Source organism: Pleurodeles waltl, chromosome 4_2 (assembly GCF_031143425.1).
Source record: "Pleurodeles waltl isolate 20211129_DDA chromosome 4_2, aPleWal1.hap1.20221129, whole genome shotgun sequence".
Lineage (NCBI taxonomy): Eukaryota > Metazoa > Chordata > Amphibia > Caudata > Salamandridae > Pleurodeles > Pleurodeles waltl.
In genome coordinates, this window is record NC_090443.1 from 59236791 (window position 1) to 59308643 (window position 71853).

At 46.3% G+C, this 71853-nt stretch overlaps 2 protein-coding genes across 2 annotated transcripts in view; both read left to right on the plus strand.

Moving 5' to 3' along the window:
- The first annotated feature begins 17597 nt into the window (after positions 1–17597).
- Positions 17598–31473, plus strand: LOC138292202 (keratin, type II cytoskeletal 5-like). Its single transcript, XM_069230649.1, has 9 exons — positions 17598–18129; positions 18386–18606; positions 19790–19850; positions 20018–20113; positions 23763–23927; positions 25503–25628; positions 26209–26429; positions 28484–28518; positions 30398–31473. The coding sequence occupies exons 1-9, from the start codon at positions 17704–17706 to the stop codon at positions 30547–30549; spliced, it is 1503 nt and encodes a 500-aa protein (XP_069086750.1). The 5' UTR covers positions 17598–17703; the 3' UTR covers positions 30550–31473.
- Positions 31474–69044: 37571 nt separating this feature from the next.
- The window catches only part of LOC138292204 (keratin, type II cytoskeletal 5-like), a 15159-nt gene continuing 12350 nt past the window's right edge, over positions 69045–71853 (plus strand). The window contains exons 1-3 of the mRNA XM_069230650.1: positions 69045–69797; positions 70552–70769; positions 71327–71387. Of these exons, the coding sequence (XP_069086751.1) occupies positions 69060–69797; positions 70552–70769; positions 71327–71387 (1017 nt within the window). The 5' untranslated portion in view covers positions 69045–69059. The remainder of the gene's footprint in view (positions 69798–70551; positions 70770–71326; positions 71388–71853) is intronic.

Here is a 71853-nt window from a genome sequence, read left to right on the forward strand (position 1 = left end):
CCTTAAATTCCCCTTTTCCTACATATAAGTCACCCCTAAGGTAGGCCCTAGGTAACCCATAGGGCAGGGTACTGTGTAGGTAAAAGGCAGGACATGTACCTGTGTAGTTTATATGTCCTGGTAGTGTAAAACTCCTAAATTCGTTTTACACTGCCGTGAGGCCTGCTCCTTTTAATAGGATGGCGTTAGGACTACCCTCATATACTGTTTGAGTGGTAGATTCTAATCTGAAAGGAGTAACCCGGTCATATTTAGTATGACCAGAATGATAATAGAAAATCCTGATTAATGGCGAAGTTGAATTTAATATTACTATTCTAGAAATGCCACTTTTAGAAAGTGAGCATTTCTCTACACTTAAATCCTTCTGTACCTTCCAATCCACGTCTGACTAGGGTAGTTGACAGCTCTCTTGTGCATTTCAATGAGACAACCCCAAACACAGGATACCCAGTCACACCTCCACACATCTGCATACTGAATGGGTCTTCCTGGGCTGGGAGGGTGGAGGGCCTGACACTTACATGTCAAAGGACAGTGGCCTGCCCTCACACAATGGATTGCCAAACCCCCTACTGGGAGCCTGGCAAACAGGATGGAACTGAAAGGGGACCTTGTGCACTTCTAAGCCACTCTTTGAAGTCTCCCCCACTTCAAAGGCACATGTGGGTATTTAAACAGGGCCTCTGACCCTACCAAGACAGACACTTCTTGACAAAACACTTCTGGACAAGACACTTAATGGGAAAGAAACTCTGCACCAGAACCTGCAACCTGCCAAGAGAAGCTGCCTCACTGCCCAGAGGACTCACCTGACTGCTTCGCTGTAAAGGACTGCTGCCTTGCTGTTGCCCTGCTACCTTGCTACCCTCTGGCTCTGCTGAGAAGTGCTCTCCAAGGGCTTGGATTGAGCTTGCCTCCTGTTTTCTGAAGTCTCAGGGCCAAAAAGACTTCACCTCTGCAAAGAACTCCTTGAGCGGCGAACATTTGATGCACAGCCTGTCAGAAACGACGCACAGCCTGCATCGCGGTAAGAAAATCACTGCACGCCGAAACGGAACGACGCAGCCCGGCTACCTGAGTGGAGATCAACGCAGCACCAGTGTTGCAACCGTAACTTCGACTCACGGCCCACTGGATCGACGCAAAGCCGAGCCAGAACAACGAAGCCCAACTTCCTGTGAGAAGAATCGATGCAACGCCTGCTGTGTGACAGAAATTTCACCACACCTCCCTCCGGATCGACGCAGCTCCTGTGACTTCGTCCTGCACGCCCAGAATTTCTCCGCATTGTCCCCGGGGCGTCCAAATACCCCACAACCTGAAGAGGATCCAAGTCTGTGCGCTGGAAGTCGACGGAAGGCTCTGGCTGCATGACAAATATTGAAGCGTCGTGCGCCCGGAGAAACTGACGCACACCTCCCCGTTCTCCACGCATCTACTCCTTTGTGGCCCCTTGCAGATAATTTAGACGCAAACCAGGTACTTTGTGCTTGCAAGAGACACTTATTGCTTTTTAAGAACTTAAGACTCTTTTAATCATTTTCTAAAGTGATATTTCAATGTGTACTTGATATTTTTCTAAGCACTGTGTGGTGTATTTTTGTGGTGTAATACTGTTATTGAGTGATTTATTGCAGAAATACTTTACACATTGCCATCTAAGTTAAGCCTGACTGCTCAGTAACAAGCTACCAGAGGGTGGCGAAAGGATAATTTGGAATGTGTGTGACTTACCCTGACTAGAGTGAGGGTCCTTGCTTGGACATGGGGTAACCTGACTGCCAAACAAAGACCCCATTTCTAACAGAATCTTTTTAACTCCCCTTACAGCAATCCTTTAAATGGGGTGGTGAGTGAGTCAGTAAGGAATCTGCAAGTAGAGTATTCACCAAAAAGATCGCCACCAAAAGTAAGTATTTTTTCCTTAGATGGATAATTCTACCTGCAGATTTCTCACTTTTAGAATAGATTCTATAACAATACTCTATGCAGAAGAAGAGTTGATGGATTGTTAGACCAGGAAATCCTGTAAGACGTATCTGGCATAGTGATCATAATGCAGACAGAAATGCTTGGTGAATTTGTGCAGAGATGCCCACATAGTTTCCTTGCATACACATGCAAGAACAAAGCGGCAGCATTGGCCCTCATGGAATGGACCCTAATTCCTTCTGAAAGTTCTTTTTTAGCCAGTATATAGTAGGTCTTAATGCAAAGGATGATCCTCCACAAAATAATCCTTTTCTGCTCTGTTTTTCTTTTCATGGCACCACAGTAGTATACATCAAGCTGGTCATCCAGTTATGTGTTGTTGGTGCTTTGCAGATAGTAGTTGACCGATTCAACCTATGCAACCATTCCTCCCCCTTTGTGGGATGGGGCGGGAGATAATCAATCAATCAGTGTATTTGTAGAGCGCACTACCCACCCGTAAGGGTCTCAAGGCGCTGAGGGGAGGGGGGTGCTGCTACTGCTCAAATAGCCAGGTTTTGAGGTGCTTCCTGAAAGTCAGCAGGTCTTCGGTCTGTCGTAGGGGCAAAGGAAGGGTGTTCCAGGTCTTGGCGGTGAGCTGGGAGAAGGATCTGCCTCCGGTAGTCGCTCTTCGGATGTGGGGGACGGTGGCAAGAGCCAGGTCGACTGAGCGGAGTTGGCGGGACAGGGTGTAGAATGTGAGTCGTCTGTTGAGGTAGGCTGGGCCGGTGTTGTGGAGCGCCTTGTGTGCGTGGGTGAGGAGCCTCAAGGTTATCCTTTTGTTGACGGGAGCCAGTGTAGGTCTCTCAGATGGCTGGTGATGTGGCTGTGGTGGGGGACATCCAGGATCAGGCGTGCGGAGGCGTTTTGTATGCGTTGCAGTCGTTTGAGGAGTTTGGCCAGGCCTCCTGCTTAGAGGGCATTTCTGTAGTCAAGTTTGCTGGTGACGAGGGCTTAGGTGACTGTTCTTCTTGTATCTGTGGGGATCCATCTGTAGATCTTGCGGAGCATGCGGAGGGTGTTGAAGCTGGATGAGGAGACGGCGCTGACTTGCTTGGCCATGGAGAATGTTGAGTCGAGGATGACGCCCAGGTTGCGTGCGTGGTCGGTGGGTGTTGGGGCTGCTCCCAGAACGGTCGGCCACCAGGAGTCGTCCCAGGGGTTGGCGCTGAGGATGAGGATCTCTGTCTTATCTGAGTTCAACTTCAGTTTGCTGTTCCTCATCCTTTCGGCGATGGCCTTCATTCTTTTGTGGAGGTTGGATTTGGTGGTGAGGGGGTCCTTGGTGAGAGAGAGGATCAGTTGGGTGTCGTCGGCATAGGAGATGATATTGAGGTTGTATAGCCGGGCGACGTGGGCGAGTGGGGCCATGTAGACGTTGAATAGTGTAGGGCTGAAGGACGATCCTTGGGGGATGCCGCAGATGATCTTGGAGGCTTCAGATCGGAAAGGGGGAGACGGATGCTCTGGGTTCTGCCTGAGAGGAAGGAGGTGGTCCACTCCAGAGCTTTGACCTGGATCCCTGCGTTGTGGAGGCGTGTGTGTAGGATGAAGTGGCAGACGGTGTTGAAGGCGGCGGAGAGGTCCAGGAGGATGAGGGCTGCGGTTTCGCCATTGTGAAGCAGAGCCCTGATGTCGTCTGTGGCAGCGATGAGGGCAGTTTCAGTACTGTGGTTGCTGCGGAACCCTGACTGGGATGGGTCCAGGATGTTGTTTTCTTCGAGGTAGTGGGTCAATTGTCTGTTGACGATCTTCTTGATGACCTTGGCCGGGAATGGGAGGAGGGAGATGGGATGGAAATTCATGAGGTCTCTCGGAGCTTCCAGCTCTCGGGGTAGGTTGCGGTCTCGAAGGAGATGTTGATGACTGTGCGGAGGTGGGGTGCGATGGTGGTGCCTGCTTTGTTAAAGATGTGGTGTGGGCAAGGTTCTGACGGAGATCCAGATTGGATAGTGCTCATGGTTTTGATTGTGTCGTCTTTGTTCACATTGGCCCAGACGAGCAGGGGGTCTTAGTTGAAGGTGGGTGGAGAGTCTGAGGAGTCGGTGGTTGGCATGGTGGTCTGGCTGTTGAAGCTGTCATGGATGTCTGTGATCTTGTGGTGGAAGAAGGCGGTGAGGGAGTTGCACAGGTCTTGTGATGGTGGGATGTTGTTTGTGCTGGAGCTGGGGTTGGAGAGTTCCTTCACGATGTTGAAGAGCTCCTTGCTTTTGTGTGCGCTGTTGTCCAGGCGGTCTTTGAAGGAGGTTTTCTTGGCAGATCTGATGAGGTGATGGTGATTGAGGATGGCGTTCTTGAAGCAGCATGGTTGTCCGATGTCTGTTCGTGGAGCCACTTTCTCTCCAGTTTCCGGCAGGTTTGCTTGGAGGCTCGAAGGTCCGAGGTGAACCAGCTGGCTCTCTTGTTGGCACCTCTGTTGGAAGGTTTATTGAGCGTGGTGAGAGTGTTGGCGCAGTCGATGACCCAGCGCCAGAGGTTGCAGGCTGCGAGGTTGAGATTGGTGGGTTGGGTGGGTAGTTTTCGGGCAAAGCTGGTGTTCAGCTGGTCTTGGCTGACTTTGCTCCAGTTGCGACGGGGGATTTGTTGGGTGCGGTGGTGCGTTTCTGGAAGGTGAAGTGGATGCAGCGGTGGTCGGTCCATGGGAGTTTGGTGGTGTGGTTGAAGGTGACGTGGGGGCTAGCAGAGAAGACGGGGTCCAGCGTGTGGCCGGCGGAGTGTGTTGGAGTAGTGATGAGTTGTCTGAGTCCAAGGGTGGCAAGGTTGTCGATTAGGGTGGTGGAGTTGGGGTCGTTGTTATTCTCCAGGTGAAGTTTCAGGTCTCCGAGGAGGATGGAGTTGCAGAACTGAGGCCGTGGTCCGGGGGGTCTGTAGATGAGAGTTCCTCTGAGGGTGGTGTTGGGGTTGGTGTGGATCTGGAAGTGCAGGTGTTCGGCGGTGCTGAGGGTGTCATCGGTACAGGTCGTGACCCTGATGGTGTTCTTGTGGACGATGGCAATTCCTACTCCGTTGGTGCGATCCCTGCGGGTGATCTTGTAGCCATCCGGAATGGCTATGGCGATGTCTGGGGCCAAGGAGGCGTTCATACAGGTCTCCGTCAGGAAGGCGATGTCCAGGGTGGAGGTGTCGAGCAGGTCCCAGAGTTCGACGGCGTGGTTGCGTGCGAAACGGCTGTTTAGTAGGATGCATCGGAGGTGGTTGCGGTCTGGCTCGGTGGGAGGTTTGGCGATTTGGATGCTGGTGAAGCTGCAGTTCCGGCAGGTGAAGGGTCCCTGGGTGTGCTTAGGGGAGGCCAGGAAGCAGGTGTGTGCTCATCCGGTGTTGAGTGCGAGGAGGGTGCTGGTAGTGTAATGGCGTTGGTTGCCGTGGCAGTCTTGGGGACCAGGGGTCCTGGCGCTGGGTGCGGTCTGGACGTGGACGGGCGCAGACGGGCTTGCCTTAGGCGCACCTTCGGCATGCCAGTGGCGCACCCACTGCGCACGACCGCTGCGCGGCCGTGCAGCGGCTGCCATATAAGGGGAGGTGGGAGGGAGGGGAAGCTGGGAGGTGGGAGCGAGGCAGCGAATGGGTGAGTGGGGGGCAGGGACGCAGCAGCGGGGAAAACCAGGGCAAAGAGGGAGAAAGAAAGAAAAAACTAAACCTAGAGTAGCGGCAAAACCGGCATGCAGTGCAGGGGAGCGACCTGCCTGAAAGCAGGGTCAAGGGTTGCTCCCTTCACCGTGCATCGGCTGCCAAATAAGGGGAGGTGGGAGGGAGGGGCAGCGAATGGGCGAGCAGGGAACGGGGCAGCAGGGACGAGATAGAAAGTCAAAAGAGTGATGGACTGATTTAGATGAAAGAGTTTCACCGCCGTAGGCAGAAAAGAAACCCTGGTTCACAGCCCTGACTTGTCTGAATAAAAAGATGCAGATGGAGGTCAGGAACTAAGAGCCTGTAACTTGCTCACCTGTCTGGCTGAGGTTGTTGCCACCAGTGTAATTGTTTTCAAAGTCAATATCCTTAAGAGACAACTATGCAAGTTCTCAAATGGAGTCTGCATTTAAGAAAAGTTTTTACCAAATTAAGGTCCGACTAGAAAACAATAAAGCGAGTTGTAGGATATTGATTATCCAACCCTTTCAGACAATGCATTACAATTGGGGATTATAATATTAACAGCTGATCACGCAGACAGAGGAACACCTTCAGTGCAGCTAGATATTCCTTGACAGTGACAACTGTACACCCCCTCTGTGTAACAGAAAGTGTGAACTGCAGGTCATGAGTCAACTTGGCCTGCAAGGGGTCTAGGTTGTTGTCAGTGCACCATGCAACACAGTTGCTCCATCTGCTATTGTAAGCTGACTTTGGAGAGGGGCAACTCACTGATAGTATAATGTGAACCACCTCTGCTAGTAGCTGAAAGGAACTCAGTTGTCCCCACTCAATTTCCAGGCATTTAGATGGAGGCCTTGGAGTTTGGGGTGCAGTACCATCCCTTCCAACTGGGAGATGAGGTCCGGTCAAAATAGCTTGTGCAGGAGTGCTGTGGAGAAATGGAGAATGTCCGCATGCCACACCCTGCTGGCTAATCTGGGGAGAATGACTTAGACCCGGTGATAGCGATTCTTCATCAAACCTGAGTAATCAAGGGTTTGGGCAGTGTTGGAATTATAACAACTTTACTCCAGAAACCCATATATTGGGTGTCAAAGTGTGTTAACAAAAAGGGGATAGAGTCTTGTGGGGGTGGAGTCAAAAAAAGCAGTGTGACAGTCAACGTATACTTTATTTTTTAAACACTCTGCCACAAAGACATTGGTAGCAGGGAGTACCATGACAGTAAATCTGTTCTGGCTAAATTGGTTGCAAAGGCTCCATTTTGAAATATGTGCTACAGACAGCTTTGTGCACCCAGAAAATCTCAGGAAATAATAACAATGGTATGATAACTATAGTTGGCAATGCACTTGCTGCAGAGATCTGTGGTTTGCCTCATCGCAGTTTTGACTCATAAAGTAGCATAGAGGGTTAATGTGAAGCACATTGCTTAAAATGCAGATCACATATTGGTATTTTATTTAGATCGGTAAGTGGGTTACTGCTTTTGACATAGAGATACTTTCATCACTAGCAGTTCATAAATTGCAATACTTCTTATATAGCACAGTGATCTATGAACCGGCAACAAGGACGTGCATACAAACTGCAAGGCATGGGTTTAGGATCTTATTGTTTTTTCACAATCTGCTGTCACTATAAGGCTGTGAAAAAGGGTTTCTTTGGGTAGTAGTAAAGTCTTATTAGTACAGACAACCTCAAGCACTGCGTTATATTTAAAATCCTGACATTGTATTTCTCTTTTCCTCACACTCTTAACATATAATATCTACCAGAAAAGACAATGTATGATTACTACCTTGAAACCTTCTCTCATACATAACATTCTGCACAATAATTTACACACTTGCATGATTTATAGTCAATGTATAATGTGCATGTTTGATGTACAGCGCTCTGCGGCCCTACATTCGGATGAGCAGCGCTATAAAATATATATTTTTTTAAAACAATTAGCGCTATTTAAATTGTTGTGTGTGTAAATGGCCCTTTAAATTGGGCCTTTGTTTTTGAGCCAGCTGGAATCTATTCCAGTTGTCCTCAAATTCAGTATATTTCACTGGGGCAAAAAAGATCCCCATTTCTGCTCAAAAATAGCTGCCCGATCTGAGATCCGAATATATCTATCTTCTTTTCAGCACTAGGGGAAATGGTAGAGCAGCTAAGAGTTCCACCACAATGGAAACGTGTCTCACAAGGCTCCCCTCAACGGATATAAGAAGGCACAGAATTGCTGAAATTGAGCATTTTCTAAAGAGGTGAACAAGTTCACTTGAAGAGTGCTTAACAAAGTGAAGATGTCCCGAACTACCTCTGGAAGAAGACGTCACTCATGATCGGAAAGATAATGAGTACTCAGGCTGCTGGCTCTTACATTCAGAGACCCCGACAGGTGATTGGCATTAATCGGGATTCCTTGGTGGTGTGTCCAACAGAGGAAATTCAATGTTTCCAAGCAAAAGAGGTGAGAACCTACCCCCTTGCATATTAATGTACATCTTTGCTGTCGTGTTGTTTATGAAGATCTGGATGGACTCACCTTGGATTGAGGGGAAGAAGGCCTTGAGTGCCAGCTGAATCACCTGCAGATCCAACAGGATGATGCAAAGAACCTGTTCTTCTGGAGACCATAGGCCTCTGATATCTAGATCCTCCAGATAAGTCTCCCACCCTTAGGTGGAGGCATCCGTTACTACCATAGTCACTTGGGGGAGGGGTCAGTAAAGACCATCCCGCAGGTCAGGTTTGCCTTGTTCTCCCACCTCATCACTGCTGCTGCAGAGCTCTGTAAGATCACAATTGAGTCCGATAAGTCTCCTCTATACTGTAGCTACTGCTTTGCTGGAAGGAACTGCAGGCTGTGTCCCTTCCTTTACCCTTTTACTGAAAGAACTTGGGGCTCTGGGGTTGCTGAGCTCGCTGCCGTTAGGTTTGTTTTTGCCAAAAACTGAAGTCCCTTGAAAATCCTTGGAAATTATGAACCTGTCTTTAGTCTCTTTGGGACAGCAGCTGCTAGCCTAGAGGGCAGGCTGTTACTTTACTGGCCTTTAACCTTTTATAGTGATGCATCCACTTTCTTTAAAAAAAAACCACTAGTGGTGTCAAAGGATATGTCCGTGGAATTGGCCTTTATGTCACTCAGAAGCCCAAACTCCTGGGTCAGGCATGGCATCTGATGCAGAGTGAATTACCCATCACTCTTGCCACTGAGTCTGCTGTATCAAGGCCTGGCTTGATTATGTGTCTGCAAACATCATACTGTCTGTCCTGCAATACTTCCTGAAAATGGGCACACATCTCTTCCAGGACACGCTATGCAATCAGTTGTGCCATATCCCATAAGGCGTGGGTACAGTGAGCCAAAAAGCAATTACAATTCAGTGATTTAAGAGCCATGCTCCCAGTTGAAGATCTTCTTCCCCAAAGCCTCAGGTCCTTTGGATTTCCAATCAACAGAAACTGTGGGGAACATCCCTTGTAATTGTCCTGTTTCACCAAGCTTTCCTGTGATGGGTGTGTAAGATATGAAGGATCACCAGGAGTAGGACGGTAATACCCATCTACAAGCCAACTGACAGCCAGTGCAGAGGAGGGTTTCTCCTCTGCCAAGGCCTCATTACAAGGCACTAGAGGTTCCAATGTTGGAGTTGAGTGTAGAAGAACCTCCAGAAGGACATAAGTCTTTGTATCCATATAAGAAAGCTGCAGATCCAAGACTTCTGACACTTTCCTGACAGCTGTTTGAAGAGACACAACCTCTGGAAGAAGAGGGGAGCAGGAAACTCCATCGTCATCTCTGGGGAAGTATTCAAGCCACTGGCGGAGAACAGGCCTCAGATTTCATAGGAAAGATCACTCCCTTCTTTTTCAGAGGCATATCATTGCAAGGGGCTGGTGTCTGAGTCAAAGAGGTAATGTAATCTATGTCTATACTCTTCCTCTTCAATCAATCTCTGTACCTCACTCCTGGACCCCTTTTGTGGAGAGAGCTTTTGTATGTGGAGAAGGCAGCTCAATTGGCTCCAAGCACAGGGCCTGACATGACACCTATGGTTGATCTGCATACTTGTACACCAAAGAGAAGGTGGGAGCTAGCTCCAGGACAACAGGCCTGGGACTGAAAGGCACCATCAGCAAGAACACAGATAGGCAGAATGGTGGTCCAGAACACAAGGGCACACCAGATGGGGCCAAGGCCCTGGCAAAGATGTGGAATATTGTGTTAATGAATGCTACCATATCAGTGCCTGGTGCTGGGAGCTCTGGAAAGGAGGGATGTGGTGCTAGGAGGTTCAGGATTGACAGAGCCAGCACCAATGGGTCCGATGGTGTGGTGAAGACATCTCTAAAGCTGGGTCTGGCTGTCAAACAATCTCAGAGCCAGCAGGAGCAGGGTTAGATGGCTGCACTATGACTAACTTTGGCTCCAAGGATGAAGATCCTGTGGAAGTCCAGAGTCAACAAGGGGACTTTCTTCTACCAGGCTTCTTGTGCTTCCTGTTCTTCTTCCTTCTAGTCTCAGATGAATGCAAGGATGATGGATACCTTGACAGTGGTCAGGAACCACGACAACTCCGCTTGTTGCCACAAGTCCATGGCATAAACAGCTTAGCTTAGTACTCCTGGCTGACCTCAGGGTTCATACTGATACATGAATTGCAGGAACAGGAATCTTGGTCAGAGTCCAGACATCACAAGCATATGGTGTGCAAGTCACTGATGGACATCTGTCCCCTGCAGTTCCTATAGGGCTTTAAGCTTGACTTTTTAGGAGGAAACATGGCACTGCAGTAAATTTGTGTGAGAGAAAAACTCCCAACTCTCTGAGAAACCTTAAGCTCTAGATCCATGTTGAAGGCCTGGAAAAAAGGGAACTAAGTGCATCTGGATGGACACTATGGGGGTTATTACAACTTTGGAGGAGGTGTTAATCCGTCCCAAAAGTGACGGTAAAGTGACAGATATACCACCAGCCGCATTGCGAGTCCATTATATCCTATGGAACTCGTAATACGGCTGGTGGTATATCCGTCACATTTGGAACGGATTAACACCTCCTCCAAAGTTTTAATAACCACCTATGTGGCTTCAGCCACATTACTTGATGCCAGAGCCAATATGAGGCTATGGCCCTCTGCCGGTGACATGAGAGCTTTAACGTTTCTGGGTTCAGTCTAATGCCTAGGATTATTTTAAAGGCAATAGATCTGTAGGTAGAAGTATTTATCGGAATCAACACTTTACGCCAGTCTGGGTCATTTTTGAGACACAAACCTAGTGCAAATGTTAATAGATTTGAGCAAAGGTGCTACCAGGATAGGCATATTCTCCCCTTCCCTGCCTTTGTCCTCTCCCTACCCATCCACCTCCCTGCCCACTCTGCCTAGTCAAGCCACCTCTGCCGCTCCCTTTGACAGTTTGTTGGAAATATTGCATTTGTGAAGACATTAGTTTTAGATTCATTAGATTTGTTCTGATATTTTCAAAATGCTATGCAATGATGTGCTACAGAAATCAATTCAAACAAATTTTTTGTTTTGCCAGCCAATACATTGAGGGCCAGCTGTGCAAAGCATTTTATTGACGCAAACAGTCCGATTCAGAGTTTGCAACTGCAAATATAGTTTTTAAAATGCACTAATCTTATTTTTAGAATCAATAAACTTATTCACTCCTGAAATTAACTTACATTCTGATTTTGGTATTGGGAAGGGGCAAGTTGTAGGCATCCCTTTCAAATACCGAATCTGTCTGATGTTTTCTAACTAAAATCCGGTCACAAAACTTTGACAAATAACCACCTCTGTGTTGGAGTTGTCACCAATTTCCAAAAGGTCAGTTTGATACCCTTTTCCCTTTGTGAATGCTAAAGAAGTTTGTGGGAGAGAGGCGGTGGTCCAAGGAATTTCTTCTAACTCTGAAACAAGGAAAATGGGTGCATCCTAAAAAAGTTGTATTTATTGGAAGGAGATCAATGTCATAGTGGTCTGCTTACCCTAGCACGCCACCACTTGTGATGGCCACCAATTGGAGTTACCCACAATTTATGACCTACGTCATTAATGCTTATGAGGTGGGTTAGATTACAACCCAAACCAAATCATATTGTTATGAACCATCCTATTAGTACATACATCAGGTCATAAAATGTGTTACTAGTGACAAAAATACTAATCCTAATTGCAACCAGGTTTTTGTGATTAACAACACAACACATTCCCGCTGGTCAATTTGGAGGTAGGTAGGAAAGCATCTTAATGCTTGTCCACTGGCTCCCTCAAAATCAGAATATGTCTGGTCTGCGAGCCCCAACCTCCAGCTGAGTATCGCAGAAGGTTTGAGACAACAGAACCAGTGGTACCTCTTTCAACACATTCAATCAGGTCTGCACTGGGACCTAAGCAACCCACGCCCTCTGTCCCGAGTTTTCTGTTCTAATGCTGTGCATTTCACTCAGACCAGTCCCTCCTGAATACAAGCTCAACCATTTCACCCCTTTATCACCTGCCCAGATCTGCCCATAATTAAAGTGATGAAAAAGTACTATTAGGTAGTCAATAATAAAAAACACTCACATTTCAAATTAGATTACAGTAGACTGTCTAACCTGATCAGTGAGCCAAGCACCGGGCCATCCTCCACCCAAGCTCACCACAGGGAACCCTCCCTTAATCAAAAGGTGAATCATAGAGGTTACCAGCAAGAGAATCGCCCATACATCAGCAAAAGAGCAGGGCTCCTGAGCACAAGCAAAGCCCCAAAATATGTTGTACTACAAACACAGTTTTAGTTTCAGAAAGATAATAACATTCCCTTTTACGTAGCAGGGGCCTACCAGAGTTCATGAGAATTATTGAAAGGGGTTCATGATTAACAAACATGTAAATATTTTGGCTGAACAAATTAGATTACAACTTTCTTGTGTCTCACAGGTCTTGTGTGCCAGGGCACCGTGCATTCGAGGCTTGCAGGTGGGCACATCTGAGGATGCGAAAACTTGACTGGGGCAACAGCAAAGCATTAGGAAAGCTTTTAGAGACATAAATATCAATGCAAGTACGTTCTGAAATATTTAATATGCTGTATAAAGCTCAGAACCCAGGAGTTAAGTACACTTTTAACAGTGAAGGACACTCTCTCACAATTATAAAAGTCTGGCTGGCAGCAATATCACCTTCGCTAAAGATTATCTTCTTCTACAGGTTAGCCTTTTTGCTCCCTACAGACTTTTTCCCAGGGTACCTAAATCAGATTCTTACTAAATAATTGGGAAAAAATGGAAAATCAATAAAAGGATGCACCATAGGGTAGTTGGGCAGATGCCTCAAAAAACGGTCAAACTACAGCACAATAAATCAGAAGCAATAAGTGTAAAATCAGTAATCATGTACGCTACATGTAGTGGAAATGTTCAGTATTCAACAAACATACGTTATTCATTTTTGTAATTTGAGTTCCTGTTTTTAGCTTTAATGGTACTGAGTAGAGATCTGAGACGTTCAATGACCAATGCAAACAGAAATGTTCATAATCGACACCCAACTCATATGTTCCACTCCTTTCCCAATTCTAACTCATCTGGAAATCTCCATATACTCTGGTCCTGGAAACCAGTTGTCCATGTTGGTAACCAATATGAAACCTGGCATAATAACCAAACGACAATGCTGTTTAAAGTGATAGCACTGCAGGGAGGTAGAATCAAGACCATCCTCTCAGTTTAGAGGGCCAAACTAAGCTAACCTTTTTCTCTTACTTGTAAATTGTCAGGTTTACAAATCATGAATTTAAGAATATGCTGATTTGGTCAAATTGTGTTATGTGTCATTGTGAAGCACACAATTACAGCGAGGTTATTGAGGTGCTGAGCAGGTGTATGTGTGTGTGTGTAGCGCTGCTTTTGGTAGGTTATTTTAGTGAAGAACCATGTCTTCAGCTTCTTGTGGAATTCAAGAACAGAGGAGGAAACTCTGATGCGGGGTAGGGGGCATTCTGCATCTTAAGAACAATGTAAGGAAATATCCATCCTCCTGATCTACTTCTCTGTATGGGCGGGGTGTGTGTGAGTAGCAGTCCTGCAGAGTAGAGTTGTCTGGATGATTGGTGGAAAAGGATGCAACTGGTTAGGCAGGCGGGCCTAGGATATGTAGTGCCTGGAATGTGTGCGTGAGGATATTGAAATGGAGCACATTCACGTATTGGGAGACAGTGGAGCACCCTGAGATGTAATGTGAGTTATGGGTATGAGGTTAAGGGTGAATCTGGCTGCTGATCTCTGGATTGTTTGTAGCCTTCTAGTACAATGGTTCCCAATCCTTTAATGTCTGTAGACCCCCACTTTATCATTATTGGAACCTGGGTACCCCACTGAATCATTATTGGAAGCTGAGGACCCCCACTGAGTCATTACTGGAAGCCAGAGGACCCAATCTGTTATAATGTTTTTAATTTTCTAAGCAGTTGTGGACCCCTGATGAGGTTTCACGTACCCCCAGGGGTCCGCGGACCACAGGTTGGTAACCACTGTTCTAGTAAGTTGTTTGGTGATCCTGTTGTAGAGGGTATTCCCATAGTTCAACTTGCTGTTGACTAGGGAGTGAGTTCCAGTAGTTTTTCTAGTGTCAGTTGGGAGCCATTTGAAGATCTTCCTCAGCATCTTCAGGGTGTAGAAGCAGGATCTGTAATAGCATTGACTTGGGCAGTCCAGTCCAGTTTGCTGTACATGATAATTCTGAGGGTCCTGGCATGGGTGTTGGGTGTGCATCTGAGTTTGGTTGGCCACCAGTTAGAATCCTATAGTGAAGTGTCCTTGCTGAAGATCACTGCTACTGTCTCGTCGGTGTTGAGCTTGACACAGTTGGCTTTCATCCAGATCCTGACTTTGGACATGGAGGCAATGATCTTGTTTCTTCTGTTGGGGGTCTGTGAGGGAGAGAGTATACGTTGCATGTTGCAGGCGTTTTTTGTCTAAATGTCTTGCCAACAAAGTATGGAAATGTGAACACCAAAGTGTATTTTTAAATGTAGGTGACGGATGGCTTGTATATATCTGAGTTACTATTGTGATTTCAGAAGTATTTAGAATGTAAGGTAGGATAATATCAGGCTCTGTGAGGAGACTGCACTTGGAATTAGTTGGTGTTGGGAAGGAGAAATATCCAAAGTATGGCCCTGGAGAACATCACCCCCTGCCTCAAGTTCCCCAAAGCAAAATATAGGGTTTTTGACTCCCATTTTAGCACACATGACCATCTTGTCTGTGCACCGAAGCCCTTCTGTGATGTGGAGTGAGACTGAGAGCAGCAATCTGTGTTTAAAGAGGCACACCATATGCACCTTCCTTTGGAAGAGAGTGACAATTGCCATTTCACCGGGCTGTAGAAGAATAACAGTGGTGCTAGTGAGGTCATTATATTTGCAGGTCAGGCCTTTCTGCCTGTTGCTAGCTAGGAAGAATGACCTATCTGTTTCTTCTATGTTTTCAATTTACCAGCCAGCCCCCTATAACTGGGTTCTTCCCCCTTCCAAGTGTCAAATTGATCCCACATATGTGAGTGGAAGAAACACCTGACAATGTATGGTTTAGGTGGCCAAAGCCACACTGGCATTCAGCTTGTATGTTACAGAATCCAAGTGGTAACTAAGATGGAGGATCAGATAGAGTCCAGGCAGCTGATGTCAACTGGAAGCCTCTTCCATTCATTCCTGAGGTGTTTCTAGAGGGCTAGACTGGAGAGTGTTTAGGAGATGGGACAATGGGTCTTTTTGAAGCTAGTTATGTGCCTTTTCCTGGTCTTTGATATCCGCACTGATTAACAGATAGGTGAGAGGGAGAGTCAGCATATCTTTTACACCTTTTTTGGGGTTTCTCCTGAAGGATGCTTCCAGCTACATTCTATCTTTTCGCTTACACTCTGGAAAAAGACCATAACTGGACCAGTCTGAGTGGAAATTGCAAAAGTGCAGAACTACCCAGAACTGGTCACAGAACTATAAACATTGAAATACACAAAGTGTGTCTCCAATTTGAGTATATATGGGACAGACACTTCCAGTCAATCTCCAAGATGACCTGACCTAAAGCCTGGGGTCTAATACTATCAGAAACTGAGAGAATCCTTAGAGGGCCAAAGTTGTGGTGGTGACCACCAACTCCCCTTTTCCAGGATTGGGACCAGCAACCTGAGAAAATTCAAAATGTCTGTGGGGAGTATTTGCCTAGAACCCACTCAAAGGACAATGATGGAGGTGTCCTTACCTCAGGAAGATGCTGCTGTGAAGGAGAGAAGCTGTGAAAGAGCCTAGGCAAGAGAGAAACCTGAACCATTGTAGAACATGGAGGACTTGAGGAGTTAGAAGTGTCATCCTGCACAGGTGACTGCACCAACACCTGAACCAGAAACTGCCAGGGGGACTCAATGGAGCAAGTCCTGAAGCTAATTGTTGAAAGGTAAGAAGTATCTAGGCACTAGAAGTTGATGTGCGGAAGGAAACTTACAAATTGCATGAAGGTTCTCTACCAGCATGAGGACACAGTTACTCTGACCAGATTTAGGCACCTAGTTTGTTTGGGTGAAGGGTTGTCAGTGGGCCCGAGAAAGACGCTAAGATGCAAGACCATGAGCACCCATGAATACTATGCAGTTTCCTCTTCAATGATACTGGTGCTTGCCACTACTGACCTGATTGATGGGTCTCGGCGCTCATAACTTAAGAGTAAGAACACATTGGCTAAGTCAAGCAGATATAGCATCAACCCCACCTGGTATGTCTCGCTGGATATACACCACCAAGGTGGCATTTCCCCAATTACAGTGATTCTAGGAAGTGTGCCCTACTCACAAATAACTACACAAACTTAGGCAGTAACACTGAACTCATATGAGGGGGGACAAGGAGTAATCTACTGGGGCTATCAAGTGACTGAGAGTGAATTGAGCTACAGGTACTCCCTAAGGCCCAGTGATCCCCCTTTGTGGGCAATGAGCTAAGGCACTTTATTGTCATAATTTGCCCCAAACATACCGTGGATTCTGTTTCTTTTAGTACCAGGAACTGAATGCTCTTTGATGATTATTCTCAATGTTTCTGGTTGTGTCAGAAGTAATAAAGTATTTTTCTTTTTATAAACCAAAGTATTGACTGAACAAAGATTTATTGGCGACTATTTGATGCTTATTGATTGCTAAGTTTCCAGCCCCACACCACCTCTTTGATTGAGTACTGGGCTGGTGGACATTACTACTCTGTAAATCAAACGCCAAAGCGGTGCACTTGGTGACCTGCTTTTGTTCGAGTAGCAGGCATAGACCCCAAGCACCAGTGATGATTGGCTCTGATTCATACAAATTGAGAACAGTAACTCTAGGTTCTCATGCCTGAAAATGTTCACACTGTTTGTGTAAGTTTAATTTAGAAAATAAAATAATGGACAAACTATTTTAAGTACTTAGTAAAAGAGAACAATTAAAATGAAATACCTTTTTTGTAAGGCTTCCTAAATGTTAGATAGCGGGACTCACTTATTGTCCAGCTTCTGCTTTTGTTCTGGGTCACAGAGCATGGAGACAACATATTTTCTATATGAAGCATCTTTTTAGTTTAATCTAAAGGCCATCTCGAACTTGGGTGCGACATTATTTTTCTCCGTGATGCACAAGGGAGCCTAAGTGCAACGAGCGTAGTACTTTGGGAATCAGAAAGCTGGATGCCCAGGCACAAACCTGGGGCCTTTTTACTAAGGAGAACCACAGCCATTTAATAGAACATCACCTGATAACCAGATAAAAGCACATTTGTGTTTTGCAAGTGATGTTATCGACTTCTTGACACAGAAAGATTACATCACAAATGCATGAGATTGAAGTCTGCAAGCAAAGCAACTTTTTAATTCTATAGGTGTGATTCGTTTAGCTGGTTAAGTAGGATGGGCGCTGCCAGGGATGCCAAACCCATGATTGCATTAAATTAGCTTTTTTGCTTCGATGTAACCAAGCCCAGAAATTCTAACAGATAAAAGGGGAAAGTTGGTTGTTTATTCAACAGAGTGGTTCAGTCTCATTCACTTTTTCATCTGTCTCCGGACATCCCTAACGCTTCTTTCCACTCCACATCTCCTACAAATCAGGCACCATGAGCTTAAGGAAGTCCTCTCCTGGAGTTGGGAAAGGCTTTAGTGCCACTTCTGTTGGAGGTGGGGGTCATGGTGGTGCAAAGAAAATGAGTTTCTCTTCTGCTTCCCACTCTGGAGCTGCTAGCGTCGGCAGCAGAAGCCTCTACAGCCTCGGTGGGCATAAAAGGATCTCCATCCCCACAGGCAGCCATGCTGTTGGTGGTAGCGTCAGAAGCTTTGGTGTTGCTGGTGCCAAACTCTTTGGTGCTGGTGGGGATCGTGGATTTCCAACTTGCCCTCCTGGTGGGATCCAACAGGTCACTATCAATAAAAGCCTCCTGGAACCACTCAACCTGGAGATCGACCCCTCCATCTCAAAGGTGCGCACAGAGGAGCGTGAGCAGATCAAGTCCCTGAACAACAAATTTGCCTCCTTCATCGACAAGGTAAGCTTCCAACTTTAATACACTAACTTTCAAATACTGAGCACTTTCTAGACATACTGATGAGAGTGTTGTACTCCTCTTACTCACTTCATTGCTTCACAATATCTTAGAGCACTGGACACGCTATTCACAGCACTGCATGCCCGTTACACTGGGTGCCTGCAACGTGTCCTTTTCGCAGTTGTCTCCCAGGTTGCGTCGGTTCTGTAACTTGTGTGGATCATTTTACTAAATTGTCTTTTTCATCTTTTTTAAGGTCCGGTTCTTAGAACAACAGAACCAGGTGCTAGAGACCAAATGGCGCTATTTGCAGCAACAAGAGCTTAAAACTGGTGGCAAGCGGAACACCATTGAACCCCTGATTGAGAATTACATCAACGGCCTGAGAAGAATAGTGGATAATTTGACAAATGGCAAAACCCGTTTGGACGGCGACTTGAAGCAAATGCAGGAGGTGGTTGAAGATTACAAGAAAAAGTATGTGAAAAAGAGCTTTTACCAAGTCAGACCCTACCTAATGTCACAGATGAAATGTAAATTGGAATGCTAAAAAACATTGGGACATATTTGCAAGGAACAGGCAAATCAGTGCTGATGCACAAGTTTTCTTGCGTTGCCCATGCCCCACTTAATGACACCATGGGTGCACCGTATTCACAATATGGCGCACCATGGTGGTCGTTAGGACAATAGCAGCAGAACTTTTGATGCTATTGTGGTACTTTGCTGCACCAGCATCAACAATTTTGACGCAAGTGCAGCAAAGTGCAAGGAGGCCCATAGGTTTCTATTGCTGCATCATTTTAACACCTGCTTTGAGCAAGCATTCAAAATGATGCAAAAAATGGCGCACTGAAATCTTGTAGATTTCACTGCGCCATTTTTGCCTGCCTCCTATCGCCGTAACGGCCCCTTTCCATTCATTATGCCTGGCACAGGCATAAGGTGACGCAAGGGGGTGCATTTCGCTATTTTGTAAATATGATGCAGCAAAAAAGCCTTACTAATGCAACATTAGCATAAAAAAATTACACTAATATGACGCAGGAAGGCGCTAGGGGCTTGTAAATATGCCCCATTATTCGTATTTCATGCATGTTTGCAATCCAAGGAACTTAATCCAATCTCCAGATTAGGATTTAAAATGTGTGACTGAGCGAGTCAGTAGGCTCATGTTATAAAATCCTAAGAGACGCTTCTTGACTGAGCCGGGGAAGGATGGATGATTGAGAAAGTGACTGGTTGAATAACATGCAAACTTTCTAAGTACTTTCGTAAACGTTATATGGGCATTTACCTGGAGTGTTCCTTATTCACAAACACCTGTCGTTTTTACTTTTGTGTGTACAGCAGTCAAACCCAATTAAATATTCGTGTGCAGCGTATATTTGACTGGTACATACTTCTCGTATTTATATATAATCGAGGTTCTACAGCTTGCATTTTGTAGACCCATCAATAAAAGCACATCTGCCCGCAAATAGGTACTATAAGAGTGTATAGACAAATATAAAGAGGTTAGGTTTTGCTTGCCTGCTCTTTAAATTCATGCGCTGGGTATCAGACACTGGACGGAAGAGGTAGGGATATTTAGCTCGCTGATCAGTTCGAAGTCTAGCCTACTGTTTTCACCATATAACTCTCTTCCTCATCTCGACAGGTACGAAACTGAAATCAAGAAGCGAACAACGGCAGAGAACAATTTTGTGGTGCTCAAGAAGGTAAGCAATACATGCACAAGTGATGGGGGGTGTTACTTAGGAATCATATGAAGAGAAGCAGGCATGACAGCAAAAGGCCTGGCAAACCAATAATAAACCTGTAGAAACAAGAGGCAGGGTCCAGAAGAAGAGGGCAGGTACTGTAACCTTTCACATTCCTTCCGCAGGATGTGGACGCGGCCTACATGAAGAAGGTGGATATGGAGTCCAAGGTGGACTCTTTGACTTCAGAGATTGAATTCCTCCGGTCCGTCTTTGAGGCCGTAAGTGCTCTTCTTCCGCACTGTAATCTTCAGATATGTTGATTTAAAATATGCATGGTTAAGAAGGTAAACTGAAACAACTCGATCACTGTCCCAGCAGTGTTTGCCCAAAGTTCACGCCCACGGTTCCCCTGAACATGTGTCCCTGCTCAAGATTTGCTTCATTGAGCTTTGTTTGAAAGGCTCCATTTCTCACAAATTGCTGTTATATCGGCACAAGTAATAGCCGCACGCAGTAGTTCTTTTCTCATATTAGATTGACAGGTGTCCTGACAAGGTTCCTGTTCTGAGCTTATACTGGTGGAGTTCACTCTATAGTATTCTTCTTCTGAGTGTGGATTGACAGTATAGCAGTATTGAGCTTGGTTTTCATGTGTTTTGAATCTAATGTCAGAAATCCAGACTCTCCTCTTTGAATACTGAGTTTAGACTGATAGGATATCTTCCTGCACTGTGCCACTACTAAGCGAAGAGTGACAAGATATATCCCTTTTGCATTTGTTTGCACTGCCCGTAGGTTGATACAATGGTAGACTGCAGTGTACCAGTACTCTGTTTAGATTCACTGAATTCCGCATGACGTATGTACGATTCTAGATTGACAAGAATGCTGACTGAGATTAGATTGACAGAAGTCGTGTCTCTCACATTTGAGTACTGAGTTTCGATTGACTGGGTTTCTGACTGCACAATACCAATCAATCAATCATGGATTTGTAAAGCGCGGCTAATCAACCATAAGGTCTCAAGGCACTGACCTGGCTCAGTCGAAGAGCCAGGTCTGGAGGCCCTTCCTGTACTTCTTCAGTGATGCAGTCTGCCTGAGATTGAGGGGAAGTGTTTTCCATGTCCGGGCTGCTAGGTAGGAGAAGGATTTTCCTCCTGCTGTAGTTTTACAGATCTTAGGGACTGCTGTACGGGCAAGCTGGGAGGAACAGAGATGTCTGTTGGGTACGTAGAAGGTGAGGCAGTGGTTAAGGTATGCTGGTCCTGTGTTGTGCAGTGCCTTGCAGGTGTGGATCAGGAGTTTGTATGTAATGCGCTTGCTGACTGGGAGCCAGTGTAGGTCTCTGAGGTGGCAGGAGATTTGGCTGTGTCGGGGAATGTCCAGGATGAGTCTGGCTGCTGCATTCTGGAATCTTTGTAGTCTTGATTGAAGTTTCTTGGTAATGCTGGCATTGAGTGCTTTGCCATAGTCCAGTTTACTGGTGATGAGTTCGTGGGTGACTTTCTTCCACGTGTCTGGGGGAATCCATTTGAAAATCTTCCACAGGAGACAGTGGGTGTGGAAGCTTGATGAGGAGACAGAGTTAACTTAGCGGGCCATTGATAGAGAGGAGTCCAGGATGGTGCCCAGGTTGCGCACATGGTCAGTGGAGGTGGAGGAGTTACCCAGAGCGATGGACCACCAGGAGTCGTTCCAGGCAGAAGGGGTGGAGCCGATCACAAGGATCTCTGTCTTGTCCAAGTTGAGCTTGAGACAGCTGGCCTCCCTCCAGATGGTGACTGCTCTCATCCCTTTGCGGAAATTCCTCTTGGCTTGAGCAGAGTCCTCAGACAGGAAGAGGATCAGTTGGGTGTTGTTGGCGTAGGAGACTATGTTTAGCGTGTGTTGTTTAGTGATCTTAGCGAGCGGGGCCATAAGGATGTTGAAAAGTGTCAGGCTGAGTGAGGATCCTTGGGGCACTCCGCAGCAAGTTTCTTTATGTTCTGATGTGAAAGGTGGTAGTCTGACCTTCTGTGTTAAACTCAGTGAGTTGCTGGTTGACAGCTTTCTCCATTACCATGGCTGGGAAAGGGAGCAGAGAGATGGGTCTGTAGTACTTAAGCTCCACTACTGACTTTCGATTGAGAGGTAACCTAAGTACAATTTCCTGACCTTTGTTTAACTGGAGATGAATGATCCATCCCTGCTGTTTTCTTATAGTGAGCTTCAATTGGCTGGAGTTCTAGGTTTCACCATAGTGCTCTATTTCTTTTACTTTGGGAAGGATCCAGTTTGCAGCACCTCTGTCCTTCGAAACTCTTGACACTGTACCCCTGCTCTGAGCTCCCTTTGGGAAGAGGCCAGGCTCCAATAATTCTGGCCAAGCCTCAATAATTAGTCTGTTTTTGTAGTTCCCATTTTTCAGTACTAAGACTGTCTAATGAGTTGCCCTGCATCAGATATACATTTCTACAAGTCCTGTCTTGCCCATATATGGTTGGACTTGACTTCTACTACTGGGTGCCCTCTTTCAGTGTATCGGCGCTGAGCTTCCATTGACTGAAGCTCTGGCTCCCATGAACCTGTTTAAACCTGTACCGACCTTCCAGTGAAAAGGGTCTGTATCCAGTATTTCTGTACTGCTCTTCCGCTGACAGGTGTTCTGGTTTCAGCACTGCAGAACTGCGCTTCAGACTATATAGCCCTGGCTCCAGTACTCACCTGCTAAGGTTCTGTTGACAGAAGTCCTGTCTCCAATAGGAATCTACTGAATTTCCAGTGACCTGAATCTAGTCACAGTTGTACTTATTTATTTGTTTGAGACTTTACTATAGCGCTTAGTCACTGTGGAGTATGTGAGAGCCTCCCACATAGAACAACAATTCCATGTAGAAGTCACAATAACACTATTTAAAACAAAGAACAAATCTCAAACAAGTATCAGGGAGTGGGATTTAATACCCAAAGCAAATACAAGAGCCTTCATCTGGAGAGGAAAGGAACCAAAGGTGTACATCATATGGGTCATCATTAATTAATATTTCTATACTGAGCTTGCACTCAGTGGAGTCTTACCTCCTATATTTCTGTACTGCGCTTCTATACCAGGAATCATGTCTACAGTATTTGTGTTCTGAGCTTACACTCAAAAGAGTCTTGCATTCAGTATTCCTGCATTCCTCTTCCCATCATATGAATACTCTCTGCAGTACTCCTTTAAGGGGGTTCCATCGCACACCCTGGCTCCAGTACTCCTGTAAAACACGTCGGTCTGCAGATACCTTGGATCAAGTCCTCCTGTACTTCTTCAGTCCTGAGCTCTTGGTCCCAGGTGTGCTGGCCCCAGAAATCCTATAATGAGTTTCTGTTGACAGTCCATAACCCTGCACTGCGTTTCTTCAGCAAGAATCCAGTCACCTGTATTCCTGAATAGATGTTTCCATTCACGGGAGTCCTGGCTCCAGTACTTCAGCACTGAGCTTGTAATGTCAAAAAACCCAAGCATTTTTATACTCACCTTCCACTCACAGGACCGTTTTTCAAGTATTTCTTAACCCTGTTTCTGTCAACAGTTCTGGACGCGGTACTCATGTATTGTACAGTACTTCTGTACTGAATTTATGTAACAGAAGTACATTTCCCATTCTGTTGTGTTGTGCTGCCACAGAAATTAGTTTTGGATACTATTTTGACCTAAACTAAGTTTGCGTTTTCAGAAACTGTGAACATATCCCTGTGTGATATATTACTTCAAACCATTAGAGATTAAGTCAGTTGTTGTGGAGTATGGCTGAGGTTGTCCATATCGCTCAATGGGATGCTATATTGTTAGATGGGATCTCACAGAGAACGGTGCAGAGGTACTAGAGATCCCAGCACAGACAGTGAAGCGTAAAACGTAACAAGTATTGGGTTGAAATGACATCTTCATTTGATTTGCAGCAAATGGCGGAATTGCAATCACATATGTTAGACACGTCTGTCATCCTGTCAATGGATAACAACCGACAGCTGAACCTGAATGGTCTCATGGCAGAAGTCAAAGCTCAATACGAAGACATTGCGAACATGAGCAAGCAAGAAGCGGAGCGGGAATTTGCAAACAAGGTATGAAACCTGGAATTTACAAAGTACATTTGCTCTTCATTGTGAACCAATGATAGAAATTTTAGGACACTCCCTAAATCAGAACATGTGTCTTTTTTAAATTTCACTTCATTCATTTTCATACAGGAGAAATACTCGACACCCACCTTGCCATTTTTCCCAAAATAAGTTATTCCTTTTCCTTCCCATCAGTACCTTATAAACACTCAAGTGGGGAAGGTCCCTTGCTTAGGAAAGGTGCACTGAACCCTGCATTGAGGGGTAAAATCAGCAATGTGTCTGGGTTATTGGGAGAGGCATTTTGGAAGGAATATGAGTTTTCTTAGTACTGCCAAGCCTTAGTGGATGTAAATTGTGACGAGGGCAAAGAGATCGGAAAACACAAATTTAGAGACGAAGCAAGGGGTTGCAGGTAAAATCTGTTTATCTAAGCATGGATAATGAGGAAGGATACTCCAATATCTCTGTGTAATCGTGACATTCCATGAGGCAAGCATATCATATATAAATGAAGAAGGATCAAGTCAGACTCTGCACTGCACACAGCCTTTGTCTGATTGATGCCTTCTATTAAAGGCTCCACAAACATAAACAATAGAGAGAGTTTTTAGGCAAAAATCCATCACACCTTCCAAAGTAGAAGAGACATCTAGCAAACACAAGATAAGATGAATTTGCACTCAAGAGTCCTGAACCAAGGTGAAGTTGGCACAGGTCAAACAGTTCAAGGCTTGAGAGCAATTAGGGGCATATTTAAGAGCCCTGGTCCCATTGTAACACACATTAGCATCATTTTCTTGATGCTAATGTGGTGTTAGAAGGCAAAAAACGCCACGCCATATTTACTAAGTGGCGTAATGCATGGATTGCGCCACTTTGTAATCCTTTGCGCTACATTATCCATGCCCCAGGCATAATGTATGCAAAGGGGTCGTACCCCCATTAGGGGGACCAAAAAAAGGCCCAAGGAAATCTAGGAAATTTCCTTGCGCCATTTGTTTCAGCACTTTAACGCCTGCTCAGTTCAGACGTTAAAAGGAGGCTTCCATTGCTTATAATGGGCCACTGGGTGCTTTGCAGGATTAGTGCCAGAATTTTTGAAGCTAATCCTGCAAAGCGCCGGACTAGCATAGAAAATTCAGACGCTAGTCCCCTAACTACCACCATGGTGCTCCGTATTTTAAATTCGGCACACACATGGTGGCGTTAGGGGCCTTAAGGGGTGCAAGAAAAGTGGCACTGCACTGTGTGCTGCACCACTTTTCTTAAATGTGCCCCTTAGTATTTAACTGGATTCTGTGCTCCAAAGCTTAGGTTATGTATGTTTGCACTACTTTAATCATTTCAGTCCTAGGACAGATCACATGAAGAATGTGATTTAAAAAATAGGAAGCACGCCTTAGAAGCAGACGTGGCAAACTTTTCTCTTTTAAATTTTTATCTCGGATTTCCCTGTGATGCTTTTGCAACTGCACTTTGAGAAGTTCTAGAGATATGGGGTGCCTTTCAAATACTTGAAATATATGAGATTCTTGTTTGGCTCTTTCCATTTTTATCTTGTTTATGACCATCTAGTTCCAGAAGCTGAAGGAAGTGGCTGGCCAACACGGAGATAGTCTGAAACACACTAAGAACGAGATCTCAGACCTGAACCGGCAAATACAGAGGCTGAAGGTTGAAATTGACAGTGTGAAAAAGCAGGTATGACATGGAATTCTAAAAACACTGGAGAATGAGATAAACCACGAACCTGCCTACATGTGAGCACAGCAAAACCACTAATGCACATATCTACTGGTTCGGCATCTGCAGACCTAGGTTCTGAAGAGAAATGCTTGTTTAGATAATAGAAGAGTGTTAGAAATCTCTACTTACCTATAAAATATACAACACGATCTCTCTTTTTGCTGATATGGACCATTTTCATTTCATTTCTTTCCCTAGTCTCTCCCTTCAGACAGATGGGCATCTTTCACTTCTCACGTGACAAGAGCATGGTTAGTTATAATCTCTGGCCTGTGACACTCTATCTTAACCTCAAATGCTCAGAGACATTCCTTTGTCACTTAAATGTGTATTACATTGGGCATCACAGTAAGTCAAGATTATAAGTCAGTCTACTGGGTTTCTAGGCATAATAGACACAATCGAAAATGCTATATTGCCCATAGGTTAACTACATGAGAAACGATGTTCCTAATTACACGAACGAAGATGTTCCTATTGCCTAACTGTTTAGCATTAAGCACATCTCACGATTAATTTTTTTTCCCTATTCCAGATCGCAAGTTTACAAAGAGCTATTGCAGAGGCAGAGGATCGCGGAGAGCTCGCCCTGAAAGATGCCAGAAAAAAGCTGGCTGATCTTGAGGCTGCTCTACAGAAGGCCAAGGAGGAGATGGCTCGCCAGCTGAAGGACTATCAGGAGCTGATGAACCTCAAGCTGGGCCTGGATGTGGAAATTGCCACCTACAGGTCCCTGTTGGAGGTTGAAGAGAGCAGGTGAGTGCACAGCTTGCAGTCACATGGATACGCAAAGCGGGACTCTAGTACAATCAGTGTAAGCACCGACTGTACTCCTAGAGCCAGTACTATTGGACATGTCATCTGTAACCAGGGCCGACTTTAGGGCAGTGCGACTGGTGCGGCTGCACTGGGTGCTCACCTGGGGAGGGGGGCTCTGACCTCAGGGAGGGCTCTGTGTTTTGCAGTATATTATGATTTAAAAGCCCCTGCTGCAGAGTTCCTTGCGTGTCTGGCTTTCAGGGAGCAATACAAATGTCAAGATTACACTTGTGATTAATGCTCCTACTAGACAGAGATTTTAGAGTTTTGTCCAGCGTCAGTTTTGACTCGCCATAAAGTAGTGCAGAGGATTAATATGCCTGCTGCAAAGAACACATACGCTGCAGATCACAGAGCTGTATTTTATGTGGATAGCTGAGTGAATTACTGTTTTTGTCCCAGAGATTCTTTTTGTTACAGCAGTTTATGAGATACAACCCTAATACAGAACAGTGACTTTTACAAACTGTCATAAAAGAGCTTCATGCTAACTTTCATTATCTATTCCCAATGTTGGTGAAAAGGGTTAGTTTGGGTAGATAAGCATTTTACAAGGACTGTACCATGACAATTGTGCCTCCGTGTAACTGCCCTCACCCTCATCATTACATTCATTGGGCAAATGCTGGAAGGGTCCCCAGTTGAACTGCAGCATAAAGTGCTGAATAGAACGGTCTAGTTGAAGACCTCAGCTTTATACATTGTATATTGGTACAGAATTGATCATAAGCAAGAGTGCACTTTGTTGCACATCCAGCTGCCTGATCACATACCCTGCTGCTGGCTAGCGTGCACGCAAAGAATGATAAGCTCTGCTATTTTCAAATCCTTCGAAAAAGTGCAACAGTGGGAGGGGTTCACAGACATGGTTCACACACTGAATTCTACATTAATACGTGATTACATCAATTCCAAGTTCATCTGACACTGGGATACCTGTTGCAGGTTCTTCAAATTTTTGTTAGCCATGAGCCTAAATAAGACTACCATATGTTTCATAACTTTTGGATTTCAGACACTGGTCGAGTCAGCATTTGACAGGGCTGCACTTTTCAGAATCATGGTGGAAGAGCTGTAAATGCGCATCATTAGTAAACTCCAGGTCACTGCTCAGTGGTTACAAACAGGACCAGGTTTAGCGCTGGAGGGGCCTAGTTCGACAATCATTTTCGGATCCCCCAAACCCCCCCAACTACCTCCCCCTCGGATTGCCTCACTACCACCCGGCAAAAGTGTGCCTCACCTCTTCATAGCCGCTCTGTCACATACATTTCATTTGTTTTAAAGCACTGGCAAAGCTGCCTTTACTAATAATGGCAGTCTTCTAGAAGGAGTCCGATTTACAGACTAGTATATGTTCGGCATATTTTTTGACATTCCCTTTAATGGCTGAACAACCCTTGAAGAAATCTTAAAGTATTGAAGCCTTTGAGCCACATCCTCCAATAAATATAATTGTACATGCTGTCTCTAGAAAGAAATTGAGTTTATCAGGCAATCATCACCCTAAGCCGCAAATGTGTGCAAAAAACTTCAACTAAAAATAAATGAAATAAGGACAGGCAGTACATTTGAACAGTTATTTCAGTGTTATGCAAGATCCAACATAGTATTATTTTTTGTAAAGGTAAACTTCAGCAAGTATTTTATACATTTAAAATGACAGTAAAAAGCTTAATTTATTTCTGAATGAAATGTGAAACATGAAGCACCATGGCGTGTGTATCATCTGATAACTAGAAAGGCATGGCAAGCATTTTGTATCGGCGAAGTACCCATCGTTTGGGCTGAACATACCACAATTCTGCCCCGCTATGGCATCACATTCTGTGCATCACCTCTTAATTATAGCGATAAACTTCTGTGATGGGTATAATGCAAGAACTTTCAAATGCTATTTCATCTTGCTGATCCTGATGATTATGCATGTGAGTGAAAAATCAGCGGCTGCAGAGCCCATAACTAACACGATGTATTTGTATCGTTTTCAGGATGTCTGGTGAGATTCAAGATGCTGTCAGCATCTGTAAGTACCATGGCAATTTGGTTTTGTCCCTTGAAATGATGGTTAATTTTTAACCGAAGTATGCACACTGTCTGCACCAAAACCCAGTAGCTCATTCTTAAATTAGTGCCGTTATTCATGATAACAAGTGTTCTATATAGTTCTCCAAATGATGAAAGTTTTTAAAGGGATCTGTATGCACCCTTTCTAAAACAGCAGGAACTTTATTTAGGGAAGATTGTCTATTCGTTGGTTGTTAAGATATCTCAAGTTGAGGACCAGACTCTAAAAGAAGTTACTGTATTTCTTAAGGCCACTTTATTTTAGGCTGCAGCCAAAGCCTAGCAAAATGCATTTTCTCCCAAAGATGCCTCGTTCATTTATTTGCAAGGGCCGGATGTTAGAACTGCATTTTAGATATGCAAAAACAGCATCCTCGTCAGGTTGTGCTCTTGGACTGTGATGAAACGGAACTGTAGGTGGCCCTGGCAAAGTAAGGTGAGCACCCCCTCCATACCCCAACCAGTCTTTCCCTCCATAATCCATCTTCACAAAGCCTCAGAGAGTCTGGTTTACTAGGAGAAAAGGCCCGGAAATTACCGGGATAAGGAGGTTTCGGTGTATGTTATGTTCTGTCGCTAGGGAAAGCGCTGAATAAATGCTGTTTAGGTGTTACTTATTGCAACTCTTGAATTCCAAACCCATATTACTGGTCTTTACCAGGTGCGATAAATACTAAGGCCCAGATTTAAGAAGGCCTAGTGCCTCCTTGCGCCACATTAGCATAATTTTTTATGACGCTCATGTGGCTCAACAAGGCCAAATTTGCTGCGCCAGATTTACAAAGTAGTGCAATGCATGCATCGTGCCACTTTGTAACCCCTTGCGCTACATTATGCCTGCCACAGTTTTTATTTTTAACACCTCCACAGAGCAGGCATTAAAAGGGGGCACACCATTATTCTTAAAGGGATCCTATGTACTTTGCAGAGTTAGCGCCAACATTTTTGGTGCTAATCCTGCAATGCACTACAATAGCGTTCAAAATTATGACTCTATTGTCCCTAACACCACCATGGTGTGCCGTATGTTAAATACGGCACACACATGGTGGCATTAGCGGGGCGCAAAGGGGCGCAGGAAAAGTGGCGCTGAATATAAAGCAGCGTCACTTTTCTTAAATTTGAGCCTAAATTTGACTCTGAGGCCCTGGTAAACAGGACCAGGTGCTGTATTCTCCTTTCACTTTCTCTTTTCTCTTTCTTTGTCTTTGCTTTTTTTCACACTTTACCTCCTCTCTCCCCCTCGCTCGCTTCCTCCTATTTCTCTCTCTGTTAGGTGTCTGTATTTCACCTTTGTTTTAGCAGCGTGCTATTTTCCTCTCGAATGGTCTCTTTCTTCTCCTTTTGGTGTGTCTCCCTCTCTTCCCTCTCTAATCTCTCAGCTATGCTCAGATTCAGCTACTTTTCTCACATACATGGCTTGCTCGCTTGATTCTTTATAGATTGTGCCCCTTTTACTCTCCCTGGACGGTTCACATTGTCTTCTCTCCGTAATTTTCCTTTCCCAGTTGGTTCTTTCCGATTTATTTGCTTTGTTCTTGGTCATACTTAAGTGTGAAGTTATTTTCTTCTGCATTTTCTATATTGCAACCATCAACCAATAAATGTCGCATCGTTGTTACTTTCAGCAAACTGGCAAGCACATGCCGCCTTCCGAAAGGCAGTAGCTGCTCTTTACTTCGCCAAATCCTACTGACATTGCATGGATGCTTGAGGGGGCCCTTCCAGTCCCCGGAGCAGCCCCACCATAGGGGCTGCCGGGACCTGCGCTATGCCTCTGCTCTTGGGGTAGGGAAGTTCACTTCCTCAGGTTCACTGTGATGTGTTTTTCATTGCAGCGGTGGTCAACACTGCTCACAACCCCAGTCCAGGAGGCAGCAGTGGACAAAGCTATGGACAAGGAGGCGGCGGACAGAGCTTCGGAGGAAGCAGAAGCCAGAGCCACACCTCGAAGGCTACATTTTCGACCACTAAGAAGACATTCTATTAAGCCAGAAGCTCGCAAGAATCTGCATGAAAGAAAAGCTTTTCTGCCTGGGGACGGCAGCACTGACCCCTCGAGTCTATCTATCTCATATCTCCCACATATCTGTATCAACAACAGAACTTAACCTTCAGATCTCTAGCTGCCAGTATCTGTCTCTCTCCAAATTTAGACAAAGTCTTCGCCCAAGCTAGGCTAAACATTCCTACTGACCCCATCTTCTCATCTGGAGTGTCAGAAGTGGACATGAGCAAAGTGGTGTTCGAGGGAAGGAGGTGGGGGAAGGCAGTGGGCTCACCCCTTTATCAGTGTGCTGCTGTTCTTACATACCCCCATGCTCGTGGAGATGTGGCCTCTATGCAGGAGAAGTAGTTATTGCTGCGCCGCTGGCTCCCCCCCTGGTATCCTCGCGCTCTTTACGCCCGGGAATCTATTGTTGGCCTCTATCCTTACTTACTATAGCTAAAGGTAATGTGAGTGAAAGGACCCATTGAAGAGCCACTTAAAACTATATTTTAAGGACTGTCAATTGTCAAAGAAACTATAGGCCAAAATACATAATTGATTTGCCTTCTATGGTGTGAAAAACGCCAAAGACCAAAGTAGGATTTGGTCCTCATTTCCTGGTGCAGTGCATCGATTGCCCTTGACAATTCTGTAAAACCTTGTTTTTATGTTTCCAACACTATGAGTGTATACAATATGCTCTGAATCAATTGCCCCCCCCCTCCACAATATAGGTTTAGAAGATTGCTCATGATTTCTGTATGCAACAATTGCTCAACTTCATGTTTTTGAGTGTATCAGACTGGCAGGCTCCCTGGTGTCTTATGTACATAGAAGCTTCCTGGTATTGCTGTTTCTCGGTGCTCAGAGCTGCGACCTCCCAACTCTCTTGTGTCTCTTATTAAACTGCATGTCAAACTCAAACTGTGTTCTTAGTCTTATTGTTTTAAGCCTTGGTTTCTCTCTAATACCACAAAAGCTCTAAAGCACTTACAAGTGGAAATGTAACAGAAACAGTGATGCACTAACAGAACATATATGCAACAAATGTAACATTTCCTTTTGCAAGGGGCCTGTCAAAAGAACAACAGCAACATGTCACACTGATTTGTTGTCTATGAGTGCAGGACGATGGAATGAAAGCACTTCAAACAGATTCACGAATAACCGTAATATGGAACAGCTCAAAAGTCCATATATTTACCAAATTGTTTGATAACCAACACAAACATATATCACCGCGTGCAGTATGCGCTATTGGGTAAAACGTGAGCCCCGAATCTCGCCCCTCCTAAGACAAAAGGATGCTTTTGTGGTATTTTATTAAGCCATTCCCCATGCAACGTGAAACATGTGAGCCTTCATTAAAGTTCAAACACCAATAAAATGAAAATATTGCCATTCCCCATTTTTTTCACTGTTACTTTTTTAGGGATTCCCGGATGTTAATCTCCCTCTTCCTCTCCCTCTCCCTCTCTCAGCCCACTGATCTCTCACCCATTCTGATTTCCTGCTCTCAAAATCAACCCATGGTGCAAAATTATAAAGCAGTACACTACAGCCACAGATATCATCAAACAGAAAAGTACAAAGCCTCCAGTAGGATCTGGCTACAACAGCAGACAATCACACTACTTCCCAGAAACCTCACTGCCCTCAACAGACCACACATAATGACTATGAAACCACCATTTAGCATCCAACAAACACTGCTCTCAGCAAGCCACCATCTAGTTTTTGAAAATTCTCTCTATCCTCCTCCGATACTCTTCAGACAATGAGTCTGTGGTATCAGAGTTAAGTCAAGTCCTCGCCCATCCTTGGAGAAGAGGCTATTTCTGTTGTCTGTGATTAACTCATATCCCATGAATTGAAAGGTGTGGAGAGACTTTATTGAGGTTCACAAGACTCTGACATAATGATGCATTTGTGAAAGTATGAAAATACAGTCTGATTTTCGGACTGTAAGATCTCTTCCTCGAGAATCACACTGAAGACAGTACACTCTTTGTGACAAAGAAGTAACTGACGATAAAGCACTATACATAAGCGTCTAAGTGAAACTGGATCAGGGCTGCACAGAGTTTTGAACAGATCCTTGCTTCTACAAAAGAAGTGTCATATAACTTTTAACAAATATAGTTACCCTTAACTGTCCAGCACGTAGCTTCCAAAAACATTACTAACCTCAACAGACCCTTATATAGCATAGCAAAGCTCATGCACATTCAACAGACAGCAAGCATAGACCCAAAGAGATTATATTATACATTTAACAGACTTTCAATGTGTTTGAAATTGACCAAACCATGAGTGTACCTCTGTACAATACCTACTCATTTTGTTTGTAAAATAGCATAATAAATTATTCATGAATGACAAATTATGCCAAATCTTAGTTCTGAGGAGGAATAGTGACCTACTATTTCCATTCGTAAACAGCACCTAATAGAGCATACAAAGTCCTCACCAGGGTGATACATGTTTATCAATTGTACTAGTCTAGAAATATATCTACATCAGTAACAGATAATGTTTCACAAAACATTAACGAATAAACGGTTTGTACAGTACTGTGAGTGGTAAAATAGCATTTCAACAAACTGCTTCTGCTGAATTAGGTTACATAGGAAAAGTGGTTCAACTGGTATCAATAACAAACTTTGTAATTTGTATAAAGCAATTCACCACGGTTTTACGTTGAAAGAACAAATACATAGAACTGCTTTCGTACCACAAACCTGTTAAGAGACAGTGGACAAAAAAGAAGGGAGTAAGCTCTCGCTCTCGCCCCCCCCCCTCTCTCTCTCTCTCTCTCTCTTTCTCTCTCTCTACATCATATATATGACCTTTAGGAGAGCACCAAACCTAAGCGATAAAATAACACAAAGCCATTTCAACTCCCGGAAAAAGGGAAATTGGTTAAAAAAATCAGGTTTCTGGAAATGTGGAAATTGTAAAGCATGCAGGATTGCCAAAAATACAAAAGAGAATACCATAGGTAATGGCGGTAAAAAATTGATCAAACACCATATCACGTGTAAGAGTCGATTCACGGTATATGTCATTGAATGCCCCTGTGGTTTGAAATATGTGAGGAGTACAATCTGTGAGACCAAGAAAAGTATACTGGAACACATTCGTGCAACCATTAATGTAGACAGAAGCTATGCCACGTCCAAACACATGGAACAAGCACATGGCAGTCAATGGGAAACTATGACATTTTATGCAATCGATCAAGTACCCATTAATGAACGAGGAGGTGACAGGGAAAGGAAATTACGACAGTTAGAGTCAAGATACATTCTAGAGATTCGCACCTTGACCCCCTGGGGAATGAATCTGGACGAAAAATTATTTGTACATCTGTGAACGGTCGTACAATTTCTAGCCAATAACATAGACTCCATTTATTTTTATTTTTACCTTGATACATTTGTTTTTTCACATATGGTCTTTTTGCTATAGGTTTTTATGCATAGTGTATAATGGACCCTTATAACCATAAAGCATGTCAGACACAGTGAAAATTACCCCCAAAAATGCGTTGGATAATCTCCCGTTTGTGAAATAATATTGTGAAACATAACATAAGGTGTTATTGATAACAAGCGCACGAAGAAATTTGGGGTAAAAGATAAACAGAAACACATAAACATAACTTATGGGTAGCAACTACTATATCCACAATGCAATGGGAAACACAGTGCTCACTAATGGTTAATTTTGATTTGTTATTACATGTTTTTTAGGGTTTAGAAAGCAATTTATTTGACTAATGTGTCATCTCTATAAACGTGCCTATGCAAATTTAGGTTGAAAAGAGGAGTGTTGAGCATGTTTAAATTCGATATTGTGGTTATAAGAAAGGAAGTAAGGGGCCATAACCGGAAATGCCTGTGAACACGGTCTTGGCAGACCAAAACGCGTAAGGCAGCATTAATTGCATGTAATCTAAATGAAGCCCAAAAAATAAAGAAGCAGCATATACGGCAACTTTGGAGTGCGGTTTATTCCTTCAATTTGATAAAGGAACCTGTGTTTCATATATATATATATATATATATATATATATATATATATATATATATATATATATATATATATATATATATATCCCACACGCTGACTCCCTGCAGATCCTCTGACTACGTCCACCAAACAGCGTCAGTGCCAGGCCGTAGGCGCAGGAACCACTATATATTGCATAAAATCCAAATTTGCTTAAAAACACAGAGATGCCCGCACTCTGAGAGGGTTGTAATCCAGAACTTTTATTCACGTTGGCTTACGGGTTTTGACAGAATTATCTTTCTGAAAGCCAACAAACATGCAATGCCGCAATTCATATTGGGGCACCATAATTTACTCATTCATCAGAGCACTTATCAACCTTAAACATACATTCTAAAATAACATATGCCCTGTGGCCAGATTTATTATAGTAGAAATATATATATATATATATATATATATATATATATATATATTTATATATATATACAAAAAAAAACAATATACAAAAATTGCCAAGTAGCCCATCTCCTAGACCCACTGAGCACTAATTGTGAAGATCTGACATGAAAGAACTAAATGCCCATAAGTCTATATCATGAAATAATATGCAAACCAAGTGTCATAAGGGGCTATAATATTATTTTACATGAGGCTAAATGAAAAAAAACAAAAAAAGCATTAATTTTTTGCCCATACTCTTAGTGACCAAATAACTACCTTTCCCCAACAACTAAAAGGAAATATGAAGGAACATTTCCATTATCTGAGATCAGGCCAACATATACACCAATACAATTACTTTCACAGGGCAGGAGATGACAATTGCCTACTATCTCAATAAATAGTCAGCAAAATAATTTTTTTACACAGTCATAGATCCATATCCATATTTATTTGAATTTGGGCATCAGGCACCAATTTGAACGTAAAGTTCTTCATCCTGTTTAAGGTCACCCAGATCCCTGGTAGCAAGTAGAATTAAGTACAGAGACTCCAGCTTCCTTAGATTGCGTTCCTTGCCAGTAGGACTGTGAGCACAGGCTTTGCACTTCCCGCATTTAAAGAAACCTGGTTGCTCCCTCCACCAAGATCCTGATGTAATTTGTCTCCTTGTCTGTGAACTAGTATATCAATTAAAGACTTACTATTTCTATAGGCGATCTAAGGGTGGGGGTATATCAAAGACCCTACTTCGGTCTGACTTAATAAGGTGCCAGTGTCTCCTCATGATTTTGTTTATAGCATGTGATACTGCTAAATGTCATAATCAGTCTCACGTTCTTATCCATTTTCTCTCTTTGCCTACATATTAATAAGCTGTCCCTTTTAACACTTGCCGCCTTATCACAGGCTGCCTTGATGACTCTGGTGGGATAACCATGCGATCTGAATCTGCCAATCATATTTCTTTCTCAGTCTCAAAAGCCTTGCCAGTGCTACAATTCCTCTTTGCTCTAAGCAACTTACCACAGGGAATGCTCCATTTAAGCCTAGGGGGGTGGTGACTATGAGCGGGTAGGGGACTGTTACCCAACAGTAGCCTTCCTAAAGAGGCTGCTTTGTATATTGTTTCCCTCTACAGTGACAAATACATCCAATAACTCCATTGTAACATCATGTATCTTGCTGGTGAACTTAAGGTTCAAATTATTGTTTGCAATCCAAACCAGTAAAGCATTCAGTTTCACTTGTGAACCATCCCAAATCATGAAAATATCATCAATGTACCTCGTTCACAAAGTAATATGGCGGGTCCACCCTTCATCGGCATCAGTCCATATGTGTTGTGGCTCCCACCAACCCATAGACATACAGGCATAACTAGGCGCAAAGCAACTCCCCAATGCAATCCCAGAGAGCTGTTTAAACCACTGATCTTCAAACAGAAAATAGTTATTGTCAAAGAAAAATGGTAACATGTCTAGCAATAGAATAGTATGATCATACAGAGACAGAGGTTTAGCCCTGAAAAAATGTCTACAAGCTTGTAGGCCTATCTCATGTTTGATACAAGTTTACAAGGCCGCAACATCAACTGCGACCAAAATATACGTAGGTTGCCATGGAATCACCTGTATTTTGGTAATAAAACCATGCTATTGCTGCAGGATCTGGGTTGCCTTAACTGGGATGAAGAACTTTACGTTCAAATTGGTGAATGATGCACAAATTCAAATGAATATGGATCTATCACTGTGTAAAAATGTTATTTTGCTGTTTATTGAGATGATGAGCAATTGTCATCTCGCCCCCTGTGCAAGTAATTTTATTGGATTATATGTTGACCTTCTCTAAGATAATGGAAATTGTGCTTCATATTTCAACATCAATAATTGTTGAAGAAGGGTAGTTATTTGGTCACTGAGAGTATGGACACAAACATAGTTTTTTTTTTTTTTTCGTTTAGCCTCATGTACAATAATATTTTAGCCCCTTATGCCACTTTATTTGCATAAAATTGCATGATATAGACTTAGGGGCATTTTGGTCTTTCCTTGTGTGATCTTCAAAATTGGTGCTCAGCGGCTCTAAGAGAAGGGCACTTGGCAATTTTTGGGTATTGTTTTTTTGTATATAGATGTATTATCATAAATTTGGCCAAGGGACATGTATTCTTTTTTTTATGATGGTGGAATGTTTTTGACATTTTCTGCATGGCAATATGTATTGATATTCAGTGATTGGTGGGCCTGAGAAGCTAAACACATATGGGAGATGTAAGTTTATGTGTCTTTTCACTATGTCTGTACATGATGCAATCATGCTTTTTAAAGGGGATGGGGCACGATGTTTGTTGGATTTGAGAAAGACGATTCTGTCCAAACACGTCAGCCAATGTGAAAGTTCTGGAATATAACCCTCTCGGAGTGCTGGAGTTTCTGTGTTTATAAGTAAATACAGATTATGTGTGCTGTATATATATATATATATATATATATATAAATATATATATATATATATATATATACGTCCTACAGGCGGGCCATGTTTCCATAGAAAAAGCATTTTTTGACTTGCCTTTATCTTTGCCACTGTTTGATGAATCTTCAAGATATTTTCCAAGAAAAGTGTGCAGGTGCTTCTTGTGGCACACAGAGAGTTTAGGGGTGATCCGTCAAGGGGTAACCCAGAAAAAGGGGGGTAAAAAAAGTTACATTTCCCATGTGAATTCCCATAGGACCTGTAGACTTGACAACAGCCCAAACCGCTGGACGGAATGACACGAAATTTGGTAGAAGGCTAGCTTTTGTTATGCAGATTGTGCTTTTACATATTTGGTGTAAATCTATTCAGTAGTTTATGTGAATTAAAAAAAAATCCAGAGGATCTCTCTCCCTGCAGTTCCCTACCCTAATTCCCTTCCCCCTGCCTGGCTTCATCAATACCCTGCGCTCTGATAGCTTTCTGACTTGGTGACGCCGGGAGGTGGGCCTTTTGGCCCGAGGAAAGGACACTGTGACAGCAGTGACCGCTGCTGAAACGCTGCTCACAGCAGCGCACCTCAGATGCTTCGTGCCGACCCAGGCCTGGTCCAAGACACCAGGCCTGAGTAAATCGGCAAACCTGGCTTCACCGAGCATGCGAAACGTGGCCCGCACAGAATCAGCATTGTGAAGCCATGCTGCTGCACAAACACACTCTCCTACCTGCCTAACAGGACCGGCCCAACTTCCAACCGCGCAATGGGCTGGTGCAGAAGAGGCAGGTTCCTCTCCTAAACCCCCATTTAATCTCCCCCTTTAATCCCTCCCTCATGTATTCCCCACCAATCATGCCTGCCCTGTACTCACTTCCCCTCCCGAAAGCTCCTGTGGAGAGACTGGACTGCATCTGCTCTCCACAGGGCCCTCCATTGTTGCATTGTTAGGCGCACTTATGCAGTCATGAGATTGTCATAAGATTTTTGCTGCCTAGAAACTGACCATAAGCAGGAAGTGGGGTTGGTTTCAACACGGTAGTGGTCAACTACGGAATACAAACATGGAAGAGGTGGTGTAAAAAGATCTGGGGCCCTCTTCAGGCATGCGATTTCTCTCTGCAATTGAGGTCCTGATCGAAAGAGTGGTAGAAGCTTCTTTCAGAGCTAGAGAAGGCTGTCCACCTACTAAAATGCCACACTCCATGATTTGGCTGATGCTGAAATGGTTATGGACGAATAGAAAAAGGGAAAGTTTATTCAGGTAACAAGGCTTCCTGAACTGTTACAGCATCTGAGAGATAACAGTAGACTGACAGCCTCAGAATCTGGGATGGGGAAGAGGATTTCCTTTCCCGGTAAATGGGTCCTGAGCCTGATTCCCTTCCTCTGAGTGCTGCAACTAAGCTGGTGTTGGGTCATGAATAGAGGGATGTGGACAAGGCTTTTTTCCCTTGTTGTTTTTTGGCCAGACGTAGCCCTGTGGATAAATCTGCAGAGGATTTTATAGCATTTGTTAAACTAGACAAGCTTATGGTAGGGCTATCATCAACAAGACAACTGTTGCTCGAATGCAGATTTACCTTAAAGAAATGAAAGAGAAGAGGCATTTGGCAAATCAGGAACAGATGATTTAATTAATCATGTGGCTGGGAGTGTGCAGTACAGAGTTGGGGTCTGATGACTGTCTCAAAGTTAGAGTTCTCAGTGTCCTTTTATACAATTTTTGAAGGGGTATAAAACAATCCTATGAATTCTTTGCAGAAAGGTATCCGGGCCAAGTCATGGAGTCATAAATCTGACCATCTGATAAAGTCCTCAGGTGTGTCTCGACCTTGCGTGGACAAAATGCGGGCCAGTAGGTAATATTTTCAGATGTCCGGCCTTGAGGAGTGCATGATCACTGCATGTTGTGTGTGTGTTGTTGTTAGAAATGGGGTCTCTGGTTTGCAGTCAGTTTGCACTCTGTCCAAGCAGGGACCCTCACTCCAGTCAGGGGAAGGGAGCTACACGCTTAAGATAACCCCTGCTCACCCCCTTGTAGCTTGGCACAAGCAGTCAGGCTTATCTCAAAGGCATTGTGTAAAGTATTTGTACCAGCACACACAGTAATACAGTGAACAAACTACAAAATGGACACCACACCAGTTTAGAAAAATAGCCAATATTTATCTAAATCAAACAAGACCAAAATGACAAAACCCAACATACACAAGTAAAGTTATGAATTTTTAAAATATTAGAATCTTACTCCATAGAAAACAATGGAAATGTTGTTGTTGCACAAAGTACCTGGTTTGCGTAAAAAATAAAGCTAAACAGGCGAGCGTGCATTGAAATAGTCAGTGATGCATTGATTCTCTACTCGGAAGCGAGGCCGTACATTGTTTCTTCTCCAGTTGGATAAGCGTTGCATCGTTTTTCTCACCCGCAAGACAGCAATGCATTGATTTCTGGACGGGGCACCTCGGATCTGCGCAGGTTCACGTTGATTTAGACGGCCAGCGATGATTCGTGCAAAATCCGACTGCACGGCAAAGCGAAACCGCGATGCGTGGGGGTTGCTTCATTTTCAGCAGCTGCAAGCGGGTGTTGCAGCGTTTCTCCAGCCACGATGCAGGTGGTGTGTCAATGTTTAAGCCGCGATGCAGGTCGTATGTCATTTTTACAGCTGCTTTGCAGGTGGTGTGTCGAACTTTTCCCCACACAGCTCCTGGGCATGGATTTCCACCTTAGCTCTACCAGCTTCACTTTTCAATGGCCCAGGGATTGGATAGGGCACCACTTGGTAGGGCAGTACTCTCAGCAGAGAGTCCAAGTGCTGGCAGAGGAAGTCTTTAATGGCCCTGAGACTTGAAAACGGGAGGCAAGCTCAATCTAAGCCTTTGGAGACACTTCACAAGCCAGAATATACACACATTCTAGCCTTTTTCCTCTTTCAGGCAGAAGCAGCAACTGCAGGCCAACCCAGCAAAGCACAGTCACAGGCTATAGGAGGCTGGCCCAGTTTGTAGTGGGCACAAAAGGTACTTACACCTTATACCAGGTCCAGTTATCCCTTATTAGTGAAATGTGGTCAGTGTCTAGAAGCCAGGCTGTTTAGGGGTAGCTGTAGCAGAATAGTCAAGGCTGAACTAGGACACATGCTAAGCTCTTGCAATACCACTGTAGTCACACAGTACTCACACACATGAAAGACAATATTCAGTGTTACAAAAATAAAGGTGCTTTATTTTGGTGACACAAATGCCAAAAATACCTTAGAGACTATACTCCCTTAGGAGGTAAGTAATATACATAATATATACACTTGTATTCAAAAACAGGCAAGTACACAGTCAGAAAACAAAGCAAATAGTGAAAATCCCAATAGATTGCAATGGGCCTAGGGGGAACACAAACCATATACTAAAATAGTGGAATAGGGAGGTCGGTTTCCCACCCAGGCAAGTGTAGTGTGCAAAGGGGCACGAGGAGTGTAAGAAAACACCAAAGGTTAGTAATAGAACCCACACCAGAGCCCAGGAAAACAGGAATAAATCACAGTAAGTTTCCTGAAACACACAAGAAGTCGTGATAGAAGATTATGCAAGATCCAGAAGAGACTGCAAGACACCAACAATGGATTCCTAGACCTGAAAACCTGGGGGAGAAGGAGACCAAGTCCAAGAAGCGCTGAAGAGTCCAGAGAGAACAGGGGCCCCTGCTGACCCGGATGAAGGTGCAAAAGAGGAACCACCAGTGAGAAGAAAAAGTCAGTTATGCACCCAAGAAGACAGATGCAAATTCCTGGTTGGTGCAGAAGATGTCCTAAGCCAGATGGATGATTGCAGTCTGGTTTGCGTCGCTGGATTCCGCCAGCAAGGCTTGGCAAATGCAAAAAACGGTTAGCAGAAAATGGTGCTTCCTGGGACCAGGAGGGACCTGGTGGCCTTGACCCAAGAGGGGGAGACAGAGGCGGCTCTCTGCAACTCAGAGAACCCTCAGAAGACCAGGCAGCGTGCACACGAGTCCCACAGAACGGGGACAAAGAAGGTGCAAATAGAGGCCCCGCAGCATGACACAAGTGGATTCCACGCTGCCGGAGAACCACTCAGGAAGCTGTGTGTCCCAGGATGGAGTGCTGGGGGCCTAAGCTGTGCTGTGCACGAAGAACTTCTGGGAAGGTCACACACAAGCCTTGTCAACTGCAAGTCACGCAGTGCACTGGGGTACTGTCTAGCTTGGGGAGTCAAGCTCTTACCTCCACCAAAGTTGGACAGCTGGACGTTGGGATTGTAGGTGTCACTTTAGTCCACCACCTGTGTTGCTGGCTCTACGCACGTCATCAGGAGAGGGGACCCACGCCACCGGTCATCGCTGCAGAGAGGTGCCTGCTGAAGCAGGAAAGTGATTCAGTCACTTCACGGGAGATACCTTTGGTTCTTCTGGTGCAGGATGAAGACAAGCAGTCCTCGGAGGGTACACGACCTGGAAACAGTTGCAATTGCTGGCAGGAGCTGAAGTTACAATGTTGCAGAAGTCATCTTTGCTTCTTTTTCGCTGGTTGTAGACTTCCTGGAGGATTCAGATGTGGTTCCGTCAGTAGAAGATGAAGTAAAGGATGCAGAGGATTCCTTCTGGAGTCTTTCAATCAGATTCTGAAGAAACACCCAGAAGAGAAACCTTAAATAGCCCTGAAAGGGGGATTGGTTATATAACCAGTTAAGCACCTATCAGGAGAGGGCTCTGACATCACCTACTGGCACTGGCCACTCAGGTGCTCCCAGAGTGCCCCACCACTTTGGAATCTAAGATGGCAAAACCCAGGGACACTCTAAAGGAGCTCTGGACACCACCCCTGGGGTGGTGATGGACAGGGGAGTGGGCAAGCCCCTTTCCTTTGTCCAGTTTCGTGCCAGAGCAGGGACTGGTGGTGCCTGAACTGGTGTAGACTGGATTATGCAACGAGGGCACCAACTGTGCCCTTCAAAGCATTTCCGGAGTCTCTGGGAGGCTACCCCTGCCATGCCTGTAACATCTATTTCCAAAAGAAGAGGGTGTAACACCCCTCTCCCAAAGGAAATCCTTTGTTCTGCCTTCCTGGGCTTGGGCTGCTCAAGCAACAGGAGGGCAGAAACCTGTCTGTGACGTGGCAGCAGCTGGGGCTGCCTGGAAAACCTCAGAAGGCTGGTATGGCAGTGCTGGGGTCCACTGTGGAGACCCCAGAGTACATGGGATTGTGCAACCAATACTGGAATCAGTATTGGGGTACTATTGCCGTTTCTTAGACACCTTACATGGCCATATTCGGGGTTACCATTGTGAAGCTGGACATAGGTATTCACCTATGTCCAGTGCATGCATAAAATGGCATCCCCGCACTCACGAAGTCCGGGAAAATGGTCCTGGATGACGTGGGGGCACCTCTGCTAGTGCAGGGGTGCCCTCACACACAGGTAATTTGCACCCAGCCTTCACGGTTGGTAGGCCTGACTTATAGGTGACTTATAAGTGACCTGGTGCAGTGTAAATGGTTGTGAATGGGTGCATGCACCATTTCACGGAGGCTGCAATGGCAGTTCTGCAGAAGCCTTTGCATGAGCTCCATTTGGGTGTCAAAAGTAATGCTGCAGCCCATAGGATCCCCTGGAACCCCAGTGCCCTAGGTACCTAAGTACCATATAGTAGGGACTTATAAGGGGTGACCAGTAAGCTAATTTGGGATGAAGTACTGGGTTACCAGTATGTAGTGATCAATTTGGAAACAGAGAGAGCATAAGCGCGGGGGTCCTGGTTGGCAGGACTCCAGTGACACAGTCAAGCATACTTTCAAAAGCAGTGAAACATACTGACAAGCAGGCCAAAAACTATAAGCACTGTGGACCTGGCTAGTAGGATCCTAGTGACACAGTCAAAACACACTGACGTCAGGCAGAAATTGGGGGTAACATGCCAAAAAGAGGGTACTTTCGTACACAGGCAAAGGGGCAGTATCCCCCCTCCCGCTCTTCGGCTCTTCTCCTTGGCAGAGGTTCCTCTTGAATTCAGGAGTAATCTGTGACTTTGGGTCCACTACTTATACTCCTTTCTGCTTTTGAAGTGGGCAAACTTCAAAGGAAAGTCTCTGTTTTTCAAAAGATACTGCCTTGCCCTGGCCTGGCTCCAGACTCACGCCAGGGCGTTGGAGACTGCATTGTGTGAGGGCAGGCACAGCCCTTTCAGGTGTGAGTGACCACTCCTCCCTCCACTCTAGCCCAGATGGCCCATTAGGATATGCAGGCTACACCCCAGCTACCTTTGTGTCACTGTCTAGTGGACATTCACAAACAGCCCAACTGTCAGTCTGACCCAGACAGGGAATACACAAGCAGGCAGAGTCACAGAATGGTTTAAGCAAGAAAATGCCCACTTTCCAAAAGTGGCATTTGCAAACTGATAATTTAAAAACCAACCTTACCAAAAGTTGTATTTTTAAATTGTGAGTTCAGAGACACCAATCTCCACATCTCGATCTGCTCCCAAAAGGAAACTGCACTAAAAAGTATTTAAAGGCAGCCCCCCATCTTAACCTATGAGAGAGATAGGCCTTGCAACAGTGAAAAACGAATCTGGCAGTATTTCACTGTTACGACACGTAAAACACATCACTACATGTCCTACCTTTCACATACACTGCCCATGGGGATACCTAGGGCCTACCTAGGGCCTATCTTAGGGGTGCTTTAGAAGTATAAAAAGGGAAGGTTTGGGCCTGGCAAGTGGGTAAACTTTCCAGGTCGAATTGGCAGTTTAAAAGTGTACACACAGACACTGCAGTGGCAGGTCTGAGCCATGTTTACAGGGCAACTTATGTGGGCGGCACAATCAGTGCGGAAGGCCCACTAGTAGCATTTGATTTACGAGCCCTGGGCACCTCTAGTGCATTTTACTAGGGACTTACTATTAAATCAAATATGCCAATCATAGAAAAGCCACATACAATTTACAAAGGGAGGACTTGCACTTTAGCACAGGTCAGCAGTGGTAAAGTGCCCAGAGTAACAACACCAGCATAAACAGAGTCCAGCATGCAGTCAAATCATGGGGTCAGAGGGAAAAAAAGACAGGGGAAAGCACACCAAGGATGCCAGGTCTAACAGTTGTGTGCTGATTGCCTGTGTTCCTTACTATATTTGGCATCTAACATTTGTGGTGTTTTGGGAACGCGCGTCACTACGGCCAAAAGTTTTTTATTGAGGGGCAATCTCCTATGACCACTGTAGTGTTGCTGCTTATCTGAGGGATCGATCTGGGTATTTCCTGTTTGAGTGTTTGTCTATGGGCTACGTGTCACCCCACCTGTGATCTGTGAATTAGTACCTTCAGGCCTAGGTTGCAGGCTTGCATGACTAGGGGTTGATGGGGAGGTCATGTCGGGTGGATTTGACAAGAAGAAGAAGAAGATAGATAAGCTCAGAAATCTTAATTCTTAATGGCATTTCCGTTTAAGGGTTTTTCTCTCTTTAACCATGAAAATTGCTGAAAATAAAAAGCTAATAACTCCAGTGAAATCTTATCCTAAAGGGTTGAGGTTTTGGCTGCAAGAGGGCTTTGCCATCAACAGCTTGAAAAGGAGTTCCAGAGCTTTTTCATGGTAGGGCTCATGGCCAGGCGGCCCTCAACCTCAAACAGTTCCAGTCCCAACAGCTGGAACCTCAGTCACTCCGGGGCCATCAAAAGCATGATAATTGGCCTCATTTGCCAGTGGGTGGTCGGCTGTTTCTTTTCAAGGATTACTAGACTCAGGCAGTAGCAGATCTATGGGCAGTCAATCTGGTGCCCGAAGGGTATCAACTGGAGTTTGCAAGACAGCCTTCATATCATTTTCAGCCTACCCCTCTTTCTCACTCTTTGAGACGGCATGAGGCTCTGATGGAAGGAGAACAAGCACTGTTATGAAAGAATGCTATTTGCCTGGTCCCAAGTCAAGATCAGGGCAGGGGTTTTCATTCCATGTTATTTCTAATGCAAAATCCCTCTGGAGACTTTCTTCTTGCTCTGGATCTGAAGAGACTCAACAAATTCCTGGTGTATCGGTCCTTCAGGATGACACTGCTCTGGAGTATTATTCTGCTTCTGGTACAGGGAAATTTCCTGACATCCATGGATATGAAGGATGCTTACTTACATCTTCCCATTTCTCTTGCCCACTAGAGATATCCTTGGTTTACTGGGGGCCTATAACACTTTCAGTTTTAAGTCCTCCCTTGTGGGCTTAAGTCAGCTCCAAAAGTTTTTACATTATCAAGGTATCCATGTATATGCCTGCCTTGATGACTGGTTAATTAGTTCTCTTTCTTTCTAAAAGTCAGAAAACGATGTCCAGAAAGTGCGCAACCTTCTCCAAGATTATGGTTTTCTCATCAATACTGAGAAGTCTCACCTCCAACAAGTCTAGCAGCTGCAGTTCATTAGGGGTGATGCTCCTCTCTCATAAAACTAATTTCTGATCTACAGGACTTACTGTGAAGAGCTCAGGCCTCAGCAAGACTGTGGTTGTGGAGTCAGGGGGAGATGGTTTCAACTTTGGCCACAGTCCCCTAAAGCCATCTTCATCTGTACCCCATAAGGCATCATGTGTTCTCCAACTGGAATCCTTATTCTCAGAGTTATGAAGCTCTAATTCCTGTCACCACAGATTTTGGGTGATCTCCAACGTAGCTCGATCTGCTGAATTTGTCTGGGGGTATGAGCTATGTCAGTCCACTCCAATAGTTTATATCAGCAGATGCCAGCAAACTCAGGTGGGGGCCAGTATTTGGGCCCTCTGCAGCCCAGGGCAGGTAGATATAGCAGGAGGCTCGACCTTCCTCCAGTTGGAGGGAACTAGCTGCAGTCAGGGAGGCTCTAACCATTTTTCTTCCTCAGATCCATCGTCAAGCTAAGTGCAGACAGTTAGACAACGAGGTTGTGGTGAGATATATGAATCACAAAGGAGGAATGCCCTCTCCTCTCTATCATATGGCCAGGGAGATTTGTTGCTGGACAGAGTCCAGTCTCCTCTCTCTCAAGGTGATATATCTTTTGGGAAGAGAGAATGGGCCCACAGACCAGCTGAACAGGAGACTCCCCTCCTCGGTATCTCTCTGCCCGTTGAATACAGCCTTTCAGGAGGACTTACTTTTGGGAGGCCTCTTGCTGTGCTGCATCATGGATAACCACTCACACTTTTTCCACTACATGGTTTTCGGGAAGGGTTTTTCTACTTCTTTTGGGAGTTTTGTTTTGCCTGCTATTTCAAACTTTTGAAATTCCAACAGGAATATGACGGAGTTTCTGCTATTTAAGATTTTGACTTGCGTCTTTATCTGTTGGTATTTATGGTCATAACCAATCCAATTCTGTTTGTGTATTCTCTCTCGGGGAAAGACTGTAGTGGGGAGGATGGAGGATGAGGTAATGCACATTATCTTAGTGGTAATCTACATTACTTTGATTCCAAGTCTTCCTCCATACAGTCTTGTGTTAAAGGGTGGGATTGATTATTTCATCTTCTCATTTACTTTAGGATGCTTGATAATTGACAGGGTGTGAAGTACGTCCTCCCTTTTCTACTGACTGTTGAGTAATGGCAGCCATTTGGGAAGATTTTTGACATCAGCTTGGGAACAGGTTTTGCAGGCTGGAGATGAAATCTTGCAAGTAAGGACTGTATCAGGGAAGACTTGAACTATTGAAGATTACTGGTAAGTAAGGAATGGTTTCTTACCTATAATCCCAGTTCTCTCTCAGGGGAATCTCCATTGAAGTTAAAAGCTTTGAATAGTCCCGCCCATGTGCAGAGATCCTAGAGCATTTCTTGAAAATATATGTTCTTAAGTTTAGCTGCTCACCTTTCTTCAGTAAGGCCTGGAGAAACACTTAAGACATGAAAAATTTGCAGCCTAGAATAAAAGGCTACAATGGCCTATTTCTTCAGATTGTGTGTATATATATATATATATCTATAAGGTCATTTGACTAGTTAAAGCTTGATCACAAACCCTTTTTAAAAAGACAAAGATGAAGGAACAGAAGACAGTGTAGCCCATTAGGCTGCCCCCATGTAACTGAACATAATGTGTGCGCCTTCCACTGGGGAGGAGGAAGGGTGTTTGTGACTTCAGTGGAGATACTCCTGAGAAAGAACTGGGATTACAGATAAGAAACCGTTCCTTCTCTCTCAGAGGACCTCGATTGATAGTCATGAACTGTGACTAGAGTAGCAAGCCCAACCCCATCAAAGAGCAGTGGAAAATGACAGAGAGCATGATCAACTGACCAGACTAAGCAATTAATTTCTCAGGGAAGCCTGTCCTACTTGAGCATCTTTTCTTGCATCAGATTCCAAACACTAGTGCTTGCTAAAAGAGTGAACAGATCTCCTTACAGCCGCTGTGCAGATCTCAGTGATTGGAATATTTGTCATTAGAGCAGCCTTACCTCTAATGGAATGAACTTTAACAGAGAGAACCTTATTTGCCTCCTGGTAACATAACAGAATTCAAGACACTATCCATCGGGATATGGACAGTTTGGATGTGGCTAAACCTGTACTGACCAACCTATAGTTGTCAAACAGTTGGTCTGACTTGTAGATACCTTTTGTTCTGTACCTGACAAAACTTTAAGACTCACCTGAAGTCTAGAGAATGGAGAGTCCTTTCAGCTGGTGTAGATGGGTGCTAAAAGAAGGTAGGTAAAGAAATGGTCTGATTAATGTGAAAACGTGAAATAACTTTTGGGAGGAATTTTAGATGAGTCATCATGACCACCTTACTAGAATGAAAAAACACGTGTGGTTTGTGATAACATAACACCTGAATTTCACTAACCCTACAAGCTCATGTGATCAGTACGAGGAAAGCTGTTTTCCAAGAGAGATATTGCAAAGGGGATACATGAATAGGTTCAGCAGGGGCCTGCATGATTTGTGAAAGGACTATATGGAGCTCTCAGAGAGAAGAAGGACACCTTTTGGGAGGAAAAGCTTTTTTCTAATACTCTAAAATATCCTGGATAATAGGACTTTTTGAGGGACATGTTCTGTAGACAGTAATTGCCCCAAATGAACTTTTATAGAGAAGTATTGGAAGCCTGATTTGGCCAGGTAAAGCAAGTATGAGAGAATCGCTTCTTCTTGACACTTGATCGGATCAAAGTTCTTGTAAGAACACCAGATAAAAAATCTCTTCCATTTCAATGAATATGCAGAACATGTTGATGACATTTTGCCTCTTTGAGAATGGTCATACACTCTTGTGGCAGATTCAAATGCCAATATTGTAGTAGCACAGAAACCATGCTGCCAAACTCAAAGAGGAGAGATTGGGATGAACAATATGGACTCAGAACTTCATGAGAAGCTCTGGTCTCAACGGCAGCCTCATGTGTGGGCACTCTGACATGTAGAGAAGATCTCTGATTCACCATTGTCAGGCCACTCCAGAGCTATCAAGGTCATTTTGGCCTTCGAGTAAGACAGTTTGATGAGAACTCAGGGAATCAGGGCAATCAGATGAAAGGTGCAGAAAAATGTGCCAGACCAGCCAATCCATAGGGAAATTTCCAGTGTCCCTGATTGGTTTTACCTTAAAGCAAAGCCTAGGCAATTTTTGTTTTCTGTTGTGGCAAATAAATCTATGTGGGGAGTGCCCCAAATGCTTAAAATGCACCACATATTTGTTGCTTTCCTGAAGGATTCTGTGTAGAGAGTCTGCTTGAACATTTTGCACACCTGGGAGATGGGCTGCAGCGGTCCACAGGTCTGTGGCTACCTGCCAGTTTCAAATTGTTTGGGCTTCATGAGAGAATAGTCTGGACCTTGGCCCCCCTGCTTGTTGAGGTAGTACATGGTTGTCATGTTGTCTGTCTGAACAAGCAGGTATTGCATCTTGAAAAGCCTTCAACACTAAGTGAAAAGCTCGTAGCTCAAGAAGATTGATGTGATGTCATCTCCCTCATAGACTATGTTCCCTAGATTTGTAGGTGATCCATATGCGCTCCCCACCTTGATAGAGAGGCATCTGTGTCTATTGTCTGAGAGGGAACATCCTGACGAAAATGCATCCCTTGAAGTACGTTTGTCAGAGAACACCACCATTTCAGAGGCTGTTTAATCTTGGGAGACAGTGTGATCCTGTTCTCCCAATTGACTGAATATTGATCTTCCTGATCCTCCAGATACCCTTGGAGTGGCCTCATGTCTAGATGGCCATTTGGAGTCAGAAAAATGCACATAGCCATCGAGCTGAGGAGAGATGACTGTTCTAACCGTCGGATGAGAGACTTTCATGAGAGAATGACAAATCAGATGGATTGTTGACAGCCTCTCCTCCGAAGGATGCACTCTTGCCTGTACGGAGTTGATGGCGGCACCTTGGTAATGCAGAGACTGGACTGGAATAGAAGTTGATTTGTTGTGATTGCCAGGCAGTCACAATCAGAAGATTGCTTTCTAATTGATAATGAAGTTGGGCTTCCTGTGGCATTGATGCTTTGATCAGCCAGTCATCTAGATCTGGACAGGCAAATATTTGGAGCTTTCGGTGATGTGCAGTGACCACTGCCATACACTGAGAGAAAGTACTGGGGGTTGATTTGAAGCTCAAAGGAAACATTTTTTTATGGTAGTGATCGTGACCTATGACAAACCTCAAGAACTTGCGATGTTTTCTGGCTATTGGAATATGAAAGTACATGTCTTGAGGGTCTATCAAACTGAGCCAGTCTCCTTGATGTATTTGGGGATAAATCTGATGCAGTGCAAGCATTCAGAATATTTCTCCCTCAACCCATTTGTTGGTTAGCTTCAGATCTAGAATGGGTCTGAATTTGTTTTTGAGGCCTTTCTTTTTCACCAAAAAATAAGGGGAGGAAATCCTGATGCCTTGTTGTTTGGGAAGAATGATCTCCACCGCTTGCTTGTGCAAAAGGATGTTCACTTCCGAGCTCAGCATCTACAGATGTTGATTGGATGGTTTTTGAGATATTTGTCAGAGGACTAGTAAACCTAAGACAATTCCCATTCTGTACAATATTTAAAACCCAGGCATCTTTCATGATGGATTGCCACTCTGTCAGGAAATGAGCAATACTTCTCCCTACCGGAGTGGGTAATGGAAGAGGGGGAAGTAGAGATTAATTGTTTGGAGCCTGTTGTAGGTTTCCCTCTTGAGCAGGCTGGTGGCTGGCTCCTCCTATGGGTTGGCAACATTGTTGGTGTTGATAAGGTCTTCATTGCTGTTGTTAACCCTTTTGCTGCTAGGCCTTTGCCCTGCCAGTGCTAAGTTTTTGTGGCCATTTAGGGTAGTTCACGCTTAGTTCCTCCCATAACTTTCTGTCCACATAAGGTATCCACCCCAAATGTGTGTCCTTTTTTCCCAGCATCCTGTGGATTCTAAAGGTACACATGGTTTGTGGATTCCCCTGGAGGGGACAGAAAAATTTGCCAAAATAATGTTAAACTTTGGAATGTTTCGGAAAAGGGAAAAAAGTGCTGCAGAAGAAAGCATCTTTTTTTTTCCCTGCAAATGGCATCAACAAAGGGTTTGGGGTGCTAAAATCACCATCTTCCCAAGTTTCAGGAACAGGCAGACTTGAATCAGAAAACCAGGAAATGGCTAAAATGCAATGTGGACACAGCACGTTTTTTGACTAAAAACTGACCCATTTTATGGTGTGGATTTTGGGCTCCAGCTCTGCCAGCACCCAGGGAAACCTAGCAAACCTGTACATTTTTTAAAACTAGACACCTAGGGGAGTTTAGGATGGGGTGACGTGTGTGGCTCTCGCCAGGTTCTGGAACCCAGAATCCTTTGCAAACCTCAAGATTTGCCTATAAAACAAATTTTCTTCAACTTTCTGTGATGGAAAGTTCTGCAGTCTGAGCAGAGACTCAAACTTTCTTTGACCCAGCATTACCCCAAGTCTCCCGATAAAAATAGTACCTCACTTGTGTGAGTAGGCCTAGTGCCAGTGAAAGTAAATGGCCCAAAACGCTACGTGGACACATCACATTTTTCTACTCAAAACTGGCCCTTTTTTGTAATGTGCCTAGCTGTGGATTTTGGACACTAGCATAGCCGACACCTATGGAAACCTATCATACCTGTAAATTTTTTTAAACTAGGCATCCAGGGGAATCCAGGATGGAGTGACTTGTCTGGCTCCCACCAGTTTCTGTTACTCAGAATTCCTTACAAACCTCAAAATGTGCCAAAAATACATTTTCCTCACATTCTCACATTTCTGTGATGGAAAGTTCTGAAATCTGCGGCGAGCCACATATTTCCTTCGACCTAGCGTTCCCCTCAGGCTCCCAATAATAATTATACCTCACTCTTGTAGGTGGGCCTAGTGTCTACGACAGGGAAGGGCCACAAACGTGTAGAAATTGAGGGGAATCAAAGCAGGTCCAAAAGGGCAGTTTTTTCACATGTTTTTAGGCTGACTTTGCTTTGGGCATCCACACAAGTGGGCAGAGTTTTTATCAGTACATATGGGGTAATGCTGGGTGGTAGGAATATTGTGGATTCCTGCGGATTCCCGAAGTTTCCATCACAGAAATGTCAGGAAAATGCATGGTTTCAGGCAAAGTTGGGGTTTTGCAGGGCTTTTTCTGGTAAGAAAATGGTGTGGAGTGCATGTGCAGCACACCAACCTTGATTTCCACAGATGTTTAATTTTCAGAAGTGTCTGAGTGTGGTAGGTCTTTCCAGGTAGCACCATACCCAAGTCCAAAACGTGTAGTAGCTTACCATTGCAAGTGGGACTATATTGGGATTTTAGCCAAGCTCTTCTAGCCCATACGTAAAATCAGCACCCAAAATAGACATTTGTCCTCATGCTTGCCTTTGGGATGAGACACTTTAGTCCACGGGGTGGCAGAAATACTTTTGCCCCCTTCAGTTGGGATGGGGGCATAACCATTCCCATAGTGGTGGGCAGCCACACCTCTCTATTGTTTTTCAAATTGTCTGGGATCTAGTGAGCTGTCTGTCCTACCTGGGGCTAATTGGGGTAATTAACTCCATCTGCCCCCCTGGGGGTTGGGGAGACTGTGTCCCCATTTATTTGGGGTGGGGGAATGGCATCCCCATGGTGGGCAGCTTCCACCCCTCTTTTAAAAAAAAAAGATTATTCCCAAGCTTCTAGTGGGCTTTCTCCCCCATTTGGGGGCAGATCAGGGGTAATTACCCAATCTGCCCCAAAGGGGGGGAGGCGAAAGACTTTGGTCCCCATTTATGACTGGGATGGGCACAGCCATGCCCATGGTGGGCATCCCCACCTCTCTTTTAGAAAAAAAAAATCCCTGGTGTCTAGTGGGCTCTCTTCCCCCCAGGGGAGCAGAAAGACTGTGGGGGTGATTCTAATTCTGGCGGGCGGCGGAGGCCGCCCGCCAGAATTCCGCCCCCATAATACCGCTCCGCGGTCAGAAGACCGCGGAGGGTATTATGAGTTTTTCCCTGGGCTGGCGGGCGGTCTCCAACAGACCGCCCGCCAGCCCAGGGAAAAACTCCCTTCCCACGAGGATGCCGGCTCGTAATCAAGCCGGCGGAGTGGGAAGGTGCGACGGGTGCAGTAGCACCCGTCGCGTATTTCAGTGTCTGCAAGGCAGACACTGAAACACCTTGCGGGGCCCTCTTACGGGGGCCCCTGCCGTGCCCATGCCATTGGCATGGGCACGGCAGGGGCCCCCAGGGGCCCCGCAACCCCCCCTACCGCCATCCTGTTCATGGCGGCTTTCCCGCCATGAACAGGATGGCGGTAGGGGGGGTCAGAATCCCCCATGGCGGCGCAGCAAGCTGAGCCGCCATGGGGGATTCTGAGGGCAGCGGTAAACTGGCAGGAGACCGCTGATTTACCCTTTCTGACCGCGTCCAAAGCGCCGCGGTCAGAATGCCCTGCGGGGCACCGCCGGCCTGTCGGCGGTGCTCCCGCCGACCCTCGCCCCGGCGGTCAAAGACCGCCGGGGTTAGAATCAGCCCCTGTGGCTATTTTTCTGGGGAGGGGTGGGGGAATTGAGGGAGAGCAAAAGCCCTTGCCTAAGGGACCACTCCCCCCTCCCTGGTGGTCTAATGAAGTGAATCCCTGCTTGGGGATCTCTCTCCAGAGGCAATCCCCAGCAGGGATCCACTAGGCAAGGTGCCTTTGGAGAGGGGGATTCTCCCCTTTCCAACTGTACCTTTCCCATTGAAATTGGAGCTCAGGGGGCTCAGATACGCCCCTGAGCACTGAAGAAAGTTTTACCTTCATTTTCCCTGTAGTGACGTTGGCGCTCCGAGGGTGGGGATATTTTCAGCCTCGGTTGCTGGGGAAGTTCTTTCCCAGCGACCAAGTCTGGAAATATTGAAAGGAAATCCCTCTAGTGCCCGCACCAGAGGGATTTACAATGCCATTTGCATGGATGGCTAGGAACAGTCCGACGCACATGAGTACTGCAGCCTCAGACAGCTCACATCCATCAGAAGCATGAGTTAATGACCTTGGTACCATTAAGGGGTAGGAACTCTCTGCTGGTGATAATATCAATGATAAGGCTTGTAAGTGTGCTTTTGATGTTCTTTTTATTTTCCGAAACCGCCTTCAGGGTCTCCATCTCAGATTTCATCCGAGCCATCCTTTAATCTGTATAACTGCTGAATAAGGTGGATCCTGAGATGGGAAGATTATGAATACGCTGTTAAGCTTCTTGTTCAAGAGCCGTAAGGCGAAGCCAAGATTTCCCTCTGATGGGCAAACCATAACAGTACTCGTGGACTGCTAGTAATGACGAGTCGGCGGCAGCAGCTTTAATGATTTAGTTGGAGAATATCATCTCCTCATTTACCTACTTAAGGAAGTCCTCTTGTTGATCTGCAAACCTTTGTATAGAGTCCCACAAGTCTATATCATATCTGGCCAGTAGGGTTGGTGCTCTTCCTGCTTTTCCTGGTGATGACAGCTGTACCGCAAACCTAGAACCCCACTAAATCCAACTTCTTACTATCTTTGTCTGATGGCATTGTAGATGAAGGAGTAGTTGAGTGCAGATTCTTTGCCACAGGAATAAACACAGAATGAGGGGAAGGTTTGAGCAGAGAAACAGTGGATCTTGTACTGGAGGTCTTTACTTCTTTTGTAGCCTTGACAGGGACAATGTGGCTGAAGCAGGTGTATGGAACAGTTCATTGACTGGTTCCAGTAGACCCAGAACCAGTGGTAGGAGTGATCTAGACGCTGTACAGTGGTGAAGCATCTCGGGTATCACTGATGTAGATGGAGTGGGAGCAGGCATTGAAATGTTCAATTTTGATGTACCACTCACAAATAACTCCTGAAAGGCATTTATGTCATCCACTGGAGAGGCTTTTAGTTGAGGACAATTAAGACAATGTTGATATCTGACAGTGTTACAGGAGGAAAATGAAGAATAATAGTTAAAGAATGACTAGACCGTGTTCTACACCTGGACAATGTGTGCGTGTCAGGAGGATGGTTGTGACGAAGAATGCTGGGACCTGTGATGATACCTGGAATGTGTTGAGCGATGACAAGATCTAGACTATGAATTTGATGAAGGTAGATGCCCGAGGGAGGAGCTTCCACAGATTGAAGTGGTGGAAGCGGTGCTGCGGAAGGAGGTAGTAGAGGTACTGGAGGAGGTGAAAGAGGTGGAGTTGGAGGCAGAGGAGGCAGAGGAGAATCTGGAAGCAGGATAGATGACGGAGAATATGCCCTGGAGTATTCAAAGCCAGAAGTTGATGGTGGATGTCTTGATATTGATTTTCGGATTTTATCCAAATATCTTGATTGCCTCGATGTTGACAAACTTTTCAACATCAATTTTCTTCTATGTCTCGACTTTGACAGACTCCTCAACTTCAACCTTTTCCTGTGCCTCAACATCATGGTATTTCTCGATATCTACCTCCTAGGTCTCAACATCAAATGTCGTCTCTTTTTCGATGTCGACCAAGTCCTCAATGCAGAACCTGTAGGGACTGCACCTTGTCTTGACATCAATGCTCTTGACGTCGACCAGGAACAGTGCTGTTTGTGATGTGGGCTTCTCTTTTTGGAATCCTCAGAGGAAGGTGGCAGAGCCCTGGTAGAGTACAGACCTCTCTTTGCTCTGAGGATGTCCCACCTTCTGATTGCACCTGTTGCCTCTGTCACTGCTCTGTACCATGGAGGTAAATCTTCTACTTGCACCTGGAAAACTTCAGTGTGGATATCTGTCAGGAACATGGCTCTTAAGAAGGTAGATGATGCAGACATCATGAAGGTCTGACTTTGACGTTCTTTATTCTACAGGCAGGACACTTGTCAAATAAAGATGGCATATTATTTGACAGAAACAGACTGGAATAGATGAAATCTGTTGTATGAAACAGTTGTCAAAATTTTCCAGTTAGATTTTTGAAAAAAGCCAAAATGAAGCCAAGATTGTGTCATCAGGAACCAGAAAAAAAACTGAAGCAACTTCCACCTGCTGGGCATGATGGGATACTTGTAGTCTCTGGTCCCTTAAGTAAAAAAATGTTTTAAAAAGTCTTTTTGCTTTAGGGGTCCCTCTGGGACCCCAGCACCAGAGCTAAGGGATCAGGGTGTCCCTACCCTGGCCCCTTTTCTTTTCTTTAATCTTTTTTTATGGGACTTGGCTGAAGCTGAGTTCCAACATGGCTGCCAACACTTCCTTGTTGAAGGGTTGCCAACCAATCAAATCCCAGCATTAGATCGGGAGACTTTGCATCTCTGTGCGCACAAATTTGTTTTTTATTTAATCTAAAAAAAATACTGAATGGATTTACAGTATACCAAATAAGAAAAACAGCGCTTTCTGGACCAAGAGCTTCCTTTCTGCCAAATTTTGTGTAATTCCATTCAGTGACTGGGGCGCTAGTCCGGTTCAAAATCCCTATGGAAAATAGCATTTTTGAAACCCCCATTCTTTTTCTCGGCCCCAACTTGACTTATCATCTGAAAACTTCTCAGACAGCACCTGAAGTGAGCGTTGTATGTTTTTTGATACATTTTGTGAAGATTCCCTAAATTAGGCCAAAGTTATTACTAAAACAAAAAAACTTTTTCTATGGAAACTAGTTCCTAACTATACCTACCTATTGGCGATTCCCACTAGGTAGTATAGAAAGGCTGGGCATCTCGCTGGCTTTTACCAGCAGAGAGTTGGTCCAACAAATGCTCTGGTGCCACCTGGGCAGTTGATGAGACCAAGCATACTTTCAATGGACATGCTGTGTTCTTCAATGAGTTTCACTTCAGCTAACAAGCAGATGGCTTTAGTGTGATGAATGCACACTGAAGGTTTTTCCTGGAACAGGGAAGCTCGGCATCGTTCTGGTTTTGTTAGGTGAGTCTTGATCCAACAAATGTTCTGGTGCGACCTGGAGCTGCTGCAGTGGCCACCAGTGAGACAAGGTATATATTCCAAATAAGGGAAAAGGATTTTAGATTACACTGAGACAGGGTTCATTTGGAACCAGTTGAGGTGTGGTAATGCGCACAGGGGTGTCTTCCCCGGGTACATAGCCCAGTGATGCGGCATCTGCTGGGAGTACTTTGTTTTGTCACAACCAAGGTGCACACTGAGAGATGGAGCTTTCGGGGGAACGAGATCCTCAAAGACCTCATCGCCCTGTGGTGGAATTTTAGCAGCAGAAAAGTGGGCTATCCAAGAAATTTTGCCTGATTTGCTGGACTTACTCATCCCTTGACAGGGAGTGGATCTATGTGGGCACTTGGCTGGCAAGAGGGGCAGCTGGCCTGCTGGTAGTCCTAGACCCCTGATGCCTGGAGCTGAAGATTTTTGGGGCTTCACCTGGTAATAGGTACCCCGGAAAGGACGGAGGGCTATGCAATGTCCTGGATTATTTGCTGGTATGGAATTGTGGGTATTGCCCAACTCTCTGATGATGGAGGAGAAGCTGCAATTAATGTATGCTTGCCAATAATCTCTTTTAATCTCTCTAATGCCCTTGGTAGAGTGTGTGGGTGATGTATAAGAAAAAGGGGCCTTCTGGCACATGCATTCCTGAGATTTGAGCTGTAATGGCAAGTGGAAACAATTGTTATTTTGCTTTACAATCTTTGAGCTGTTACTGATCTGCTGTCCTGTAAACAATGTCTACTTAACTATGAGTTGCATTCCTGGCTGATATAATGTGAATAAAATGCTATGGTGGTCATTACAACCCTGGTGGACGGTGTTAAAGCAGTGGTAATACCGCAAACAGGCCGGCGGACAAAAAAAGGGAATTATGACTGTGGCGGAAACCGCCAACCTAGACAGCCACTTTAACACTCCGACCGCCACGGCGGTACAGACAAGCAGCGCGGCAGTCACCGTCAACAGACAGGCGGAAGACAATGTACCGCCCACAGTATCACAACCCGCCAATCCGCCACCTTTTCCGGGGCGGATTCACCGTGGATAAAAACACGGTGGAAACAGCTTTTGCAATGGGAAAACGCTCACCTTGAGACAGTCCACGAGGAAGGAGGCCACCATGGAGCCCGAACTACAAATACTCCCTGCGTTTGTCTACCTGCTCTTTTACGAACATCAGCAATGTAGGCGCCGAAGACAACGGTGAGTATTGCACCTATGACATAGGGGAGGGGGGAGGCAAAAGTCAGGGACACACACACGCAACAACCCCACCCCCACCCCGACCCTCACCCACTACAACACACACACCAATGCATTTCCGAACATCACAGTAACAACTCCCAACCCCCCCGGAAGAATGCAAAGACAAAAGGAAATGAGTTCAACGATTGTAATGTATAAAAAATCAGTAAGCACATATATACATCAATATATACACATTCCAAATATATACATCACGATTAGTAGTACAGGTATACACATTTCAATGTCCGTGGACCACTGGGCCCAAAATGCATGGGCGAGGCCCACACTAGATACCTGTCCTGGAACGGAGAGAACACTGCAGGGGCATCAGATAGAAATACAACAGGCACCTCAGGGGGAAAGGAAGAGGGGGCACCTCAGCCGGATGACTGCACCATGCCAGATCCACGACGGGGCCCCATGCCCATTGATGTATCCTGGGGAGTGCAAAGCCACAGTCTCTCAAGTCACTACAGAGGGAGGGTTGCCCGCTGTACCATCCTGGGGAGTGCAAAGCCACAGTCTCTCAAGTCTCACAAGTGGGTGGTTTGCCCACTGTACCATCCTGGGGAGTGCAAAGCCACAGTCTCTCAAGTCTCTAAAGTGGGTGGATTGCCCACTGTACCATCCTGGGGAGTGCAAAGCCAGTCTCTCAAGTCTCACAAGTGGGTGGTTTGCCCACTGTATCATCCTGGGGAGTGCAAAGCCACAGTCTCTCAAGTCTCACAAGTGGGTGGTTTGCCCACTGTACCATCCTGGGGAGTGCAAAGCCACAGTCTCTCAAGTGGATGCAGGTCTCCACTGGTTCTGGAGGGAGACTGGTGCCCAGAGTGCATCAGGCTCCCTGTGACTGTCCCTGTTCCGTCATTGTCCCAGCTGCACATGGGCTGACGATGCTTGAACTGGCGGTCTATTCCCTGTTCAGGGGTGCTTTGCCCTGTTTAGCGGTGCTTTGCCATGGCGGTCTTTGCCCTGTTCAGCGGTGCTTTGCTCTGTTCAGTGGTGCTTTGCCATGGCGGTCTTTGCCCTGTTCAGCGGTGCTTTGGTCTGGCGGTATTTGCCCTGTTCAGCGGTGCTTTGCTCTGGTGGTCTTTGCCCTGTTCAGCGGTGCTTTGCCCTGTTCAGCGGTGCTTGACTTTGCTGTCTGTGACCTGTGTATTGGTGTGTGGCATGATGGTCCCTCATTGCCCAGCGGGGCTGTGGCTGCCAGGGCCCTCCAGGGCACTGACTCTGGCGGTGGTCTCCTGACCAGTGATGATACTGCTGCCCTCCAGGGCACTGAGTCTGGCGGGGGTCTCCGGACCAGTGACGATACTGCTGCCCTCCAGGGCACTGATTCTGGCGGTGGTCTCCTGACCAGTGACGATACTGCTGCCCTCCAGGGCACTGACTCTGACGGTGGTCTCCGGACCAGTGACGACAGTGCTGGCGGTCACGTTCCCAGCCGCCGGGGAGGATGGCGCCCTTCTCCGCCGTGCTGCTCTTACCAGACTTTGGAGACTTCTTCTGGCCCTTCACCGCCTTTGGAGGAGTCACAGCTGACTGGGCACTCCCCCCGGGACCCTTGTGAGCAGTTTTTCCACCAGGAGTCTTCACCCTGTCCCGTCGGCCACTTTCCAACTTAAGGTGCTTTACAGGGGGTGGACTGGCAGTGCTTTGGCTCCGTGTCACACTGGCTGCCCTGGTGGCCGGTGCACTCCACACACCTTTAACACGCACAACTGGTACTGGACTTTTTTTGGCTGAGGTGCTAGTAAGGGACCTATGAATTGGAGGGGTGGGGGTGGTGGCAAAGAGGTCAACGTTGCTGAGGAAGAGTTTCTGACGAAGACTGGGATGGGTAGCTGAAGGGGGTCTGGGAGTGGAGGAAGAGGAGGTCTTTGTAGGAGGTGTAACTTTAGGTGATTTGGGTGCAGGTGCAGGTACTGGAGGCTGTCGTGAGGTGGATGGATGTTGGATGTGTGGGTGCCCGCGTTTGTGTACTTTGGGAGGGGGCGTCACAGACACACTGGGAGTGGACACAGGGGACGTGTAAATGGTAGTGGGGGGTGTGTGCAGGTGAGCGGGGTGTGGTGCTGGGTGTTCTGGTGCGAGTCCTAGTGGCTGTAGATGTAGTGCATGCAGGTGAAAGTGTAGATGGCACTGGGAGGGAGGAGGGAGATGACGAGGAGGGGGACACAGTGGAGGCAGTGGATGTTGCTGTGTCTGTATGTGGGTGATGCTTATTTGAGTGCCTGTGGGTTGTGTAGTGCTTATGTTTGCCTGAGCTACTTTTGTGTGTTGAGGTGTATGCATGCTTGTCTGATGGTGTGCTTGGGATAGGCTGGGGTACAAGGGACTGGGTCCGGGTGGAGGAAGTTGGAGGGGGGAGGCTAATCACAGGGACAATGGCTGCCATCAGTGCTGAGGCCAGAGATTGCAGGGTTCGATGAAGGGCACCCTGACCAGAATGAATGCTCTCCAGGAATGCATTACTGTGTTGCAACTCCCTTTCTACACCCTGGATGGCATTCACAATGGTAGCCTGCCCAACAGTGAGTGACCTGAGGAAGTCAATGGCCTCCTCACTGAGGGCAGCAGGGGTGACTGGGGCAGGGGCTGAGGTGCTTGTGGCGAAGGTGATGCCCACCCTCCTGGGTGAGCGGGCACGGGGCGAAGGCTGAGGGGCTGCTGGGAGGGTGGTGCTGGTAGGGGAGGTGTTTTTGCTGTACCTGTAGAAGTGGGGGGCACAGATGGTGCCGCCACCACAAGGGAGCTCCCATCGGCGGACGAGTCCGTGTCGCTGTTTGGTGATCAGGTGACCGACGTGAAGCTCCCCTCGCCCTCCGTCCCACTGGTATATTCAGAGTCTGTGGTGTGGCCCTCCATGGCCATGTGGGATGCAGCTCCCTCGTGCTCAGGTGCCACTGTACCTCCGCCTGATGATGCTGATGCACACAAGAACAGGGAGACCACAAAAAGGGGGGGGACGACAGAAGAAAGACAGGTTGAGTGCATGGCTTACCGCTACCGTTGGCGGACAATACAGACACAGCAGCCCCCTGCACTACACCATGTTCTTGGCCTCTACAGATGCAATTCCTGGGATCTGGCCTACATGGCTATGGTGGTCATCTGCACACATGGATGACACAGGGGCATGTATACCTGTACTTGGCACTCTACAAAGGTGGGGTGGAGTGTCACATGGCCTGCATTCTGGAGGGGCCTAGACAACGTAAGTCGCCCTGGCCTAGGGAAACCCACATCCCTCCTCCTCCACCCAGACCCCTCCACTGCGCGCAAAGTCCGCACAATGAGAGTGTACTCACCCCCTTGTGTCTGCTGTGATGCCCTCAAGCGCCCATCCAACTCCCGGTAGGCCACTGCCAGGATCCGGAACATCAGGGGGGTCATGGTGCGACGTGGGAGGCCATCCCCAGCTGAGCCTACGCCGTCTTCTTGCTCCAGCGGTGAATGTCCTCCCATCTTTTCCGGCAGTGGGTGCCCCATCTCTGGTGGACCCCCACGGTCCGGACGTCCTTGGCGATGGCACGCCAAATGTCCTTCTTCTGGTGGGCCCTGACCTATATGACATGTGCAGGGGAAGAAGAGAAGTCATTACCAACAGCACCGTCGCAGTGAGTGGCCCACATCCCTACCCTTGCCATGTGGCACATGCATACATAGTTCTTCATGTTCCCTGAACTCTGCCCCCTTCCTAATGACATCCAGCCCTCTCCACCCAGCATAGCCCATACAATGTGCTCCCTGTGTACTTACCTGTTGGTCTGGAGGACCGTAGAGTAGCGTGTACTGGGGGAGGACCCCGTCCACGAGCTTCTCCAACTCCTGAGCAGTGAAGGCAGGGGCCCTTTCCCCAGACGCAGCAGCCATTGTCTCTTCCAGACCGAGGTCACAGCAGCACTTGCAGTGTAGGTCCTATCCTGTCGAAGATCAGGTATCGAGTGATTGAACAGATAGAAAATGGCGGCCATGTCCGCGGCGGTGACGTCCACAGCGGTGCGTATCATCACCGCCGGCGCACTTCATCATTGGCTCCTGGGACCCATAGGGTCCAATGTTAACCAATGCAGTATTGTGCCGCGGTCTTCGACCGCCTACTGCGACGGTGTACAACACCAGCGCAGTTACCTCACATCCCATTGTCCCAGTTTAGAGGTCAGGCAGCCGCCATTTCAGGGACCCACATGGCTTCATTTACTACTGCGTCACACATACCGAGGCCTACAGTCAACACACATACAGGAAGAGTTATGTATTTGGTGTTGTGTTCTGTGTAGCTGTGGGTACATACCTGGGAATTTGTTGACTCTGTGGTTGCTGTTGTCCTTCTTAGGCACCGTCAGCTGGGAGATTTGAGGAGATGGTGGAATCCTCCGGTGTACGACTGCTGGTGAACCTGTTAACAATGGAGGAGCAACATCTAATCATCACCTACAGGTTTGACCGTGCCACAATCCAGGAACTGTGTACCCAGTTGGAGCCAGACCTGATCTCATCAATCCGCCATCCCACAGGAATACCCCCTGAAGTGCAGGTGCTATCAGTGCTCCATTTCCTTGCAAGTGGATCGTTTCAAACAACAGTGGCCATGGAATCAGGGATGTCCCAGCCTATGTTTTCCAACGTGTTGCCCAGAGTGTTGTCTGCCCTGGTGAAACACGTAAGGAGCTACATCGTTTTCCCTCAGGTGGAGGATTTGGCTACAGTGAAAGGTGACTTCTATGCCCTTGGACATATCCCCAACATCATCGGTGCTACTGATGGCACCCATGTAGCTCTGGTTCCCCCCCACAGGAGTGAACAGGTGTACAGGAACCGGAAGAGTTATCCTTCCATGAATGTACAGATGGTGTGTTTGGCAGACCAGTACATCTCCCAGGTAAATGCTATGTTCCCTGGCTCTGTGCATGATGCCTACATCCTGCGGAATAGCAGCATCCCTTATGTGATGGGTCAACTCCAGAGGCACCGGGTGTGGCTATAAGGGGACTCTGGTTACCCCAATCTGTCATGGCTATTGACCCCAGTGAGGAATCCCAGGACCAGGGCAGAGGAACGCTACAATGAGGCCCATGGGTGGACTAGGAGGGTGATCGAACGCACCTTCGGCCTCCTGAAGGCCAGGTTCAGGTGCCTCCATATGACAGGTGGTTCCCTATTCTACTCACCAAGGAAGGTGTGCCAAATCATCATCGCCTGCTCGATGCTTCACAATCTTGCTTTGCGACGCCAGGTGCCTTTTCTGCAGGAGGATGGTCCAGATGACGGTGTTGTGGCAGCTGTGGAGCCTGTGGAGCCTGTGGACAGTGATGAGGAGGAAGCTGAGGAAGAAGACATAGACAACAGGGAGTCATTCATACAGCAATATTTCCAGTGACACACAGGTGAGAACACTTTTTTTGACTATTACATTCACTTTCACACTTCTACGTCTATCCTGTCAGTCAATTGGTAGCAGTATTTGGTAACTGAGTTGTCCCTTTCCATTACGGTTTCACAGGTGAGGTTACCAACGTGTGTCATCTGCTTGCATCCTTCATGGACTTGTGATGTGTGACATAGGTATGTTGGCATTACAATAAAAAACTCTTTATGACACTGTCATTGCTAATACAAATTTTCTAAATCATAGACTGACTCCAGATTGTTTTGTGGTTCAAGGGTGTTTATTGAAGTGCTAATTATTGGAGGGGGTGGCAAAATGGTGATGGGTGATGGTGGAGGAATGCCCATGGCAGAGTCCAGTCTATTAGTCACACAGGTGCACTGTCCATATGGGCATAGGAAGTGGAGCTGGGGCAGTTCGAGTATGGACAGGGTTACTAAGTGGGACAGTGGGAGGACAATCAGGGTGGTCTCATTTCCTGGTGGGGGTCTTGCCATCTTGCTCTGTCCTGTTCCTGGATCTCAGGGACCGCTTGCGGGGTGGTTGTCTGTCTGCAGGGGGTGGGGTGCTGGTGTGGTGGTCCTGTGGCGGGGAGTCCTGTCCACTAGCGCCGGCGGAGGTGGTGGGCAGTTCGTCGTCCATGCTAGTGTCAGGGGCCCCTTGGAGTGCCACGGTGTCCCTCATGGTCTTTTGTATGTCCTTCAGCACCCCTACGATGGTGCCCAGGGCGGAGCTGATAGTTCTGAGCTCCTCCCTGAAACCCAAATACTGGTCCTCCTGCATGCGCTGGGTCTCCTGAAACTTGGCCAGGACTGTCGCCATCATCTCCTGGGAGTGGTGGTATGCTCCCTTGATGGAGGAGAGGGCTTCGTGGAGAGTGGGTTCCCTTGGCCTGTCCGCCCCCTGTCGCACAGCAGCCCTCCCAGTTCCCCTGTGTTCCTGGGCCTCCGTCCCCTGTACTGTGTGCCCACTACCACTGCCCCCAGGTCCCTGTTGTTGTTGGGGTGGTGGGTTATCCTGGGTTCCCTGTAGTGGAGGACACACCGCTGATTGACGTGTCCTGGGTACGGAGGTATGGGCCCACTGGGTGGGTGCTGTGCTGGTGTTCCCAGAGGGTGGAAGGTCAGTGTTGGGCTGTGCCTGTGCGAGGGGAACCGACTGTCCCGAGGCCCACGATGGTCCGGGCTGGTCATCTGGATCCAGTTGGCCAGAGCTGCTGTCGTCACTGTGGGCCTCTTCTATGGGTGGGGTGGAGATGTCTGGACCCTCCTGTGTGGTGACGTTCCGTAGTGCTCCTGCAGGGGTATAAGAGCATGATTATTGCATGTGTGTGTGTCATGGTGTGCAATTAGTGGGTGTGTGTGTACCCCAGTGCAAGCAGTCCTGTGTGGAGGTTTGTATGATGGTGTTTAGGGGGTTGTTATGGGTATGTGCAGTGAGCATGCTTTAGTGAGGGGTGACCATGCTTAGTTGTGTCATGCAGGGCTTGGTGTTGGGATGTGTGGTTTGTGTTATTAGTACATTAGTGAGGAGTTGGAGTGATAGGGGAGGGAGTGAGGGCGGGGGTTTGTGATAGCATGCAGGTAGGGTGGGGGATATGATAGTTAAGATTTGACTTACCAGTGTCCATTCCTCCACCGACTCCTCCGAGGCCCTCTGGATGCATGATGGTCAAGACTTGCTCCTCCCATGTTGTTAGTTGTGGGGGAGGAGGTGGGGGTCCGCCGCCAGTCCGCTGAGTTGCGATGTTGTGCCTGGAGACCACAGAACGCACCTTCCCCCGTAGGTCGTTCCACCTCTTCCTGAAGTCCTCCCGATTTCTTGGATGCTATCCCACAGCGTTGACCCTGTCCACGATTCTTCGCCATATCTCCATCTTCCTAGCTATGGAGGTGTGCTGCACCTGTGAGCCAAATAGCTGTGGCTCTACCCGGATTATTTCCTCCACCATAACCCTGAGCTCCTCCTTGGAAAACCTGGGGTGTCTTTGGCGTGACATGGGGTGGTGTGGGTAAAGTGCGGGTGGTGTATGTGTTGATGAGTGTGGTGATGTGTATTGGTGTGTGGTGTTTTGTGCGTGGATGTTGTGTGGGTGATGGTGTTGTGTGCCTCTGTGTGGTGGGGTTCTCTATTGCTGTGCTCTCTGTCTCTCGGCTTCCTCAAAATTTCTGGTCGTAGGGGTTTGTGGGTGATGTGGGTGTGTGTTTTATATTGTGTTGGGTGTGTGGGAGTGGTGTTTGTATGTGTCTCAGGTGTGTGCATTTGGAATTATCCAATGTGGCGGTGTTTTGGAGATGTGTGTGTATTTTGAGCGCGGCGGTGTGTACCGCCAATGGAATACCGCGGTTGAAAGACCGCCGCGTGGATTCGCGGGTCGTGATAGCATGGGCGTGTTTCTGTTGGCGTGGAGGTGGAGGTTTTGTTTTCGCCAGTTTAAAACTGACCTTTGGTGTGGCGGACTTGTGTGGGTGTCTGAATTTCGGCGATTTACGGTATGTGTGTCATAATAGCTGTGGCGGAATTCCGCGGCCGCGGCGGTGTGTTGGCAGTCTTCTGCACGGCGGTTAGTGCCTTTTACCGCCAATGTTGTAATGACCCCCTATGTCTTGGTAAACCATAATAATCAAAGTTGTCTCGCTCCTTGGGAGGTTTCCCGGGTGGAAGAGTAGCCACTTGCACGTTGTGAGCGCACTATGGACAGGCGCACCCCGCAAATAGCAGAAGGTGCACTATTTGTCGTGCCATGGACAGGAGCAGCCAGAGTGAGGAGTTAGTTGTTTGTGTCAGGAACTTCATGACATCATCAGGAGGTGCCGAGGGCGGGGACATTTAATGTGACGGGAGGTGAGGGGTCAGCCTCTTTTTCTCCCCACTGCACTCCAGGACAGCCAGCATTCGGAGCCTGTAGGTGCATTGCGGAACACATCTCCTTTACTCAAAGAAGGATTAGAACATCTGTCCCTCCAAAAAGTACTAGGACAGTAGTAGAAGCACCCCACACTCGGATTGTATTGGGCTGAAACCAGTCTCCTCTGTGCATCTAACCCATGATCATTAAAATAAATCTTCATCCTGATGTTTGCATTTTTATTGCACATTTTGCATGTCTGTTATCAACCATTCTTAAGATTACATTAAAAGCTGTTTCGAAAACATACATAGACCGTCTACATGGTCAATGATAATGTCATGTCACACTGTATATCGTTATTATACTACCCAAATGACTTTGGTGAAATGACAGCAATCATTCCAAATATCTCCCAACATATGGCTTTATCCTTTCTTCTGGAATGAAGTCTGGGCAAAGCTGCTAACTGGGAATCCTAACGACAGACACCATGGCCCTCATTCTGACCTTGGCGGTCTTTTCGCAAGACCGCCGAGTTACCGCCGCGGTGAAGACCGCCGACCGCGGCGGTATGCCGCTGTGCGCATTCTGACCGCTGGGAGCGTACCGCCGGAAAACCGCCAGCAGCCACACTGGCGGTCGGCGGGAAAGTGGAGACTGGTCAACCTCCACCGCCACGCCAGCAGAACACCGCCCACAGAATTACGACCCACATTTCTGTGTGGCGGTCTTCTGTTGGCGGTCACCTCCCCATGGCTCCTGTCACCTCCCGGAGGACCAACGCACAAGGTAAGTTGATCGTCCGTTAGGGGAGGGGGTGGGGGGGTGTTGTGTGATGTGTGCGTGCATGGGGGTGTGCGTGGGAGTGTGTAGAGGGGGTGTGTGAGTGCGTGCATGCGGGCGGGGAGTGCTGCTGTGCCTATGGGCAATGTGTGTAGTTCGGCGGGTGCGCATGTCGGCATGTATGTGTGCGGGTATGTGTCCCTGTTGTGTATGTGTGTGTGTAGGGGGTGTGTATATGTGCATGTTGGGGGTGTGTGCATGTCGGGGTGCGTGTATGTGCATGTCGGGGTGGGGGTGAGGAGGGGGTTCGTACCACCTCTGGGGGGTGGCAGGGGGGTGGAGGGTGTGGGGGGAGGACTCGGGGGGGCAGTGGGGGGTGGAGGAGACCCCTATCAGTGCCAGGGAAGGAATTCCCTGGCCCCGATAGTGCCTACCGCCATGGTTCGCATGGCGGTTCCCGACTGCCAGAAACCGCGGCGGTAAGCAGGGTCATGATACCGTTGGCGGTCTTGGGTCGACCGCCGGACCGGAGTGCGCAGACTCCAGCCCGTCGGTCATGACCGCCGTGGCTGTCGGAGTGGGGAAGTGGCGGTCGGTCGCGGCGGTGACCGCCGCGGTCAGAATGCCATTTTTAATACCGCCGGTCTGTTCGTGGTCCGACCGCCGTCTCTCCGCCGACCGCCAAGGTCAGAATGAGGGCCCATGTCAGGAAGCAGGGTGATAGCTTAGGGACTTTTGGACTCGGGCATGCGTCTTTAATATAAAGATAAAATCGCATGCACTAAATATTCAGAAAACGTGCAAATTGTTTTGTGTAGGAAGGGAGTCTTAAAGTTAGACCATAAAAACGAACTAGACAATGCCCAAGGGTGTGTGCACAGCTAGCACCTCCCTTACTTACATAGCAATGTTTCTGCACCCAGTGGTGATATAAAATAATAAGAGATGGTCTTTGTGTTAGGATGTGGTTAAAGGCAAAGAGTCCAGGACATCAGTGAACCTGTTGCACCCAGAAATACTTACAGACAGTGCCCAAATTTGCCTGTTCCTCGTAAATCCAACGCAGCGCAGATGTTTAAAATACATGTTGCACATTATGGATTAAGAGAGTCAGGGCCTCAATGTCAAAATCTACGTTTCTTGCATGCATAATATAATCGCACCCAGAGTACCAAATAGGCAGTTGTTGAATATGCATAGCATTGTACAACTACGGAAAAGAACAGCATTTTAAGCTTCCAAAGCACTCTTTCTAGAGATGCAGGGACTTTTAGAACGATCAAGAGCCTATCCAAGGAGTCACACCCCACAGCTACAAGTCATTCAGATCCCAAGGTAGCTTCTTCTCAGGTACACAGCAGTAATAGCAAAACAGGTAATCAAACAACCTGATCGGTGTACAGTGACAGCCCATCCTCATCGAATTAGGAACTTAGTCTGAAGGAGAACAATGTCATTCCCACACCACATTATGAGAAAGTCATGGTCCCTTGCCAATCATTCTGCTGATTTGAAAATTGATGCTTGTCGTTCCTGGCGATTTCTCTGAAACATCAGTCAAGGACATCTTTGCCAGCTACTTACTAACCCTTGGTGAAACAGATGCCGAGTGTGAATCTCTGAAGCAGACAGATCTCAATATGCATGTTTTTACAAAAAACACGAAAAAACTGCCCCAACAAATGTAGGAGATGCATCTTCTGTGAGACACAGCAGACAAAAACGATAAGATAGAGTCGCCCAGAGATCTACATTTTCTTGCATACATTAACTGAAACCTGCTCCCTGCGGGAATAGTGCATGAAAGTATTTCATAATGCCGAAGCCTGCAAGCAAATGCCTTTTATTAATTCGTGTACTCTGCGATAGGCGTTTTCCTTTAGCACCCCATTAAACAGGTTGTGAAGGAATGGTTGCTGCCAGGCACGCCAAATGTGCCAAGCCCCTGTTGATGAGTAAATTGGCTTGTTTAGCTGCCTGTGACCCAGCCTACCTGCCAAAACATATAAAAGCAGATGCCTGCTTTAATAATCAAAGGGGAACTGTCTCCTTTCCTTTCGGCTCTTTTGTGCACCGTAACTTTACTGATCATTCCTTGCTTCGGCTACTCTTTCAGGAGCTCACCATGAGTTACTCTCAACATTCATACTCTCAGTCTGAAAGAAGAGGCAAGGGTTTCAGCGCTGCCTCTCTGGGAGGAGGTGGAAGAGTCAGCTTTAGCTCCACTTCTGTGTCTCACGGTGGAGGCGGTGGTGGTTATGGGCGTACCAGTGTTGGTGGCGGCGGTGGAGGTGGTGGTGCAAGTGGTTTTGGCAGCAGAAGCCTCTATAGCTTAGGGGGAACTAAACGAATTTCCTTCGGCATAGGCAGTGTTCGGGGTGGGGGTGGTTTAGGTGGAGGAGCAGGGGGCTATGGCAGTGGAGGTGGTAGTCTTGGTGGTGGAGGTTTCGGCAGTGGAGGAGGTTTTGGAGGTGTTGCTCCTGCCTTCCCAGTTTGTCCTCCTGGTGGAATCCAACAAGTGACCATTAACCATAGCCTCCTGACACCAATCAATGTGGACATTGACCCTGCCCTCTCCAAGTTGCGAAGCGAGGAAAGGGAGCAAATCAAGACGCTCAACAACAAATTTGCTTCATTTATAGACAAGGTAAGCCAAGAACCTAAGTTCTTTAGTTCTTATAGACACATCTTTTAATTTGTGGTTCACTATAATGTTAAATAATGAAATAGGCTCTTTTTAGTTGGTAGAGGCTGTTTTTTCAAAGATGTATTTTTTTACTTATGACATTAAAAATACAAATGCATTAATAGTCAACAGGACTGACATTACCATCAGTAGTACAAAACGTCTAAACGGTAGGGACTGTTAATTTTGAAAACTCTTCTTGGATTTGCAAATGCTTCATTTTCAAAAGATGCTGATTGCTGTTGCTTAGTGAACATGTTCTTGTGCCTCGATTCTGGGATGTAAGGTCTTCATAAATGCCCTAATTTGTATGTGTGTATGCAATGAAGGTTTTAATAAACTGTGCTCACTCACAGTAGTTCCTGAAACTGTGTCTCTCATAAGCTCACAGACCCTGCCCGAACTGGGAAGGCAGCTGGCTCCATTATGTTGTTCGAAGATGTTGAAAGGTCTTCATGGCTGATATATGTCGCTGGGTGAAAAAGTCACACATGAACAAGCAAATATTTGTGCTTAGTGTGATAGAAACTCTCCCCATCCCAAGTACTCCCACTGTAAAATGTTTGTGCTTAGTGTGATAGAAACTCTCCCCATCCCAAGTGCTCCCACTGTAAATGGAAACAGGTAGCGAAAGTGATGAAATGAGAGATCGTCGTGGTCAAGTGAAGCATCTATTGCACAGAGACTTAGCTAGCGTTTCTCCTGTGAATTTTAGGTCCGATTCCTGGAACAGCAGAACCAGGTGCTCGAGACCAAGTGGAAATTTTTGCAGGAACATGGCCAAAAAGGGACCAAAAGGAGCAACATTGAGCCCCTCTTCGAGACGTACATTAGTAACATGAGAAGGCACCTAGATCAGCTGGTTAATGAAAGGCCCCGTCTGGATAACGAGCTGCGGGGCATGCAGGATCTCGTCGAGGACTACAAGAACAAGTATGTGAGCGGCTGTCTGGAGGGGTGCGGGAGAGGGGGGGGGGGGGGCGCCTGCGCGATAGTCCGAGTGTGGAGATGGGGAACTCTCCTTCGAAATCAGGACAGGCCGCTAGCTCAATTCATTGTCAAGCAGCAAGTGCAGCGCTGACAGCAGAAATGCACACAAAAGAGGTTCTGGTCGGTGTGCACTGGAAAGATAGCAAACAGGAAATGGATTGTACAGTTTGACCCTTTTCTTATTCAGAATCAGGTGCTCAAATGTGTTGGAATGTTAATGGCATATTTTAGATTGTAGCAAAGAAGTAAAGTGTTCCGTGTAATGCAGACAGGGTGTAGTTGATTTGCTATCAGATTCATACAGTAAATAAGGAAGGGTATTTGTGTTCAGTGCATGTGTCAGGTTTGGGATCGTGCACAGAATCGGAGTCTTGACAATGAAGTGCTGCACTAAAGGCGAACACAAGGATGTCTTGCGTTTTGGCTGATACCTACATTAAAAAAAAGCTCTTGGTGCGAATCTGACGTAATCCCCCCCAATCTGTATTTTACTCCAACAGATACGAAGATGAGATCAACAAGCGCACAGCCGCAGAGAACGAGTTTGTGGTGCTGAAGAAGGTCAGTGGTCTGAGAGGCAATGGCGACAGGGGACGCTGTGTGCATGCCCCGAGGCTGTGTTGTGATGTTCAGGGGTCCAAAGGGGCACAAGGTCTGCTCTCCTTATCTGGAATGTTAGGTCTTCTTGCACCGTGTCCATGAGTCTGAGTCTTCTGACTAGGAGTGCTCTGTGCCCCTATCCTCCTGTGAGGACAGTATCTTGGCAGTGTCCAGGATGAAGAACAGTAGAGAGGAGAATAGGTACCAGAGAAGGGAAAAACAGTGCTCAGGACAATGGAAGCCCTCAACATGCAACAGCTGGGGCTCAGGGATCAAAAACAGATGTGCAAATTCACAGAAAGAGGGAGGTTAAGCCTACGAATGACTGCAGTGATAGAGAAATATGACAGCAGGTGTCATGCCGGGGGACAACGTGGTCAGCACCATTGCATGAGACAGCACCTGAGTATGTTGAACATATTATAAT

Coding starts and splice junctions, on each gene's coding strand:
- LOC138292202 (XM_069230649.1), top strand. CDS start 17,704: ATGAGCTTAAGGAAGTCCTCTCCTGGAGTTGGGAAAGGCTTTAGTGCC. Junction 20,114..23,762: donor TCCGGTCCGTCTTTGAGGCC/GTAAGTGCTCTT, acceptor TTTGATTTGCAG/CAAATGGCGGAATTGCAATC. Junction 25,629..26,208: donor TTGACAGTGTGAAAAAGCAG/GTATGACATGGA, acceptor TCCCTATTCCAG/ATCGCAAGTTTACAAAGAGC.